Here is a 72,089-nt window from a genome sequence, read left to right on the forward strand (position 1 = left end):
AATGTTTCTGGCCATGACATTATGTGTGACACAAAAAGTTTGAGGAAAAACAATGAGGAAATATCCTTCCAGTATTTAGAAACGACTCCATACAGAAAAATGTTGCTCACACCATTTAACAAACAGTAAAACTCCAATATTTGTGTTGTTGTTTCAGTGTCATACTTGAAAATCAAGAGGGAAACAGCCATGACTCATATGAGAGAAAATAGGCAAATGAGATGAACAGAAATTGTACAAAAAATAAACTGGCAAATAGACATGAAAAAATGCTCAAAGTCATGAATTCTTTGGGGAATGCAATTAAAACGACACTGAGATACCACAACCCATTTATCAAAAGGCTAAAATTGAAGAATGACCATATCAAGTATTGGCAGGGATTTGGAGGAAATGGAACTTTCACACACTCCTGCTGGGAGTGCAAAACAGAGCAATCATGTTCGATCACGGGTTGGCAGTTTCTTCAGGAGTTGAACATTCATCTACCCTGTGACTCAGGCATTGCACTCTATGTTATTGACAAAAGATAAAAGAAATACAATCATATAAAGAACTGACACAAGTCTTTTTAACAGCTTTATTTTCCATAGTCGAGATACAGAAATAACCGAAAAGCCCATAAACAGATGAATGGATAAACTCACAGTAGTATATCCAATTATAAGAATATTACTCAGCAAAAGATGAGCTACTCATATAATATCAGTGGTGAATCTCAAATTAGTTATGAAACATAAAGGAAATCAGAAAAAAACAGAGAAAACAAGTTTGATTCCAATCATATAAATTCAAGGAAATGCAAAGATATCTGATTGTAGGGAAAGGAAATGAATGGTTAGCTGGAGAGGTGGGAAGGGCAAAGAGATGTGATAGCACGTGAGGTAAATATACTGAGACAGGTAAGGTCACTCTCAGAACAGTGATGATGGTTTCAGAGGTTCATACCTATGTCAAAACTTATCAAATTGTACACTTTGAACACATGCAGTTTAGTACATGTAAATTATACCATAATAAATCCTTAAAAGTTGGCTCCAGAGAAAAAAAAATCTATATGTCCCACTCTTTTTTGGAAAATAAGTTTACTACTACCCTGCATTGCAGTGGTCTAACAGTTAAGATTCAGAGCTCTCACTGCCAGGCTGTCAGGGAACCCCACAACCCATCTGTTGGTTGTCATACTATGGTGGCTGCGTGTTGCTGTGACACTGAAAGCTATGCCACCAGTGTTTCAAATGCCAGCAGGGCACCCATAGTGGACAGGTGTCAGCAGAGCTTCCAGACAAAGACAGACTGGGAAGAAGGACCTGGCTACCCACTTCTGAAAAAAGCGTCCACGAAAACCCTATGAATAGCAGGAGTCCTGTCTTGTTATATTGTCGAAACGTGAGAGGATGGGCAAAAACACAAAGCTCGGTTCTGCTCTGCTGTACACAGGGTTTCCAAGAGTCAGAGTCGACTCGATGGTGGGCACTAGCAACACTATACTGACTCCACCAACTCTCTCCTCATGTCCTCTGGGAGTCAGTCTTCCTTCAGTGGCAGCATATACAAGAAGCAACGAAGGACACTGGCACCTGAGTCAACACGAACACTGCCCGGGTCACAAGACCCACATCGCTCAACTACAAATCCCCTTTTTCTTTTTTCCCTACCTGTGCAAGAATGGTCTTAAGGTGAACATCACTGAGAGGCTACAGAAATCCACAAAACCTTTCAATTATTTTTATTATATTCTCTGACAGGGACTTCAGCTACACAAGATAAACATGCCTAGAGGTCCTGAGATTTGTGTACAAACTGATCCTACACAGTCACTGTCCCAGAAGCATTTTCTGGATGCACTTTTAGAAGAGGCACATTCCACCTAGTTGGCTGCAGTCTCCTCCATTCCCTGTTAAGCCAGTGTTTCTGTACCAATTATGGTTTCCCCTGGACCCAACGGTCTTACAACCAGTGACCCTCACCCAAAGAACTGTGGACATCAGGGCACATGGCTCTTTGTAGATCTGGGGAAGATATCCCCTCCACAGTGCTGGTGTCCGCTTTGAGATCTCCTGTGAGGAAGACAGAAAATTCATGCTGCTCTCAGGTGAGGTAAAGTGGCTTTGGCCACAGAAACCAGGAATGACATAAATCTAGAAAGAGCCTTGGACAGGTCAGAAAGGGTAATATATTTACACAAGATTCCTGCACACCTGAAACCTATAGGAAATCTCCCCACTGTGCATGTTCAGATGTATGAGAATCAATTCAGACAGATGGCTCCTCAGATTTTCCACTGGTGTCGTTCCACTGAACAGGAAATTGCACATTCCTTGCTCAATTAAGGCCTTTCCCCAGCGTGAACTCTCCAATGTTGAGAGAGCTTAGATTTTCGCATAAAAAACTTCCCACATTCACTGCACTCATAAGGCCTTTCTCCTGTGTGAACTCTCTGATGATAACGGAGGCCGGAACTAGAAGTAAAAGATTTCCCACACTCACTGCACTCATAAGGCCTTTCTCCTGAGTGAACTCTCTGATGATAACGGAGGCCGGAACTAGAAGTAAAAGATTTCCCACATTCACTGCACACATAAGGCCTTTCTCCTGTGTGAACTCTCTGATGATAACGGAGTTTGGAGCTAGAGATAAACGATTTCCCACATTCATTGCACTCATAAGGCCTTTCTCCTGAGTGAACTCTCTGATGATAACCAAGGCTAGAGACAGAAGTAAAAGATTTTCCACATTCACCACACTCATAAGACCTTTCTCTATTATGAATTTTCTGGTGTATCGAGAGGGAAGATTTTTGGCTAAAGGATTTCCCACATTCATGACACTCATAAGGCCTTTCTCCAGTGTGAGCTCTGTGATGTTTACTCAATTGTGATCTATCCATAAAGGATTTCCCACATTCACTGCACTTATAAGGTCCTTCTCCAGTGTGCACTCTGTGATGATAACGGAGGCCTGAGCTAAAGGTAAAAGATTTCCCACATTCAGTGCACACAAAAGGCCTTTCTCCTGTGTGAAGTCTCTGATGACAACGGAGACCAGAAGTAGAAGTAAAACATTTCCCACATTCGCTGCATTTGTAAGGTGTTTTTCCTGCATGAGCTCTCTGATGATAACAGAGGGTAGAGCTACGGGTAAAAGATTTCCCACATTCACTGCACACAAAGGGCCTTTCTCCTGCGTGAACTCCCTGATGATAACGGAGGCCGGAACTAGAAGTAAAAGATTTCCCACATTCACTGCATTTGTAAGGCGTTTTTCCTGCATGAGCTCTCTGATGATAATAGAGGGTAGAGCGACGGGTAAAAGATTTCCCACATTCACTGCACACATAAGGCTTTTCTCCTGTATGAATTCTTCGGTGTTGAATGAGTGTCCAGCTCTTGTTAAAAGATTTGGCACAATCACTACAGTTGTAAGGCCTTTTTCCTTTGTGAAGTCTCTGGTGTAAAATGAGGTTATTTCTTCGGATAAAAGACTTCCCACATTCACTACACTCATAACGTCTTTCTCCAGTATGCACTCTGCAATGATAACGGAGACTTGAGCTAAAGGTAAAAGATTTCCCACATTCACTGCACACATAGGGCCTTTCTCCTGTGTGAACTCTCTGATGAGAACGGAGGGCAGAGCTAGTGGTAAAAGATTTCCCACATTCACTGCACGGGTAAGGCCTTTCTCCTGTGTGAACTCTCTGATGATACTGGAGGGTGGAGCTAAAGGTAAAAGATCTCCCACATTTACTGCACACATAAGGCTTTTCTCCTGAGTGAACTCTTAGGTGTGTAATGAAGTGATTTCTTCGGATAAAGGACTTCCCACATTCATTACACTCAAAAGGCCTTTCTCTAGTGTGAACTCTGTGATGATAATGGAGAGCAGTACGAGTGATAAAAGATTTCCCACATTCACTGCACTCGTGAGGCCTTTCTCCAGAATGAACTCTCTGATGATAACGAAGGACAGACTTAGAAATAAAAGATTTCCCACAATCACCACACTCATAAGGCCTATCTCCTGTGTGAGATCTCTGATGATAACTGAGAGCAGAGCAAGAGGTAAAGGATTTCGCACACTCACCACATTTATAAGGCCTCTCTCCACCTTGAAGTCTCCTGTGTTGAATGAACATTGAGCTATGGCTAAAAGATTCTGTACAATCACTGCACACATAGCTGTTTTCTCCATTGTGCTCCCTCTGGGGATGAACGAGGACAGACTGGTGGCTTAAGGATTTCCCACATTTGCTGCACTTGCGTGGCCCTGTCTCAGTATGAATTCCTTGATGTTGAAGGAGGGCTGAGCTTCGCATAAAAGATTTGCCACATTCTCCACATACATGAAGCCTTCTTTCAGGGTGGACTCTCTGGTGCACAACAAATGACGATTTATACCTGAACGTTCTCCCACATTCATGGCACACAAAACACTGTCTTCCAGTGTGGAAACCCTGGTCCTGAACAAGTGTGTCTTTGGGGCTGAAGGCTTTCTTGCATTCTCCCCAGGTGTGATGACTTTTTCTGCCTGGTAAAGGCGTCCTGCCCTGGGTGATTTTGTTTGGCTTCTCCACAGTATGAGTGGTCTGTTGCTGCTGATGTCCCAAGCTGGCCAGGGAGTCCTTCCCAAGCTCCCCCCAGGGAAAGGGCTTCTCTGACACGTGGAATCTGCAGCTCTTCACAAACCAGGCCCTGTCCACACTGCTTCTGAAGGGTTTCTCTCCTGTGTGCTGCTCCTGGTGCTGTTGAAACTTTGCAGTGAAATCAAATTGTTTTGCACAAGCCCCACACCTCAACAGTTTCAGGCCGTGCTGTGTTCCCTGCTGCTCAGCCAAGTGGAAAATGTCTCTCAAGACTGGACCACATGTCTCACAGGGGTGGGTCTTCTGGGAAGATGGAGCTGCCCTGGGAGCCCTGGCAGATGAAACATCTACAGAAACGCTCTGTTCAAAGGGAGTCTCCACACCCTCTGCTCCACAGCAGCAACCTAAACACAAAGAAACCCTGGTGAAGTACAAGTTAACTACAGGGATGGGGCAACCCCATCACAAGTGTGCATCTGTTTCATCTCACAATGAATCTATGGGATGCTTTTCAAGACAAGAGAGTTGGAAGCCAGCTGAAGGAGCAGCTGGCGGCTGTGCATTACTGGGCCCCTAAGGTGACAGAGTCGTGGAGACCTCACCAGGGGAAGGATACAAGACAGGGTGTGACATACAAGAAGCAGGGTCTACACCTTGTTCTCTGCCCACAGCTTCCTGCAGGATCTTTTCTGCTGCTGATGTGAGTTTCAATAGAAGTTGAGTCCAAGCCCATGAAAATCCAATCACAACAAATTAGCTGCTGCTCAAGGTCAATTTAAGGATATGTTCACACCTCACAGCCCAACATGTGAGTGCCAATGCTGAAGAGCACTGCACAAGGAGTGCTGAGAGAAAGGGGTCAGATTGGGAGTCCAGAGAAGTGAAGATAATCCCTGGGCTGGAAGTCACAGAGGAAATGACGATAGTAGAATTGACAACTTGCCAAACTGTCAATATGGAGAAGGAAAGGTAGAAATAGCTTGTGGTGACTGGCAATGGCACCAAATCTGGTTGAAAAGGACAGGCTCCTGCAGTGATGTGAACATGGGCCTGAGGCACACCATCCCCAGCTGTCAGTCACCAGAGCCAGGCCCCTTGAGCCCACCCCGCCATGGCTGGAGTCATGTCCACCTTGTGACACACAGAGAAGTGTTCCTCCTAAGCCTTAGTTGGGTAACTACATGGGACATGGAGGATAGAAGTCCTAAGGGAATCACAGGAGGTGGATGGCCTGCACTGTCCCAGAACAACCCAGCCCACAAAAGACCAAAGAAATGAGATCTAGGTGAGTCATCTCAGCAGGACGGTGGAGGAAACCAACCTGTGCCACCAACAAGAAACAATTAGACAGCTATCTATGAACAAAATTAGCCCTTGGAGGGCTCAAGAGCCCAGTTAAGATACGACAGCAACACAGCAGAACATAAAAAGGAGAATAACCATGCAAAAAGGATCGCTGTGGGGTGGGGCCGGGGGGCGGGCACAGCCCAGTTGTATAGCTATTAAGTTTGCAAGTTTAGCTTCTGTAGCCTGGGGTTTGCCAGTTCAGCTCCTGGGCGCAGACCTACTCACGGTTCATCAAGCCAGGCTGAGGTGGCATCCTATATAGAAGAGCTACAACTCTACAACTATGATATACAACTATAGACTGAGGCCTTGGGGAGGAAAAAAAAAAAAAAAGAGGAAGATTGGCAATAGATATTAGTGCAGGGCCAATCTTCCTCAAAAAAACAAAAAAGATATCACTGGGAGCATTGACTTAGTGAAGACACCTGCAGACAAACAGGAACTAAGAACAGCAGGGGCTGTGTGTTATCAGCCAAAAGGCAGATGCCATCACAGTCACCAATGGCCTGCTCTGCAGAGGACCCCAGCAGCCTCTGCTGCAGAGAACCTCCACAGCCCCTGCTACAACTGCTGAACCCACAGTGTGCACAGCAGAGGACGCCAAGTGTGTACAGGTGTGGACCCCAGCTGCCTGACCTGCAGAGACACTGGCAGCTTTCACACTAAAGTAACCAATAGCTATCGCCATGGGACATCTGCCAGAGAATAATATGCTGAGTTGGCCGCCCCACAAAAGAAGGAGTTATTTCTCTGTTCTGGGACCAGGACTGCCACCCCTCTCAACACTGCACACATCCCAGACACCAGAGCCACAACTGCTCCATGGTTGCCCATAATCCATAACCTGACTGCATGACTGTCACCCAAGCACCTGTACCTCAGACACCAGAGCCACGGCTGCTGTGGGCTAGCCAGCTCCTCAGACCCCAAAGACTCTGTCTCTCTGTGTTCACCCGTACTCTGATCACAGGCTCCACCACTGCTCAGGATGTGACTGCATCTTACACAGTGAAGTCAATGCCGCTGTAGGCTATTCAGCATCAGGGACCCAAGAACTGCTATAGCTCCGCATCCGTACACACCCTAGAACCCAGATCCACACCTGTACCACAGGTGTCTGCACATCAGACACCCATGCCACCACCACCATGAAGGCACCAAGGAGCCAGACTTGGCATCAAAAGGGAGCCGCTCAGTCAACATATTTCCTGTGAGAGAAAGAGATCAGGAGGTCCCCAGCAACATTCTCCACTGCTGACTTCAGGTGACAGAGCTGCACAGATACTAGGCCACTGGGCCTTCCTGTAGTGGGAAATGTCACACCCCATCAAGATGACACACTCACACCCACACACGGATGGAGACCTTCCCCACCAAAACCTTTCTGTGAAGTCTGGAAGAAGTGACTGCTCCATGAAATTTACAGACATCAACACAAGGCTACAAGAAGTACAAAAATCAAGAAAACATGACACCCCCAAAGGAACACAATAAGCTATCAGTCATTCCAAAGAAATACAGATCTATGAACTGTCAGACAAAGAATTCAAAATAATCGCTTCAAGGAAGGTCAGCAATCTACAAGAAAACAGAAATAGACAATCCAACAAAAAAGGAAAACAATATGTGAACAAAATGAGATTTTCAACAGAGAAATAGAAAATATAAAAAAGAACGAAACAGAAATGATGGTGCAGAAGACTATAATGAATGCAAAAATGCAAGAGAGAGAACCAATCGCCAACTTGATCTGTCAAAAGAATGAATGTGAAAGTAGGAACAACCAAGACCAAAGAACTAGAGTGAAGAAAACCTACATGAATTATGGGACATCATGAAACAAAACAATGTTTGCATTATGGGAGCCTGAGAAGAAGACAGAGGGAAGGGGCAGAAAGCTTACTGAAATCATGGATGAAAACTTCTCAAGTCTGGGGTGAGAAGTGGACGTCCAGATATATGATGCTCATAAGTCCCCAAAAAAATTCAATCAAAAGAGGACTTCACCAAGACACATAATAAAACTCACTTCTGAAGTGTAAGACAAAAGAAACTCATCTTTTTTTGTGTGCGTGTGAGGAAGATCAGCCCTGAGCTAACATGCATGCTAATCCTCCTCTTTTTGCTGAGGAAGACCGGCTCTGAGCTAACATCTATTGCCAATCCTCCTCCTTTTTTTTCCCCCCAAAGCCCCAGTAGATAGTTGTATGTCATAGTTGCACATCCTTCTAGTTGCTGTATGTGGGACGCGGCCTCAGCATGGCCGGAGAAGCGGTACGTCAGTGTCCGCCCAGGATCCGAACCTGGACTGCCAGTAGCAGAGCGTGCACACTTAACCACTAAGCCACCGGGCCAGCCCTGAAACTCATCTTATATAAGGGAACTCTCATAAGGATATGAGTGGTTTTTAATTCAAATACTACATACTGGGAGACGGGAGAATGATGTTCTAAATACTGAAAGAAAAAAAGTGCAAACCAAGAATATTTTACCAGCCAAGCAGCCCTTCAGAAATGAAGGAGAGAAAAAGACTTTCCCAGACAAATAGAAGCTGACGGAGTTCATCACCACTTGACCTACCCAACAAGAAATACACCAGAGAGATTGAAGCTGAAATGAAAGTACACTAATCAGTAACATGAAACTATAAAATACACTGGCAAAGGTAAGTATACAGTCAAATTCCAATACTCTAATACTATAATAGTGTCTTAATCACTGAAGTCTAGTATAAAGGATCAAAAATAAAGAGTATGAAAAGTAACTATACCCACAATAATTTGTTAATGGTTACACAATATAAAAAGATGTAAATCGTGACATCAAAAACATAAAATGGGGTTTTAAAATGGGGGGGTATAAAAGAGTAGAGTTTTTGTGGGGGTATAAGAGTAGAGTTCTTGCATGTGATCAAAGTTAAGTTGTTATGAGCTTAAAATAGAACACTATAAATATAAGATGTCCAATATAAGCCTCATGGTAACCACAAAACAAAAACCTATAATAGATACACAAGAGAGATAGAGAAAGGAATGAAAGCATACCACAACGAGAAATCACAAAGTGAGACAAGAGAGGAAGAAAGGAACTAAGGAATCAGGAAACAGCCAGACAATATTTAACAAATGCCAAATGTAGGTCCTAAGAAATTTTTCCAATTAAAAAAAACACAAACCAGTGACTAATGGAAAAAAAAAAGGTCTGACTATACAATGCTTATAATACAGTAACTTCAACCTTCAGGACACACACAGGCAGAAAGTGAAGGGTTTGAAAAAGATATCCCACGCAAATCAAAACCAAGTAGCAGGTGTAGCTATACTTATAATAGATAAAATAGACTTTAAGTCAAAACCTGTCATGAGAGACAAACAAGGTCGTTATATCATGATAAAGGGGTCGATTCATCAAGAGAACGTACCAGTTGTATGTATAAATGCACCATACACCAGAGTATCTAAATTAAGTATTAGGCAAATACAAACAGATGAGAAAAAAACGCAGAAAAGACAGCAGTGGAATATTCAGAGGGAACTTCGATACCCCCCTTTCATCATCGATCGGTGGATATCCAGACAGAAAATTAATAAGGCTATATTTGAATTGAATGACACTTTAATCCAAATGCATCTAACAGACATATACAGAACATTCCATCCTACCAGAGTAGAATACACATTCTTCTCAAGTCCACACAGAATATTTTGAGGACAGATCATGTTATGTCAAACGAGTCTTAACCAATTTCAGAAGACTGAAATCATATCAAGTACCATTTACTAAGACAATGGATAAAACTAGAAATCAGTAACAGGATGAAAGCTGAAACATTCACAAATATATGGATATTAAACAACACACCCTTCACAAATCAATTGGTCAAAGGAAAATCAAAAAATATCTTGAGACAAACGAAAACGAACACAAAACATATAGAACTTGCAAAAGCAGTTGTTTTTGTTTGTTTTTTTTTATAATTTTATTTATTTATTTATTTTCCCCCCAAAGCCCCAGTAGATAGTTGTATGTCATAGCTGCACATCCTTCTAGTTGCTGTATGTGGGACGCAGCCTCAGCATGGCTGGAGAAGCAGTGGTCAGTGCGCGCCCGGGATCCGGGCCGCCAGCAGCGGAGCACGTTCACTTAACGGCTAAGCCATGGGGCTGGCCCACAAAAGCAGTTCTAAGTAAAAACTTTAGAGTGATAAATGGTGGTGTTCAGAGAAAAGAAAGATCTCAAACAACCTAACTTTACACTTCAAGGAACTAGAAAAACAAACTAAGACCAAAGTTAGCAGGACAAAGAACAAAACAAAGATCAGAGCAGAAATGAATAAAAAAAGAAATTCTAAAAGCAATAAAAAGATCAACAATACTAAGAGCTAGTTTTTTAAAAAGATAAGCAGAATAGACAAATATTTAGCTAGACTAACAGAGTACAAAAAACTCATAAATTAACTCAGAATTAAAAGAGGAGGAACTATAACCGACAGCACAGAAACAAAAATAGATCCTAAGATTACTATGAACTGTTATACGCCAACACATTAGATAACCTAGAAGGAACATAAATTTCTAGAAACGTACAACCTACCAACACTGAATCATGAAGAAACAGAAAATCAGAGTGGACCAATAGCAAGTAAGGAAACTAAATCAGTAATCAAAAATCTCCCAAGAAAGAAAAGGCCATGAACAGATAGATTCACTGATGAATTCTACCAACATTTTAAGAAGGATTAATATCAATTTTTCTTAAACTCGTCCAAAAATGTGAAGACAAAGGAACATTTCCAAACTCATTTTAGGAGGCCAGCAGTAACCTGATACCAAAGCCACAAAAGGAAATTACAAGAAAAGAAATTTACAGGCCAACATCCCTGATGACCACAGATGTAAAAAACCTCAATAAAATACTAGGAAACCAAATTCAACAGCCCATGAAAAGAATCATAACCTGTGACCAAGTGGGATTTATCCCTGGGACGCAAGGTAGTTCATCATATGCAAATCAATAAATGTGCTATACCACATTAACAGAATGAAGGCAAAACATCATATGATCATCTCACTAGATGCAGAAAGTGCATTTGACAAAATTCAGAATCCTTTCATGATAAAACTTTTCAAAAAATTAGGTGTAGAAGAAATGTACCTCAATATCAAAGGCCATACGTATGTGATAAGCTGACAGCTCCAGCATATTCAACAATGAAAAGGTAAAAGCTCTTCCTCTAAGATTAGGAACAAGACAAGGGTATCTGCCATCCTCACAACTATTTAAAATAGTACTGGAAGTCCTAGCCAGAGCAATAAGGGAAGAAAAACAAATGAAGGGTATCCAAATCAGGAAAAAAGAGGTAAAACTGTCTGTATTTGCAGATGACATGATCTTATATAAAGAAAATCATAACACCTCCACTAAAGAACAGTCAGAATGAATAAATGGGGGGTGGCCCAGTGGCACAGGCAGTTAAGTGCACGCACTCTGCTTTGGCAGCTCCAGGGTTTGCAGGTTCGGATGCTGGGCACGCACCAATGCACTGCTTGTCAAGCCATGCTGTGGCGGCGTCCCATATAAAGTAGAGGACGATGGGCACAGATGTTAGCCCAGGGCCAATCTTCCCAGGCAAAAAGAGGAGGATTGGCATCGGATGTTAGCTCAGAGCTAATCTTCTTCACCAAAAAAAATAAAATAAAATAACTAAATGAATTCACTAAACTTGCAAAACATAAAACACACACACAAAAATCAGTTGCATTTATATGCTAACAATGGAATATCTCAATAAGAAATTAAGAAATCAGTCCCCCGTAGAACAGCATGTAAAACAATAAAACACTTAGGAATAAATTTAACCATGGAGGCAAAAGACCTGTATACTGAAAAGTCTAAGAGGCTGATGAAAGAAACTGAAGACACAAATAAAGGGAAAGATAGTCCATGTTTTTGGATTGAAAGAATTATGATTGTTAAAATACCTCTACTACCCAAAGCAACCTACAGATTCAATGCAATCTCTACCAAAATTCCAATGGCATTTTTAGCAGAAATAGAAAAAGAATCCAAAAATTTGAACCACAAATGGCCTTGAATAGCCAAAGCAATCTTGATCAAGAAGATCAAATTTAGAGGCATCACACTTCATGATTTCAGACCACATTATAAAACAGTAATCAAAACAGTATGGTACTGAAAACACACACACAGACCTGTGAAATGGAATACAGAGCCCAGAAATAAACCCACACACATATAATGAACTACTTTTTAACAAGGGTGACAAGAATACACAAGGGGAGGGCCGGCCCCGTGGCTTAGCGGTTAAGTGCGCGCACTCCACTGCTGGAGGCCCGGGTTCGGATCCCGGGCGCGCACCGACGCATAGCTTCTCCGGCCATGCTGAGGCCGCATCCCACATACAGCAACTAGAAGGATGTGCAGCTATGACATACAACTACCTACTGGGGCTTTGGGGGGGAAAAGAAAATAAATAAATAAAATCTTTAAAAAAAAAAAAAAAGAATACACAAGGGGAAAGGATATTCTCTTCAATAAATGGTGGTGGCAAAACTGGATATGCACGTGCAAAATAAATGGAAGTAAGACCCTACCTTACATCACTCACAAAAATTAACTTGAAATGGATCAAAGAATTAAAAGTAAGACAAGAAAACGTAAAATTCTTTGAACAAAAACAGAGGAACAGCTCCCTGACATTGATTTGGCAATGACGTTTTTGATATGACACCAAAAGCACAAGCAACAAAGGCAAAAATAAACAGGGAGCACTACATCAAACTAAAACGCTTCTGCATAGCAAAGGAAGCAATCAACAAAATGAAAAGGGAGAAAATGTTTGCAAATGTTGTATCTCACGAGGGGTTAATATCTAAAATACATAAAGTACTCGTACAAGTCAATAGCTACAGAACAATCCCATTAAAAATGGGGAAAGGACCTGAGTAGACGTTTTATCAAAGAAGATCCACAAATGGCCAGCAGGTATATGAAAAAATGCTCTTCCTCACTAACCATCGGGAAAATGACAAATCAAAACCACAGTGAGATATCACCTCACACCTGATAAAATGGCTACCATCAAAGAGAGCAGAGATAACAAGTGTGGGTGAGGGTGTAGATGTAAGGGAACCCTTGTTCACTCTGGTTGGAATGTAAAACCTAAATGAATAAATAAAAATCATGGAAACAGAGAGTAGAATGCCAGGAGCTGAGGCATGTGGGAAATGGGGAGACGTTGGTCAAAGGTACAAACATGCAGTTATTAGATGAGTAAGCTCTGAGGATGTAATGTACAGCATGATGATTATACTTAATAATACTCTACTGTATACTTGAAATTTACTGAAAGTAGATCTTAAGCATTCTTAACAAAAATAACACAATAAAGTAACTGTATGAGGTGATGGATGTTTAATTAACTTCATTGTGGCAATTATTTCACAAATATATCAAATCATCACGTTGTACATTTTAATATACAGTTGGCCTCCGTATCGAGGATTCCGTATCCATGGATTGAACCAACCAGGGATCAAAAACATTTGAAAAAAGAAAATTCCAGAAAGTTTCAAAAAAACAAACCTTAAATTTGCCAGGCACCGAGCACTACGGTGAATCCACACGAATGAAGTGATGTGTAGGCAACTATTTACATAGCATTTACATTGTACTAGGTATTATAAAGTAACCTAGAGATGATTTCAAGTATATAGGAGACTGGGCGTAGATTATATGCAAGGACTATGCCATTTTGCAAGAGGAACTGGAGCATCTTTAGGTTTTGGTATCCATGAGAGGGGTCCTGGAACCAACACCCCCATGAATACCAAGGGATGAATGTATATAATTTTACAGCCAGACAACATTGAAAAAGCAAAAGGAAAACAGATCTAAACACGACAAACCATGCAGGAGGTGTTGAAAACTATCCCATGCTTCAGGTAAGTAGTGACCATGACAATGTCTGCATGCCTGGCAGAAGCAGGCATGAGGAAATGTCAGGGAAAAGAAGGGATCAAAACCTGGGACACAGAAGTGATATGGATCTGGATACAGTGCTCCAGAGAGGGGGCAAGTATGGTGGAATCCATTAAGCTCACTGCAACACTACAAACCTGGAATCCTTTCCTACGAGGGTTCCGTACAGCAGGTATTGGGGCTGAAAGGGAGAGAAGAGGGCAGGGCAAACACCCCAGCCCTAGCAAGATAGCAACGACCCAGAAAACTGAGAAAGCAATTAGTGTCCATTGTCCACATGAAACGATTGAGAAGGGCTGTGGAGGGGGGAATAGAGCCTAGTCTAGGTCTCTGGCGAGGCTGTGACAGTCTTACCCAGTGAGGATACAAGTGCAAAGTTCTCTAGCATCACATCCAGGTACAGGCGTCTTTGAGCCTCATCAAGGAGCCTCCATTCCTTCTGGGAGAAGTACACGGCAACATCGTGAAAGGTCACACTGTCCTGTTATGATCGGGACAGATGAAACCATCAACATTCTCTCTCTGGGATCCCACAATCCATCTCCCCACACATCTACTCCACACTCATCCTCCTCCAGAGCTCCCCACCTCAAAGGAATTCTGGCCTAGGTGCCACTGATTCCCACCCTATCCTCAGGGTCCCTTTATTCACTGTGTTCAGCCCTCAGAAACATCAGGCAGGGGGGCACAGAGACGTCATCCAAGCTCTGGTCCTGGCCTGTAGGGTCCCACCCATCCTGTCAATCAATTCCCCTGGAGTCTCCAGATTTGGACTCCAGGACACAGCAAAACATGGGCCCGTGCTTCACCCTTCAGTCTCCAACACCACGGCCCTAGGGCCATCAGCTCACACGTCCTCTCCATGTGCACATCATTCTGTAGATTGTACCTCTCTCACATCTTCAGTGCCCACAGTTGCACTCCCACAGCTAGGCATTTAAGAAAATCTGCAAATGCTGCTTTGAAGGCCTCCTCTATACCTCTGATCCTTGCTTCAATATTAGCCACTAAGAAGCACGTGTGAACTACAGACGCCCATGACCTACTTCCACTTCTGTGCTGCACTTCCTGTCTCCTCACAGACCACAACCCTCCTCTTTCCACACGACCTTCCTTAAAAACTCCAGCCCTGACGGTCTCTGTGTCAGGCACAGTGACTCTCACAGATGACCACATTTGCCCTATACCTTATCCACCATCAACACTGAACACCCCAGGCCCCATTCTAGTGAAAATTCTGGTGAAGCTGTACATTAGTGAAGGAACAGGTGCCCTGGCCTCAGTGTCATCTTGTCTCAGTTACTCCTCTGCCTCCACAGCCATCTCATGTCCACTCATCCCACGGAAGCCTTAGTCACCTGCCAGACCATGTTCTCTTCCATACGGTCACCATGACCACTTCTCCCCTTCACCCAGGTTTGTGTGCACCTTTGCACCTTATTAAGTGGAGAACAAGAAAACCACTCCTCATCATGCATCCTCCTTTCTGACCAGCTAACAGCATTGCCACGATGACCTGCATCCCCAACTAAATGTAACACGAAGCTCCTTCCTGGTCCACACAACATCCACCACTTTTCAATGTCTCCATCCTGAACCCCTCCTCAGATTTCCAGACCTGTGTCCAGCTGCCCATTTGATGCCTCCACTCACTGTTCTCTGAAACCTCAGACTCCTAACAGGGCCAAGAGAAGCTTGTGATATTCCCAAGAAAAATTAATCTGTGAGTAACTTCCACATCCCACCTGGAGCTTGCACCCCTTCAGCTACTAAGACTGGTGACACTGCAGTCATCCTCGACTCTCCCCTTCCTCTCCCTCACCTACAACGCTTCTTAAAAAAATGGACAAAGTGTCCAACTTCTTGCTCACCTCTATGGCCACCACTCTGCTCCATAAACACTAATCTGGGTTATGGAAATTGTCTCCTCCTGGGCTCCCTGCCTCCTCCCTTAACCCCAAAATCTAGTCTCCACCCTGCAGCCAGATGCAGCCTGTTAAACCAGGGTAAAACCAACTCCCTCCTCTTATCCAAACCTCCCATTGCTTCCCAAACACATGCCCAACTTCTCAGGCAGCCACATTACAGTCCTTTTCCTAGACTGCCGACTCTATGTTCTTAACAGAAACGATGGAGAACTGCTGTCCCCTATCTCCAACTCAGTCACATCTCCAAATATTTGCACATGCTGGTATCCATTCCTGGGATAACCTTTCTCACCTGTTTACACCAACTTTCAGAAATGGGAACACCTACATGTTACCCTTGGCCTCACTATGGACCCTGGGCTTAAGAGTATCACCAGAATCCCTACTCCCAAAAGCCAGAAATACAGCAAAGGAAGAGACTTAAGTCACCAAAATCCCTGACACAGGTGGTGTGAGGGCCACTGAGGAACTGGAATGCTCTCTTCTTCCCTGTGTAAGTTTCATAAATGCTTTTTCTATTGTCAGAAGCTGCAGGAACAGGCAAACACCCATGGCTACCCTAAATGTGCACAGGCCTCCCCTGTATCCCAGCCCAGCCCTGGAACTTGGTCACCTCGGGTTCACTTATTAATCTCCGTGCCTCAGTCCTCACAGCTGCCTCTTACCAGCTCTATGACCTTGGACGAGGACTCAAATCCCTGTGCCTCACTGTCCTCATCACCCCCATTCCACTCTGTTCTCTCACTGAACAGCTTTCGGAAAGCTTTTAAAACTCTAACACACACTGTGTCCCTCTTCTGTTCACAACCCTCCACGGCTCCCAGGGCCCTCGGATTGAAAGAACCGCCTCTCAGCCTCCAGTCCAGGCAACACTCCTCCTCACAGTGTTCTCTCCACACAGAACACGGACCCCAGGTCCCCGACTCCTCCCGGCTGAGTCGCCCTCCACGCCTCTCCCCCGCGGGCCCTCCCCTGGGACCCTCTCCCACACCCGTCACCCCGGCTCTCAGAAACAGGCCCCACGAGCGCCTCCCCGTCGCGGACACCGGGGCCTGGGCTGCAGGCCCGTGAGCGGCGCCCGCACTCGGGGCTCTAGGGCTGGGCTGGGCTGAGGGCGGGGAGGGCGCGGAGCACGAGCACTGACCTGAGCCGGCTCCCTCGGCACGGCCGCCGCCATCGGACTCCAGGGGCGGAGCGGGGCCAGGAGCCGCGGGAGAGGAGGGGACGCGGGCACGGTGGTCCCTGTCCCGGCCCTGGCGCAGGTCTTGCGGGCGGCGTCCCTGAGCCTCAAACCCGCCCTATGCAGCGGGGACGGCGCCTCCTCTCACGCCTTCTCAGTCCTGTCACCTCAGCCGCGACCCAATGCTCCGGGACAACGGACCTGTGAGGGACCAGTGAGAGACCTGTGGGAACACCAGCGCAAAGCCAACACGATGCCCAGAACTCAGACGCCGCAAGTCCCGCCCCGACAGTACCGCCTCCCGTGGAAACGCGCCGTCTCTCTGACTTAATTGGCTGACAGACACTGCCAGAGGTCGCACAGCCCTCTGGGTAATGCATCTCCCATAATCCACAGCAACCCACCCAGGACGCTCCGTATCGGAAGTCCCGCAGAAAAGGGGAGGCCACACCGTGAGGGGCGCTGGGAAATGGCAGCTCTATTCCAAAGGCCCAGGAGCGGCTTTGCTTCTTAAAGGGGCCGTACTCAGAAGTTTGAGGACTGTCTGCAACTGATCGCCCGAGGGTTTGGAGACATTTTTTCAGACTCTGTGAAGCTCACCATGTTCCCAGAGTCTACAAATATCCCTCGAGATGTCGTCAAACCCGTCAATCCAAATGTACATACCAAGGCATAGAGTCACTTAGACACATAAGGGAGCCACTGGAAACTTCAGCTGATAAAGTATCGTCAGTCTGAGTAGGTTTGATCAAGACAAAAGAAATACTCTGGATAGTGGGATAGTGTCATGACAAGGAAGGCACGGGATGGACGTTGGGCCCCCTTGACGCAGGAGTACACAGATGGATCTCTGACAGTGGTTCCCACAGAAAACTTGCCTCCTGCCTGTGAAACTTAAGAGTGAAGGGGTTAAAATTTCCCTGGATTAGGGTGAAACCATCCCTTGTACCCACAAGGTTGATGTGGGAAACAAAATAAAGTTTTGGAGCCTGCCTTCCAGAACAGGCAGAGGACCACTTCTAAGAGAGCAGCTTGCTGACAGCCCCCGTGTGACTAAGCATGTCCCAGAAGCACTGGGCGCTACAATGATAGATTGCAAACTTTAGCCACACGCTCCCCTCTCCTACCTAAAACCCCAAATAAGAAACCTTGCTTGGAGCTCTTCCAGGAGTTTGAGATTACAGCATTAGCTACCCGTTCTCCTTGCTCAGCGCTTTGTAATAAAACTCCCACTTTCTTCCACTACACCTGGTGTCAGAGATTGCCTTGCTGCGCAACGGCCGAGCGAACTCACTTCAGGTTTGACAACACCTGTATAGCTAAATATTGTGTCTAGTTCATGGAGCAACACTTTACTTAATGTGTCTTACTCCATATCGTACCATATTCAATTCCTTTTGGCATCTGACATCCATCTCAAAAAGAGAACAACAAAATAAATGCTATTTTGGTATGGGACAGTGGCTGCAGTGTTTTTGCAATCTTCCATCATTATTTATCCCTTCATAGTTGGTCTTGTTTCATCTACCCCATGCACATTAGTATATTATTTCACTTACAATCCTAGACATCACGTATTTTAATGCATAATCTCTTCAGAATGTGTTTCTAAAATGTAAGAGCTCTTTCATAAACTCAATAACTTTAATCACACATCTTAATATTTAAAATTATGATAAATGTGTTATCAGAGCTGAATTTTCTCAATTTTCTCACTTGTAGTACCTGTTCTTTAGGGCAGATTGATTGCAATCTGGATACAAACTATATCTTTAGGCAATTTTAAGTGTGTCTTGTTTCTCTATATGTACCCACCTGCATGGGTAGACTAGAGCCAAGTAGGTGGGAGGCACTGCAGCCTGCAGACAGTGAGGGGCCCACTGCTTCTGCCAGTCAGTGGGAGTTTGTTGTTGTGACCTCCCTGGAGACCTGGGTGGCTATGGAGCCCTGTGGCCTATGGTCCCTCTGTGCTTCTGACTCAACCCACTCTTCACTGCTACTGGGGGAGGAGTGCTTGGTATCAGATAAGAGTCAGGCTCTGAGATCCAACTGCTAAGGCTTATCACCTCGGTTTGTCCCCAGCAGCCTTCTGACCCTAGAAGAGTTGTATGATCTCTTTGTATCTCAAGATGTAAGTTAGCCTAGGTTAAACGTAGCTGATTTCGCAAATGTACACTATCTCAGTGGCTTAGCAAAGGATGAGTTTTTTTCTCACTCATAGGTATGTCTGTGTGTGGCATCAGGAAGCTCTGCACCACACAGTGATTCAGGGACCAAGACACCTTCTATTGTCAACATGTGGCTTTAAGGCTTCCCTGGCATCATCGAGCTGACCAACAGGAAACCAGAGGGAAGTGGAGTCACACCACTTCCACACAGGTGACTTCGAATCCCATTCTGTTGACAAGAACCAGTCATTTGGTCACCCCTGTGTGCAGGGGGCTGGGAAATGAGGTTGAGCTCTGTGCCCAGGAGAAGAGCAAATTGTTGTATTCATAAACATCTTCCCCACTGGGGCTTTCTGCAAAGGTGACGGTCACTGTCAGAAATGTTCTACCTGCTTTCCCTACGCCCACCACCTGCAGTATATATTCCCAGTCCTTGTGAAACTTGGAGCATTTAAGATACTACTCTATAATTTTTATTCTATACTAACCTTTGGGATGAATCGCCTTTATAAATATCCTCCCGTGTTGATATTCATGGATTTTCCATCTTGAACTCCAACCTGAAATATAGCAATAAAGCAAATCACTGTCTTTTCCCCTGTATTTCTTGAAAATAAACTTCCATGTTGGGAGTTAGAAAATGGCACAAACGTACAGCCCCCCTCGACTCAGATATCTCAATGATTTCTAAACACAGCAGAGAAGCACAGAGAATACAGCCTGTACACAGAGGCAGGAACAGACAGTGAGATAGGGGAATGTGTCAAAAATAAGCAATTAGTATGTGAAAAATGGTAGAATCAGAAAGAAACTGAGAAGGGCATTCTGGATTCAAGGCCATCATTTTGAGCCTACATTCATGTGAAAGATTATACTTTGTCTCACTGCCTTGGTTCTCCAACGCAAAATTAACATGAGATTTACTGCGATTTTAATCTGCTTAAAATGGATAATTTATGGCAGTGTACTAATGAAAAACAATAGGAATGCTCACAAAATAATTTTAATGTAAATGCTCCTAGGGCTCACAAAGAGTTAGATCTCCAGCGTTTATGTAGGGTCTGTGAAATCACATGGTCATTTATCAGACATTGGAAAATGTTCCTGGAAACCATCTTCTGTGCTCTTCACTTCCTCTAACACCTAAGTTCATATCTGGTCTGTGAAGCTCACCTTTAGAGAAAAAGTGATTTTCCATCTAATCGACAGCTTTTCTTAGCCAAAAACCAGGAGTAGATTTTCCTTAAGTGAACGTAAGAAGAATAATTTGCCATTCAAAAGTAAAATACCTCTTTGACTTGTTATGAGGTACACCTTAGAGCAGATGCTATGACAAATACAGATAATTAAGTGGAGATGCGATCCCTCAACTTCCTTTTCATCTGGATCTTAGAATACAGTATCCCTATGACATCCTAAAATGTCTCTTCATGCTTCCTACAAGAATCGTTTCTACAAAGATTCCTTTTGCCTAATTCACCGTGACTCAACTGGAAACATACCTTTTGACAGGTTTTTGCCACCAGCCTCTAGCACTCTTTCCCTTCCTCCACTAAGATGACCCCTCGCACCTTAGTCCTACAAAGCTATAGCCCTTGGAGGAGAGGCCACCACAAGAAGGATTAGAGGAAAAATTGAGGGATGTTGCTGAAATGGGAAGACAAGCTTCAGGAACAGCACAGTGGAGCTGCTCACTTCCTTGGGAACACGGAACAGAAGTTCAGACATTTACTTAGGAGGCTCCCTGGAAACTCAGAGTGGCAGAAGATTAGAAAAAACAGGTTCTCATAATCCACACCACCACATCCGAGTATAAATCTCTGTGAGCAGAATCTAAGCATTGACACTCTTTATGAGAGAATTCTATGGCTGTGTCACAAAACGTCACCTGAGATGACTGAGGCCTCTTCTGTCTTTGGACAAGTGGTAAAATTGCCCTGGTTGTAGAAGAGGCAACAGGTTTCAACAGTTGTTACAACTGCCAGGCATGATCAGGGTGCTTCTGTGCAATAATGATGAGAGACAAACATAAGACCTTTCCTTCATGAGTTGATTAGACCAAAAAGAATCCCCATTCAACATTCCTGGCATTGTGTCACATATAATCAAGTGCTGAGTTGTGTCTTTAACAGCAGCAGTGATAGGAACCTAGTAACACCTGAGGCTAAAACACCTGTCTCTGACATGAATGGTCATGATGATACACTAAGGTTCAGGGCATGAAAAAATGATGCTCTGGGTTCTGGAAAAAATAGACATCTTTATATTTAAGACAAACATGTTAAGTCATTTACAAATAAAAAAAATATACTCATGGTGTATGTTTAAACATTTGTTGACAGTCATTTGATGATTAAAATAATGAGACTCCTGGGCAAGAGCACTGATAGCATCATGTCAGAGGTAATCCTTGACTAGGACTTTAAGTAAGGGTGAGGAATAAAAGACAGGAAAAACTGGGCCGGCCCCGTGGCTTAGCAGTTAAGTGTGCGTGCTCCGCTCCTGGCAGCCCAGGTTCGGATCCTGGGCGTGCACCGACGCACCGCTTCTCCGGCAATGCTGAGGCTGCGTCACACACACAGCAACTAGAAGGATGTGCAACTATGACATACAACTATCTACTGGGGCTTTGGGGAAAAAAAAAGGAGGAGGATTGGCAATAGATGTTAGCTCAGAGCCGGTCTTTCTTAGCAAAAAGAGGAGGATTAGCATGGATGTTAGCTCAGGGCTGATCTTCCTCACAAAAAACCAAAAAACAAAAAAAAAAAAAAGAAAGGAAAAACTGCTAGGAAAATATTCTAAGGAAATATTTTTAGATATGCTCAGATATCCTTTCCTCAGTATTCATCCAGTGTTATTTGAAGTAATAAACTTTTAGAAAAATTGTAAATGATCAAGAATAGCTTACTGGTTAGTCAAATTCCTAGATGTGCATAAAATTGAGACATTTAAACTGGCATTTAGAGGTCTTCGGCAGCTAAACAGAACATACTGTGGTCGTCTTTCCTGTCAGAGTGGTTGCTTGGCTCAGTATGTGATGACCTCGTCTGCGAGTGCTGTTGTGGTTCACGAGCCACACTGGTATTTGATTGTCACGAGGGGATTTCATATTTCTCGGGTATTTAAAGTTGTTAGGTCGACTCATTACAGAAACTGAAAAGTATGCCGCTTTTCTCTATTTTCCACAATGGTTTCAAAATGAAGGACTTTTACAAATCTCACCTAATAAATCACGGAATATAAAGCACTGTGTTTTATTCCAGCAATACAAGGACTTTTTTTTTTTTTTTAAACTTGGTAGAGCCTTTATTTTTTTTATTTTTATTTTTTTTAAAGATTTTATTTATTTATTTTTCCCCCCAAAGCCCCGGTAGACAGTTGTATGTCGTAGTTGCACATCCTTCTAGTTGCTGTATGTGGGACGTGGCCCCAGCATGGCCGGAGAAGCGGTGCGTCGGTGCTCGCCCGGGATCCGAACCCGGGCCGCCAGCAGCGGAGCGCGCGCACTTAACCGCTAAGCCACAGGGCTGGCCCAATACAAGGACTTTTCTTTCCTATTTTAAATATTGAAAAGTGCATTAATGAGTGTCATCATATTAATAGTTTAAAGAATAAAAATCACACAACCTTTTATTTATTTTTTTGTTCGCTGAGGAAGATTCATCTGCTACCAATCTTCCTCTTTTCATATGTGAGGAGCTGCAGCGTGGCCACTGACAGACAAGTGGTGTAGGTCGGTGCCTGGGAACTGAACCTGGGCCGCCGAAACAAAGCGTACTGAACTTAAACACCAGGCCACTGGGGCTGACTCTGACATAATCTTATCAATAGATATTCTTTGTTTTTTCTTTAGATCAGGACATCTCAACCTCAGTCCTAGTGACATTTTGGACAAAATAATTTCATGTTTGGGTGTCCTGTGAAGCATAGAGAATGTTCGGCCCCACCCTTGTCCTCTACCCTCAAGATGACAGCAGCCAACTCCTGCCATGCCTCAGATTACAACAACCAAATCCGTCTCCAGACACTGTTAAATATCCCATGGGGCGGGTGTGCAAAATGGCCACTGGTGGAGAACCACTTCTTAGAAAATTACTGCAGCTCCTGGAAGGACTCTTTAGGCCTCTCTGACGATGCTCAAGGTGTTCTCTCAGTTCAGGAAACCCTCAATTCCACTCTGGCTCCCTGGTCCTGTGGGGCAACCAGAACTCAGCTCCAGCATTCCTTCCCAGGGAAGCTGCAACATTCTGGGCCCTTTCACTAGTCTGGGTGCCTGAAGATTCACTCACCTCTGTCCCCAAAGGACAGGGAACATATATCTGTGTGAGCACTGTTCTTACCATTAAATGCTTTTATTCTTTTTCATTAGTCCCACACTATTCACTATGGCAGCTACTAGCCACATGTAACTATATAAGTTTAAATTCATTACAAGTAAACAAAAGTAAAGATTCGGTTCCTCAGTCATTCTAGTGCCTATTCAAGTGCTCAGTAGCCACCTGTGGCTGGTGGCACATCTGCTGGACAGCACACATATAGAATATGTCCACCACTATAGACAGTTGCATTGAACAGCACTGCACTGGATCATGAAGTCCTGCCTCTTCGAGTGAACCCAGCAGCAAGTACGAGGCTTCCCGATAGGTACTTCCCAGATGTTTAGAAGATGAATCAATGAATGATTGTGCCAACTAGCTCTCTCTTCCATTTATATTTTGTGTAAAAATCTGTTTCTTCATTTTCATTGTCTAATTTTCCAGAGAAATCAGACTTTGCTCAACAAGCATACAACCCATTTAGGACTCTTCTTGTGGGTAACCTTCTGTATCATAATTCAGGGGAAGAGGAACTGTATGTCTGCTTCACCATTTGCTCATCATTTATTCACTCAACAGTTATTTACTAAGCATCTATATGCTACGTACCACTCCTGGTGTTCCAAATATAAGGGTCAATAAAAAGAAAAAAAACCCTGTCCAGTATGAGGAGACAGAGGACCCCACACGCATATGCTAAACACACCGTGGACCAGCTACCGAGCAGTAAGTGCTGTGGAAAGCCAGGAAGCAGCGATGGAGAACTGCAAGTGATGGGTGAAGGAAGATTAATGCAAATCTAAGTGGGTGTTCAAGAAGGGTCTACTCTGAATGTGACAGTTGTTGAAGCTAATAATCCATAATCAATCTATAAATCAAAACTGGGGTGAGTTTATTAGGAGCCAAGCCTAAGGACCACGTACCCCAGGAGAGTACCTTCACAAAGGGAGGAAGCACTCCAAAGAAGCGTCGTGTACAGAGTGGTTACATACCATCTTGGAGCAAAGCCCATACATCACATGACAGGAATGTCCCTTGTACAACAGTCACGAGACTGTTTATTGGGTCACTGGTCACAAGGTGAACACAGCAGGTAATTAATCCTTAGTTCCTGGGAAGAAATGCTTATCCTTGGGGCCGGCCCCGTGGCTTAGCGGTTAAGTGCGTGCTCTCCGCTGCCGGTGGCCCGGGTTCGGATCCCGGGTGCGCACCGAGGCACCACTCCTCCAGCCATGCTGAGGCCGCGTCCCACATACAGCAACTAGAAGGATGCGCAGCTATGACAGACAACTATGTACTGGGGCTTTGGGGGAAAAATAAATAAATATTTAAAAAAAAAAAAAAAAAAAGAAATGCTTATCCTTAAAGAAAAGCCGACATCGGGGGAAGCCACATCCCTATCTTTAAAGGCATCATTCTTGGCTTTGGTACATTGTAAATGTGAAAGCAGATGTACAATGCATGCTCAACAGGCCCGTCAGGCCTTTCTGGAAACACAAGGGCAGGCTGAATTAGTTTTAAACCAAATGGCTTCCTCACATACTCCAATAAATCCTAGCGCTTGTCATTTATTCACCACAGTTGAAGGAAGATAAGAAGAAAATCAGTGCATGCTCGTGCTTATTAGGGGAACACAATTCTGGGACAAAATTCTACTACCTGTGGGGGGTTCCCCATAACACCAATTCTCGGACAAGAGCTGGGTGTCCTAGGATTCAACTCAATTCTGACTCTATCTACCTGGAGGTAGCGTCAGATCCCACAGGTTAAGGGTTCAGTCCCATGCCACTGCCCCCCACTTCAGATGCCCATCACAAGGAGCGGGTCCCCAGGTCACCCACAACTTCTGTCTGACTTGGCTACAAATTGGAGGTTCCCATGACCTCCTCCCCCTTAAATCTGATTATTTGCTAGAGGGGCTCACAGAACTCAGGCAAACACTTATGTTTACCACTTTATTAAAGGACGTGATAAAGGATATAGATGGAGAGAGGCATCGGGCAAGGTCTGGGAAAGGGGCAAGGAGGTTCCATGCCCTCTCTGAGTGTGAGTGGGCCACTCGTTCGGAATCTGCACGTTCACCAACACGGAAGGTCTCCAACCCCTGTCCTTTTGGGTTTTTATGGTGGCTTCATTGCACAGGCACAACTGGTCAAATCACTGGCCACTGCTGATTGGACTCAATCCTCTCCCCTCCGGGAATTCAGGGGGTGGTGGAATGAAAGTTCCAACCCTCTTATCACATGGTTGGCTCCACTGCCAAGGAGCCCCCATCCTAGGTGCTTTCCAAAAGTCACCTCATTCACACAACAAAAGACACATTCATGGCTCTCATCACCAGAAGTGCCAAGGGTTTTAGGAGCTCTGTGCCAGAAATGGGACGAACACCAAATATACTTATTGTAAATCACAATACTACAGAAGCACTCACAGGCTTTTTGTCATAAGCCCTAGTCTACACTCCACATAGGTGCATCTCACAGAGAATTTGTCCCTCCCAGCTCTCTGGCTTGTATTCCACATTGTATGGGCTCAGGCAGTCTTACTGGTTCCCATCTAGGAGGTCCAATTAACATTGCCTGAAGGGCAGACTGACCTACATTCTGTTTACAATGTAGAAGGGGAAACGTCCCCCAGTCACATACAATTTCCCATCCTCTTAATAGAATCAGATGCAACCACTTCACACAATCCTGTACACACACAGCAATTCTCCCACAAACTTTTACCTTAATTTCATCAACCCTCACATTCCTAACTGTAGGCTCCATCAGGAGGTCATCACAGGGTTTGGTTTCACAGCACTAGGTAGGGGAAGTCTTTCCCAGGCAGACATAATATCCATTCCCATCAGACATTCAGGTAACGTAGAGGCAACTTCTCTACATCCTGGAAAACTCTCTTTTCCACCTTTCCCACCGCCGACCATTTTACCCACTTTGGGTCCCCAGCGAGGGGTCGAGCCAAGGGACCCTGGCCTTTTGTCAATCTTTAACTTCACTAATCTGCGTAACCACTGCCCCACGTGATTGCTGGTCAGGTTTCTCACAGTAATCTCTGCTATCTGGCTTCTGAAATTTCTCCAAACCGGGATAAATAGAGCAGACTTGTTTGGGGCCACTTAATGTTGGGGGCCAGTAGGGGGACCCTTTGGCCCACCCAACCTTTGGTAGTGTTGTATTAAAACCTTTGTTTCAGGGCTGGCCCGGTGGCGTAGCGCTTAAGTGCTCTCCGGCGCAGCGGCCTGGGGTTCGCAGCTTCGGATCCCGGCTGCGCACCGACGCACCACTTCTCAAGCCATGCTGTGGCAGCGTCCCATATAAAGTAGAAGATGGACACGGATGTTAGCCCAGGGCCAATCTTCACTGGGAAAAAGAGGATTGGCAACGATGTTAGCTCGGGCTGACCTTCCTCACAAAAGAAAAAAAAAATAAACATTCAAAAGAAAAAAAAAACCAAAAACCTTTGTTTCATACCGCATGATCTCACTCAAGTGGAATATAAACCAACACAGAGAAAACTGTATAGTGGTTACCAAGGGCAAGGGTTGGGGGGTGGGCACAAGGGGTGAAGGGACACATATCTGGTGATTGGCAAATAATGTACAACCAAAATTTCACAATGTTATAAACTATTAAGAAATCAATAATAATAATAATAAAAACCTTTGTTTCAACCCCACCAATGTCTGCTGTATTCAACTCACTTCTTAATAACCATGTAAAGATTTCTGCCTGCTAGCACAAGTCCCCTGATTTTCCATTTCTATTTTCTCTTTGTTTTGCTCCTATCAGTATTTCCTCTCTTCACCTCACATCTTAATACCCATTTAAAAATTTCCACCTACACTGGCAATGTCCCTTTGGCCTCTTCGCATTCTCTTGTTAATTAACCTAATATTTTTATTAGCATCTGTAAGACCCTTGAGGGGAAGCTGAGACAGCATTTCCACAAGGTTTCCCTGAACTGTTTTTCAGTTTGGTAAAAACAAGGTTATATGGAGTGCTCATGTGAAAGGGGCCCCCTTAACCAGCATATTCGGCGGGTGAATGTCCCGGTCATCGTGAAGCCAGTTCCCCATGGCTTGCATACGAAGCCTATCAGCTGCTTCATGTGGGTGTTCCACTCGGCATTCACAAGGGAGATGGACAGTCCCCCTTTTCAGGGTAAGCAGACCTTACAGTGGCCTTTATCCAGTCCACCAGGCAGGCTGTTCCCTGGGAGTAACCTCCTGTGTGTCGGGATCATGCACAGCCATCTGTGATTGTTCCACAGCGCGCTGTGGGTCCCACATCAAACCAAACATGCTCTTCCACGCGGCAGCTTCACAACCAAAGACACAGCGGCCAAGTGAGTCACTCCCAATCCATTTCAGTAAAGGTTCCTCAGGAAGCTGACGGTTCTGATCCACCAAATGAAACAACTCCACACTACATCCCTGGTTTCAACAGCTTCTTGGTTTTGCCTCCATGTTTACTACCTACTTGGAGACCAGAGGTCTTAGAGACACTTTTCTTGTCCCTGCGCAATTTCTCCTTTGGGGAGCGGCTTTGAGGCCAGTGGCCAAAGCTGAGACTCACTGAAATCTGAGTTTGATCTAGCATTGAGGTCCGACCCAGCACTCTCTTCTACTTTTAGTTTAGGTGTTACAGATAAAAGTAACCAAGGGATCGAATATTTTGCCTTTTCCTTATTAGTCTGCGCTTCCTTATCCAGCCAGGGAACCAGCTCCCAGGAGATGGATCTGTCTCTGAATTTCATTGGCAACATTTACATTTAGTACCTGACTGCAGCCCAGCCACTGCTCCAAACCATGGGTGACCCCGTGGCCCCCCCAGGAATCAAGCGCTTCTCATCTCCTGCCCTTTCACCCTTTCTCTCCCCAAACCACATGCTTCCAAGAGCTAGGGCCGTTCTAGCCAATCCCATTTCACTGACACCAACTACATTCTCCCCTCAACAATTTCAACATGGGGAGGGTTCCCACACCAACAAGCAAGTCTCTGACACCACCTGGGTGTCCTATAACTCAACTCCATTCTGACACTATGTACCTGGAGATGGCATCAGATCCTACAGGTTAAGGGCTCGGTCCCTCGAAGCCGCTCCCCCCCCACTTCAGACACCAGTCACAAGCCCAAGTTTATTACCTGAGCTTCTGACCAAATGGCTATAAATCAGAGGTTCCAAAGAGCCCCTCTTTGAGTTCGATTAACTTGCTAGCGCAGCTGAGAATTCAAAAAAACATTTCACTTACCACATCACCAGATTATAAACGACAGAACTCGGGAGCAGCCAGATGGAAGAGATGCACAGGGTGAGGTATGGGGAAAGGGCGCAGAGCTTACATGTTCTCCAGGAGCTCACTGCTCTCACCAACCTCCAAGTGTTCACCAACCTGGAAGCTCCCCACACCCAGTCCTTTGGGTTTTATGGAGGCTCCACCACGTAGGAATGATTGATAAATCACTGGCCATTGATGATGGACTCAACCTCCAGCCCTGCTCCTACCCCCAGGTTAGGGTGGGGGTGGGTGGGACCCAACGGTCGAACCCTCTGATCGCAAGGTTGGTTCTCCTAGCAACCAGCCCCACCCTTAGGTGGCGTCCAAAGTCACCTCATTAACATAACAAGAGACTCCTTTATCGCTCTCTTCACAGGAAATTCCAAGGGTTCTGGAAGCTCTGTGCCACAAAGCAGAATGAAGACCAAATACCAATTTCTTATCATAAAACACAGTATCACAAGGGGGAAGAGCAGTCCAAGCAGATAGTCCAGCAATTTTCACAGCCCAGAGTCAGTGGAGTTTGTCTGGAGCTCACAAGGAACAAGAGTGTCCACGTCAGTGTGGTCAGAGAGGCTGAAGCCGTGAGCAGAGCAGTAACGGAGGGCTGGCTGTACACAGCTTTACAGGTCATTGCAGAACTGTGGCTTCCCCTCTGAGTCAGACCTGCTAGAGTTTTCAGCAAAGGCCTGGCACCATCTTATAAGTGAACAGGATCCTTCTGACGGCTTTACTGGTCAAAGACTGAAGAAGGGTAAGGGCAGAAAGGGAAACCGGCTGGGAGCCCACTGACTAGGGGGCTTGGGTGGGCAGAGGATAATCAGTGGTCTGCTTCTGCACAGACTTTGAAGGCAGAGTCAACTGGAGTGACGGGATGCATTTACAGAACCATGAGAGAAATCAAGGACGACTCCAGATACTTTTTGACCTGAGTGACTGCAAGGACACACATACCGTCTGTGGGGACCACATGATGCAGCTTTGACAAGTGTCCAGCAAACAGCCTAAATTCTAAACCTGCAGGCATACAATCTGAGTTGTAATCAATGTTTCCATTTTCTTCGGGTAGGAGAGCGGGGATTCAACACTCTACAGAAGCTCCTAGCGGAAAGCTAAGAAAACTTGTGTCTGTGGCAGCACTGAGAGAGGAGGATACCACTCTGAAGTCTTCCAGTGGCCTCCACCCTTTGCTATACTGAAAGGAGCTGCAGATCCAGACCCGAAAGGACCGTGAGTTAGGTGGGAACTAACACAAACAAGGCCAACACTCAGGTCCTGATAAGAAAGTGTCTCAGGAAGATTTGGAAAACACTCACTCAGCTGGGAAATGACTTTGTATCTCCAACAGCCAAGATGGTCCTGCTTCCAGGCTCCTTCTTGGGGAAGGGCAGTGTCCTGAGGAAGCAGATCTCCAGCAGATAAAAGCAGGAATGAGAAACCAGGCTTCCCTTGCAACTGTGACACACCAGAATGAAAGAGCGCCCGGGAATTGCTCTGGGGCTCTCATCTTTCCTTGAGCTAACAGGGGCTTCCTGCGCACAAGTAACCACTTCCCTGGTGCTCCCCGCGTGTCAACCAGCCATTTTATACAGATGAGACAGATTTCTAAAACAACAGTATCAAGAACGTTAAATATTAGCTTGTTCAATCTTCACCACTCTGCAGGTTGAGCCCTGCTATGTTTCCAAATTTGTTTTTGTTTTTTTAATGATGAGAAACCTGGAGGTCAGAGATACTGAAACCATTCATCTCAGGTTCCACATCTCGTAAAGAGTCAGTACCAGAACTGCTGAACAAAAACAACCGGAGATGCCGTTCATTTTGAGTGCTGTTAATGAACAAAAATTCCACCCAGTAAATTTAAAGATCTAATTGCCTTTACTGAAGGATTCCTGAATCGGGCACCATCCCAACTAGTAAACAGAAAGGCTCTCCAGAAGTTGTATGAATGGATGCTATTTATAGGCAGAAACTGGGCGGGACCAGACAGTTATTACCAAAAGAAAAGAAAGGACTGTTCCAGGCAAGGTCATCTTTCTTTGGGGGAAGGGCGCTGGGGTCTAACCAGACAGATTACCTCAATTTCTGGAGTGACCAGTTTAAAGTCACATTCCTGGGAAGGGCTGAAACTGCACGTATGTCTTGGTTTGCTATCCTGGCGGCAAGTGACTCTACCATGGGCCTGTTGTTTCTTTTTTTCTGCTTCTTTTTTGCATGTGTGTGAGAAAGATTGGCCCTGAGCTAACAACTATGGCAAATTTTCCTCTTTTTGCTTGAGGAAGATTAGCCCTGAGCTAACATCTGTGCCAGTCTTCCCCTAGTTTGTATGTGGGTCGCCATCACAGCACGGCTTGATGAGTAGTGTGTAGGTCTATGCCCAGGATCCAAAACCTGTGAACTCTGGGCCACCGAAGCAGAGCATGTGAACTTAACCACTATGCCAGCAGGCGGGCCTCTGTTGTTTGTTTCTTTAACAGTGCAAACTAGGTACAAAACACTTGACACACTGGTCCATTTTGTTTCCCAACAGCTCTGGGAGGTCAGCATCATCCTTATTCCCCGTTCACAGAGCTGGACAAGGAGACACGAGAACCCAGGCCCTGCCTGACATCACACTGTCACACCAATGAACTTGAGCTAGTCTGAAGGCTCTGGGAAAATTCCCTGAGAACATATATACATATATTTTTAGGTCTGGAATGAATATTCTTCAATGACTTATGAAGTGTCAAGTGCTGGGAAGAGCATTCCAAAGAGAGAAAAGTATGTGTGAAGGGATGGTACTGGGGAGGGGTGTGAGTGTTCAGGAAACTAAGTTAAAGGATGAAGACAGAATGGGGGATACTTCATGTCAAAGCTGAACTGAGCAGATACAATAATCTGGAGAAATATTAACTTAGCTGACCCATAAACCCAATGTAGTAAATTTATAAATTTGATTTCTTTAGAAATTAAATGTTAGTCTTATATAAATTACAATACTGTGGCAACATTTTTTTCCATGGTGGTAAAATCAGCGAGAAGATATACTTTCACCTTAAAATTATCAAATCAGTGTAATTTGTTCAACAAGTCATCCTCGTAGGAATATTATAGGAACCGTCAAAAATATAATTTATAAACATCATATATATAAGTCTAATGTTTAAGACACTTGAAAGTATGCAAAAGCTCTTGGGGTCTCCTATTTCTTATCTGGTAACCTTCAAATTAAGGCCACTATTAAAAATTACACTTTTTCAATTTTTCCTTGAAAAACAGCTCTGAGCAAGATTGTATTTAGCAATGGAAAGAGCCTACACCTTCTATATCATTAGAAGTCTAATATTCATCTTTCCTTTAAGCTAGGTTAAGAGAATTCATTTCTTACATTTTCAAGTGTCTTTTTCAGAAGATTTTTGTTGTTGTTTTGTTTTTAACCCTTAAAGTCTGTAAAGTTTCATTAATCTTCAAATCCTTTTCAGGACAGGTCTACCAGATTTTTCCACCCATGTTTTTGCATCTCTCGGCTCAATCAAAAGACGGAGTGACTGATCCCTGGACTATGAGTGCACAGAAGAGGAATGAATGCTTTGATAAACTTTTCTTTTCCCACCTAGGACTTGGGAAGTCTTTGACAACACCAGGGACTTGAACACAACCAAGCTGAAGTCCATTTTCCGGCAAAGGGTCTCCTCCATGTGTAAGTTGGAAACTCAAGGGACACTGAGGTATTTTAGCCTGCTCAGGAGAATACTGAAGAAGGAAGGAAAAGAAAGGACAGATGAGATTTAAGCAGGACAAAAAGGAGCAAGATTTAGGCGGATTCACCAACAAGGAAGGTTTAAGTTTCTCAGAACTTTACCCAAGCCAAATGTCCCTAAGTGGAACCTGCAGTACCATTTACTTGCAGGGAAAAGACGGAAACAAAGCTCTGATCAATCAATGGTCCGCTTTCTATCCACGCTATGACAAGGCTTCCAAATGCAATTGAGACTCTTAACATTGCATCCTTGAAAGATATGTTAGTGGAGGGTACCTTCATAGGTAAACCCATCAGTTGCTAGAATGTCAATAGCCTAAGATGGAAAATGAAGGGAAACAGCCGAACGCCACATCAAATAAATACTCGTACAATCACAGAGTCAAAATGACTTCATATCAATCTACAACACAGTATTTGGCCTACACTTATTTTGTGGAAGGTGTCCTAAGACCTGAGGAAATGAAGAAGGCCAACCTAATGAGGACACTCAAAGCCTATTTACTCAGAGCTTCTCATGGCAAGGGAGTCAGCCACCATCGCCCGCATGTTGGCAGAGCCTCAAAGGCATGCAGAGGAGCGGCAAAGCTTTACAGTGAAAACAGTGAAGGCTTCACCTACGCTCTGATTGGGACGCTGTAAGTGGGCTAACTAGAAGCAGAGTGTCCTACGTGAGTGCTTAGAGGCACATATTTGCATCTCTCTGGTTGGTACTAAGTTGCAAGGAAGGAGGAAAATTATGAGAGCTGAGCATTACCGAGCAAGTCCAGGCCACGTGGGGCCAACTGTGACAGGGGTTATTGTTTGGCATCCTGGATTGCTGCCAGAGCAGGAGGTCTGACTGCCTATATGTCTGTCCTATGGATAGCTGCCTTCTTGAGCTGGTAAGTGTAGATAATAAATTGGTTTCCTGGGCAGGTTGCGGCAGACTTAGGTCAGACACATCTATTTTTACATATAGTCTGGCCACTGTCTATTTCTGTATTCTCTCTGTCATCCCTGTTGGTCATTCCCTCGCTTGTCAGAGGTTGATCTATCGGGGAAAACTAGAGATTCAGCTCTTCACTGGTCAGAGATTGTCCAGTCATTGGCATCTGTAATGCAAGGGCATCTTGACCTTTTTATTGTTCTATCATCACGGCTCTCATGTGATGAGAGAGTAAGTGCATTAAGCATTTAAGGCTGGGGCTAGAAGGCAACAAACTAGCATCAGGACCACTCTGCCAAACTCAAAAACTATTAACAGTCCCTGTAAAGTGCTTCAAAACCAAGAACCTCAACTGCCCAACCCAGGCCAGGAGAACAGATCCCATAGACCATAAGCATCAACCTTAGAGATCCTTAAGCGGACAGAGAGCCTGATCCCCCTTGCCTGTTTCATTGATCGTAATACAAGAAGTATTAGGAATGGCACACAGATGCCCCCAGGACTAGCCAACAAGAAATCTACAAAAATGCAATTGTCCATCACAACTTCTGCCAATAAGTTGAAACTGAGCTGTACCCCAACTAGGACGGAGGTGGTATCACTAATAACCTCTGCTTAAAAAAAAAAGTCAACGATAAACTAAAAAGTTGGTGATTAGTTTCTTACAGTGTTTTCTATTAAATGATTTCCTCTGATGGGAAGACTTCTCAACCTGTTTGCATAAAAAGTCAGTCAGTTCTCCCTGGTAGTGTCTCTCATTTTGGAGCACATGGCTAAGTGAGAACTTTCCAACCTTGGTGATTTATAGAATTAGGGTTCCTGCGTACAGACAACCTTGGAATACTATTCCCAGTGTGCATAAGGTGTTAACAGGAGGCCTGTCCTCCTGACCACAGAGGAAGTAGTATCCAGTAAGGGTACACGGATTTCCAGGAACAAAGGAGGTGTTCATCACATGCAGTCGGACACAAGGTCTTATATTAGCCTGGTTACATCAAAATTTACACTTCGAGTATATGCTGTCTCTTTAGAGTCAATTATACCTTCATTAAACTGTTTTAAAAGACACATAAGATGGGCCGGCCCGGTGGCATAGTGGTTAAGTGCGCGTGCTCCACTGCGGCAGCCTGGGGTTCGGATCCTGGGTGTGCAGCAGCACACTGCTTATCAAGCCATGCTGTGGCAGTGTCCCATATAAAAGTAGAGGAAGATGGGCACAGATGTTAGCTCAGGGCTAATCTTCCTCACACACGCACACACAAAGACACGTAAGAACGTCTCACTTTCTAACCATTTCACTACATCTTATCACTTTCTATGCTCTAGAGGTTACTGGCAGCTACTGTACCAGTATGTCAGCAATAGAAAATCATGGTGTACCAATGGCAACTCTTCCCAACTCCATGTGCAATCACATGATGTACACAGGTTTAAATTGGCCATGGTGGGAGTGTTTACACCACGGAAATTAGAAAACGCTAAAATCACGGCTTGATTTATTGTTTTGTTGAGTACTACTTAAGGTGATGGAGAATCCGTTCATCATGCAGATTAGCCTTTACAATGGACACACAGGGGCCGGCCCCGTGGCTTGGCGGTTAAATGCGCGCGCTCTGCTGCTAGTGGCCGGGGTTCGGATCCCGGGCGCGCACCGACACACCGCTTCTCCGGCCACGCTGAGGCCGCGTCCCACATACAGCAACTGGAAGGATGTGCAGCTATGACGTACAACTATCTACTGGGGCTTTGGGGGAAAAATAAATAAATAAAATTATAAAAACAAACAATGGACACTTGGCATGGTCACTGCATTGTGTACAGCACAAAAACATTCAGGAAATGTTCCCGAATTCAGAAACAGGGACTTCTTACAGCAAAGAAGTCACTACTCAAGAAAGAATGAAAGACACAAGTCTTTGTTGTTTCACATTCTTCTTGTTAGAGAAATGGGAAACGGCCAAAATAAATCTTAAAACACAAACGACATATACATGAACAGACATTTTACCAAAAAAGACACACAAGTGGCAAATAAACAAATGAAAAAATGTTCAGCATCATGAAACATCAGGGAAATGCAACTAAAACCACAGTGTGATATGGTTACATCTTTATTAAAAGGGTCAAAATTTCTTAAACCAACCATACCCACTATTGGCAAGGAAATGGAAGAACTGGAAGTCTCATTCACTGCTGGCAGGAAGACAAAAGGGGACAACCATGTTAGGTCACAGTTTGGCATTTCTTAAAAAGGTATCTACTCACCTACCCTGCGACTCAGGCACTGCACCTCAAAAAATTAACACAAGATCAATGCAACATATGGATACGAAGAACTGTTTTCAAATATCCTAGTGGTTTTATTTGCAACAGCGAAAAACTGGAAACAACTCAAATATGCATAAACAGACGAAAGGATAAACAAATAGTGGTACATCCACAGAACATCGTAATTCCCAGCAATATAAAAAGAAAGAACTACTCACATGAGCACCATTAATGATTCTCAAAATGAAGAAGCCACATGAGCCTACTGAGGGGAACAAAAAGAGGAAACACTTTATGAGAAGAATCTTATAAAATTCTAGAAAATGCAAACTAATCTATTGTAAAGGAAAGTACATCAGTGGTTACCTGGAGGGCAGAGGGCGGAGAGAGAGACATGACAAGGTCCAAGGTAATTAAGAGGATGATGGAGAGCTTCCCTTATCACCACTGTGATAGTGGTTTTAGGGGTTTACATGAGTGTCAAAACTTATCACATTGTACAGCTAAAATATAAGCAGCAATTTACTGCATGTCATTTATACTTTATTAGAGCTCTAAAAATATGTTTAAAATAAAAATCTGGATTTCCTAGAATTTTGGAATGTCAGGCTGATAAACCGATACTGACTCCACCAACTCTTTCCTCATGCCCTGGAGGGATGCCCTGCCTCAGTGGTAGCAAATACTGGAGAGCTATGAGCCACTTCCCACAGGATTCAAGAGGAATGCAGGCTGGGGCACAAAGGCCACAGAGCTGGCCTCTGTAGCCTCATGTTCCTGCACAGCAATAGCCTTCAGGTGAACAGCCCAGACAGGCTACATGAATCCACAAAACATTTACATGTTTTCCTCTCACACTGACCTCAGCTACACAAGATACACAGTTCTGGAGGCCATGAGAATTTTTGAGCCTGCTCATCCTTCACAGCCATAGTGACTGGAACCTTCTGCATGCCTCTTTCAAAGTGGCACATCCCAACCAGTTTGGGGCAGTCTCTTCCCCTCCCTATAAATCCAGTGTTTCTGTAACAATCATGACTCCCCTGCCCATACAATCCCATAACCTGTGATGCCACTCTGCAGAATCCTGGACATCAGGGCACATGGCTCTGCTGCAGGACCTGGGAACAGACCTCCCTCAGCAGCACTGAGCACAATGCAACATCCCCTGTGAACAGGAGAGCAATTTCATGTTGCTCTCAGAAGCACCAAAGGTTATCACCACTGCCTCTCCACAGACTAACTTCTGGACCACAAATACCACGGCATCCGGGCTACAAATAGGTCCCCAAATCCCAACATTCTTTTCTTGGAGGTCTTGGGCAGCAATGCAAACTCGGGCAGAACTGGAAAGAGTGGTATATTCTGCCGTCATACTGTTCCCTCTGAGACACACAAAGATTGGGATCCCAACCAAAGCTGTTCACTCCTTCCTGTTAGCAGAACCCAGTCGTTTTCAGACCACTACAGACAGTGAATAGAACCCCCAGATGAAAGGTGGCTTAAACAATAAAGCCTTCATTTTCACACAAAGCAGAGCAATGGGAGGCAGGCTGCTTCTGGACTGGAGACTTAAAGGGCAGAAAAATTCCATCAGGTGAGACCAACAAAATCCTTGAAAAAGGCAGTCCCTGTGTTCAAGCCACCAGCAGAGTCCTCTGGGCCAAAAATTGGTCAGGTCCGTGACGTAGCTCATCAGAGAAAGCAATTAGAGAAAGGAATACAGATTCAGCCTTCTTACAAATCGCCCCTGCAAACAGGAGACCATCAAGGTTTGCTTCCCTGGACACACGAAGGTGGGTCAATGATGCACGCTGTGAGCTAATGATAGAGGTAAAATGGCCTTTGCTGTGGAACTGGCAGTGACATAAATCTGGTTAGGGCCCTGGGCAAATTAGAAAGTGCAATGCGGCTCCCACACACCTGGAATTTACGTGGTTCATCCGGGGCACGAAGTTCAATACAGACAGCTGGCACCCTCATGAGGGATCTCCCCAGTGCTGTTATACCGAACAAGAAATGACGCACTCCCTGCACATCTGTTGTTTTTCTGAAGTGAACTTTGTGGTATCCAATGAGAAAAGGCTGAAAGCTTTCTCACATTCATTGCACTAATAAGACTCTCCCCAGTGTGAACTCTCCGGTGTGTAATGAGGCTAGAGTTTTGGCTAAAGGGTTTCCCAATTTCAGCCCACTCATAAGGCCATTATTCTGGTGTGTTAGGAGACTGGAGTTGGAGGTAAAAGACTGCCCACATTTGCTACATCATAAAGACTTCCTTCTGTGTGAATGCTTCTTTGTTTAATAAGATTGGAGATTTTAGCAAAGCATTTCCCACATTCACTCCACTCATAGAATCACTGGGAATTCTCCAGTGTTGGAGGAGCACAGACGTTTGGCTAAATGATCTTCCACATCTGCTGCAATCTAATGCCTTTTTCTAGCGTGAACTCTCCAATGTTTAATGAGGTGGGGCTTTTGCCTAAAAAAGATTTACTACACTCCCCACACTCATAAGGATTTTCTCCAGTGTGACCTCTCATGTTTAAGGAGTGCAGAAATCTGGGTAAATGCTTTTCCACATTCGCTGCATTCATAAGGCTGTTCTCCAGTGTGAACTCTCCTGTGACTAACGAAGACAGAGTTAGCAGCAAAGGATTTCCCACATTCACTGCACTCATAAGACGTTTCTTCAGCGGGAATTCTTGGATGTTTAAGGAGCTTAGAGATATGGCTAAATTTCCCATATTTGTTGCATTCATATGGCCTTTCTCTAGCGTGAACTCTTCCATGTGTAATAAGGTTGGAGCTTCAGGTAAATGATTTCCCACACTCCATACATTCATAAGGCCTATCTCTGCTATTACCTCTCTGGTTTTCAATGAGGTCGGACTTGTTAAATATCCCATAATCTCCAGATGCAAAAGCTCTTTCTCCAGTGTGAATTTTCTGATGCTGAGTGAGGCTAGGCAGGAACTGCTCCTGGTTCCCTTGGTCAAAAGGGCTGTGAGGCAAGGAGACATCATGCACGGGAGCAGTGTGGGGAGGTAACTTGCACTCAGGCCACTTCAGGATGTCCTGCTTTCAGCAAATGTCAAGGAAACACATCGTACCAGGTTTAGGCCTTATAGCACAACTTGGCAGACAGCACCCACAGCATGCTTGGCAAATTCAAACAGGATCCAGTATGGCCACAGACTTCCCACGGTTCCCAACAGCAGTGTCACCTCAAATCATCCCATGAAGGTCTCACTGAGTGGCTCTGTTCCTGCCTCAGACTTAGACACACAGAGTGTGGGTATCTGTGGATCTCAGATACCCACAGTCCCCTGCTACTTCTGTGATGCACCTGCTGTTGCCTCAGCACAACCAAATTTTCTCTGTCCCCTTAACCGTCACTCAAACCCCAGCCCCATTAATTGCCCATCCCAGGGCTAGTGATTCTCACAGATGGCCAAATTTACCCCAGACCATATCAACCAGGCTGAATAAAACACCCCAGGCCCCATTAAAGTCCTCCCAAAATCTTGGTGAGTCCATCGAGTGGTGAATCAGCACGAGCTCTGGCCTGAATGTCATCTTGCCTCATTACCCCTTGTCTCTGTAACCATCTCATGCCACTCTTCCCTTGGAAGCCTTGGCCAGCTGCCAGACTATCCCGTCTGATACACCAAACCAACAGCCACTTACCTACGTTTATGAAGCCCAATACCATCACCCAGGTCCCATGAAAGAGACCCAGTCCTCAGCCCCCACCCTCTACACCTCACCCCCTAATAGCTTTGCCACGACAACCTGAAATTTGCCTCCTTCTAAATGCGACCCCCAGCTCACTCATCTTCTCATCTTGGTCCACACTGTAGCTACCACAATTTGGACGTCTCTAACCGGAATCTCTCCTCAGACCCCCCAACCTGTATGTTAGCTGCTCATTTGATGCCTCCACTCAGCGATGTTTGAAACATCTCAGACTCATAACATGGTCAAAACAAAGCTCCTGATATCCCCAGTGAATATTACGCCAACTGCCGACTTGCTCGTCTCAATTGATGCAGCTTCCATCACTACAGCTTCTAAGACCAAAAGCCCTGGGATCATCAGATTCCTCTGTTTCACTCCCTCACCAACCACTTTAGAAAATCTAGGTGCCCCATTAAAAACATGCAGCCAGAAGACAACCACACTTCCTGAGCCACAATCCTGTCCATTAACCTGCACCTGGACTATGGTAGTCACCTCCATATTGATCATCCTTCTTCCTCTCAGAAGCCGAGTCTGAGTTCCACTCTGGAGCCAGATGAAGCCCATTAAAACCTGGGTAGCACCACCTCCCTCCTGTGCTCCAAACCTCTAGCTACCCCCCGAATACACACCCAACAACTCCGGCAGTCATTCCTCTCCTGAGTCCTATCCACCTGCTATTTATTCGTATCTGGAAGAAAGGAGACCTGTGGTTCCTAAACGTCCCTGAGCTCAGCTGTACCTCTACGCATTTGTGCATCCTGTTACCAGCTCTTAGGTTAACCTTCCACACCTGTTTACAATGGTTGCTGGAAGTGGGAACACCTCCATATAACCCCTGCCATGGATTTAGGACCCTAGGCCTGTGGTCTCTTCAGAGTCCCCAGACTCAAGGATGGGGGAAATGGCATGAAGAGTCTTAGGACACCGCAATCCAGAGAACATGTGAGTGGGGAGCAGGGCCAGTGAGGTACTGGAACACGCTCCACTTCCCTGTGTGGGTTCTGTAAGCACTTCTCCACCCAGGAGAACTAGTGCGAAGAGGCACGCCTTGGAGGAATTGGCCCATGGTGGGGTTCAATGGTTCATGCCTCCCGGTACCCTTCCCTGGCCCTGCAGCCCCGTGACCTCAGGCCAGCTGTCCTCTGGGCCTCAGTGCTCAGTGTCACCTCTTACCAGGTGTGTGACCTTGAACAAACATTCCACCTCCCAGCGCCTGAACATCACCATCGTCCCTCTGCACTCTGCCCTTCCGTTGAAGAGGCTTTGGAAAGTGTTAAAACCCTAACGGAGGGCCAGCACGGTGCCTTAGCAGTTAAGTGCGCGCGCTCTGCTACTGGCGGCCTGGGGTTCAGATCGGGGCGCCTGCCGACGCACCGCTTGTCCGGCCATGTTGAGGCTGCGTCACACATACAGCAACTAAAACGATGTGCAACTATGACGTACAACTATCTACTGGGGCTTTGGGGGGGAAAAAAAAAAGGAGGAGAATTAGCAATAGATGTTAGCTCAGAGCTGGTCTTCCTCAGCAGAAAGAGGAGGATTAGCACCCATGTTAGCTCAGGGCTGATCTTCCTCACAGACAAAAAACAACCCTAACGGAGATCGTGTCTTTCAGCTCAAATCTGTTCATGGCTTTTAGAGTCCTCACAATATGGCACAACCCTCAGCCTGCTATTCCAGTTTTAATTCCGCCTCACACTCTGTTCACTGCAGACAGAACACTGGACCCCAGCTCCCCTACTCCTCCCAGCTCAGTCGCCCTCCACGCCTTTCCCCCGCTGGGCTCTCCGCCCGGGACCCTCTCCCACACACGTCACCTCGGCTCTCAAAAACAGGCCCCACAGCGGGTGCCTGACCGGTGGCGCAGCGGTTAAGCCCGCGCGCTCCGCTTCGAAGGCCGAGGGTTCGCAGGTTCGGCTCCCGGCGCGCACTGACGCACCGCTTATCAAGCCATGCTGTGGCGCCGTCATGGGGACTGATGTTAACCCAGGGCTAATCTTCCTCAGCAAAAAAAAGAGGAGGATTAGCATCAGAGGTTAGCTCAGGGCCGATCTTCCTCAACAAAACAAAACAAAAAAAACAGGCCCCACCAGCCCTCCCCGTCCCGGACACCGGAGCCTGGGCTGCAGGCCCGTGAGCGGCGCCCGCACTCGGGGCTCTAGGGCTGGGCTGGGCTGAGGGCGGGGAGGGCGCGGAGCACGAGCACTGACCTGAGCCGGCTCCCTCCGCGCGGCCGCCGCCATCGGACTCCGGGGCGGAGCGGGGCCGGGAGCGGCGGGAGAGGAGGGGACCCGGGCACGGCGGTCCCTGTCCCGGGCCTGGCGCGGGTCCCCCCGGCGTCACCAAGCCTCAGACCCGCCCTGTGCAACGAAAACAACGTCTCTAGCGCCTTCTCAGTAGCGACCCAGCGCTCTGAAGCCTACCTCTGGATGAACAGACACCAGCAAAGCTAAAATGACCGCCCGGAAGAGGACGCTGGAAGTCCCGAGCCGGCGCGCACGCACGGAAATTCCCCTGTCCTGGACTCTCATTGACTCAACTGCGCCACTGTTGGGCGCGTGGCGCTTTGGGTAATGTAGTTTTCTTAGCTTCACAGGCGGTTGCTAGTTTTAGTCCTTGACCTTTGCCTATCAAGGTTTCCGGCACCGCGGGTTGAGCTAGGAAATGACGACTTGGCCCTTCAGGGGAACGGAAGGCGCTTACTCCTTCTTAAAGGAGCGGCTTGCAGGTTTCAGGTAGTGTTGCCTGCGACTGATAACTTAAGTGTGTAGAGACATCATTTCAGACTCCCGGAAGCTCAGAATGCTCCCAGAGGCTAAAAGTATTATTTCAATTATTCCCAGAGACTACAAATCCAAATGGACACGTTCTCTTTCAACACAAAATGCATCTACTCTTAGCTGGAATGTAATAAACATTTTCTTGCTATTCAAATGCATGTCCTCAGAAGCATTAGTGGATTTTGTAACTCTATGTGCAGTCAGGGCCATGACTTGGAAGATAAGGAGTGACATTTAGGCCGCCCTGAAGTAGGAGGACAAGCAGTTATCTCTGCCTCTGGTTCCCACAGAGAACCTCTTTCCTGCCTGTATACTCAGTGATCGTGTCCAAATCATACAGTGACACTGTTTATCTATTTAATATTCCTTACTCAATATCCGAAGATATATTCAATTCTCTATGAATTTGACATCTATCTCAAACTGAGAGCAACTTATTAAATTCTGTTTTGATGTGGGATAGTGGCTATACTGTTCTCAGGCAGAGCATGTGGGCAAAGAGGGCATCTGAACACTATCCTCTCATCTTCTTGTGGGGAAGGGATTATCATTATTCCAGTGATTGCCAGGACTTTTGTGCATGAGGAACTGATGATACCTCAGAAAAAAAGTTGTGAAATGTAAATTACAGAGAGCTATTAATAATGATCATGTAGTTAGTCAAAGAGAGTGGTAGAAATAGCTCTGAGGAAACATCAGTGGAGGGTGAAAAAAGTGAAGACCTCAGATGATTTGTATCAGCAGATACTGGTCTGAGAAGTCAGACTGAACCCCATCTTGTATTGTGATTCTTTTTCATCAGTTTCATCCTAATGGATCTGTATGATTTCTCATGGCAGTTTTAATTTACAATTAAATAATAATCAATCGTAATCAATTGTAATCAATTGAAATAATCAATTGTAAATTACTTAATTTACAATTAAATAATCACTCATGTTAACTATTCTAGGCCTGATGACCACTCATATACGTTCTTTAATAAAGATTCTGCTCATATATGTTGCGTGTTTGATTTTTTGTCTTTTTCATATTGATTCCTAGGATTTCCTTTATATGCAAGTCCTTTAAATATTCAAATATGTTTGTACCATTCTGTGTGCAATTTTTAGTCAACATTTTTGAGGTAATATATATATTATATATACATATATTATTCCAGTGTTTTTAGAGTTCTTCTTACTTATAACTAAGCAATTCATCTATATGCCAATGTTTTAGTTAATACTTCTTTTATTACACTTTTTCTATTCAAATTACTATAGAGTTTCTTTCTCCTGATTATACTCTAACTGATCAGGAACTGTTTCTGGCAGTAGTCCTAGTAGATCAACTCATAAGGATGGGATTTAGGGATTGTTTTAGCCATGTCCTGGGGTTTGAATGAAGTACTGAACAACTAGCCAATGGGAAATGGGATACAGTGCATCATAATTCATCTATGACCTGGGGTTGATTATGATGAAGGGGCAACTGCAGCACATGCCTTGAGACCAAGTGGGTGCTGCGATGAGTATTCAAGGCAGAGATGGTGACTACAAGGAGTGAAGTCTGGGAAGGATTCTTCTGACTTCATGTTTTTGCTTACAAAGAGAAAATGGTAAGCTCAAGATCATTATCTCTCAGCTCAAGTCCCAGGATGAGAAACAAAATTTCCATGATAGCCCTCAAAGAAGCTCTGATTTCTGTAGCTGCTGGGCTCATGAGGCTGAAAACCAATACATTCAACCCATGGCTTGCTGAATTACAATGACAGTTGAATACACACTCTCACAAGGTTTCTCATGTGAAAGATAGGGCAGTGATTGATAAAGAGGGATTCTGAATCTTGGAATAGGGAACATCTGGTAGGTGCAGAGGAAATCAACCATCTAGAACCCTTAAGCTACTCTGAGTCTCTCTTACAAGGTGTCTGAGGAGACTAGCCTACCTCTGCTAATATTACCTGGGGCAGATGGCTGTAAAGGAATGCCAATTCTCCACAGGACTCATCACAACAACCTGTAAGTAGTACCAACTCTCAGCATTATCCATGGAAAGAGGAAGAAACAATGGACACACCAGAAGGATTGTGATACTTTGGTAGGTTATATTATCAGAAACTGGAGAGCAAATGTGGGTATGGGTTCTCAGGCTGTTTAACCAAAGAGGGTGGAATATATGACAGACTGGAATAAATTCATCAATGTGGTGCAGTTACTAGAGGATTCTGGATTTACTGTGCTAGCTTGTGCAGCTGCAGGTGACTCTAACAGCCTACTTGTTCAGTTGACTGGCCTTGGATTCAATGGTGGCCTCTCAGTGAATGAGGCTGAGATGTCACAGTTAGTACAAGATGATGTACAAGATAGAATTGAAAGGCTTAGGGATAGGAATGTTGGCTGGATTTATCATGTGTGAGATGTACCTCTACATCTGTATTAATCATGTTATTTTTATTTTCTTTATTTTATAATGCTGCCGTCTTGGGAGCCCTACAGACCTGCAAGAGACTGCCCCTCCTAGGGCTAGCTAATTCCTCAGTATAGTAAACAACTTCTGCAAGAGCAACCCTTTCATATGCAAACCAACCAATCCAAAGCCATACTCCCAACCACTTCCTTTATCTAACTCACACACCAAGCCAGTATTTTCCCTGCCCTAAATCAACCCAGGGCCAGGTACCAGACTGTTAGGGAGAATCCCTATGCCCCAAGCCTGCCAGAAGTTTTTAGACTAGCCAATCCTAAATGGTTTACTCTGCCCTGCCTTGCTTTTCTCAAGGAAACCCCAAGAAAGGCTTGTGCCCATATTGTCTCCTCACTCCTTTGTGCCTTCTGACTGACACTGTTGCTTCCCCATATAGCCATGTGTGGCATGGCATGCCTCTGTACTTGGGAACTAAGTAATATAAACTTCTTACAGAGGCATTAACCTCTCCACGTTGCCATTCAGTCACCTCTATAAATTAAAACCCCTTGGAGCAAGTGACGTCAGCATCACGGTGGAGTGAGCTTTCCCATAAACTCTCCCTCCCCATAAGATACAACAAAAAGAACATTCATATACCAACAAAGGACACTCACACAGCACAAAAGGACATCGGAGAGACCCACAGAGCTGCACATCTGTGAGTGGACGTGCTGCAGCCCCCAGAGTTAGTAGGGAGAGGTATAAGGAGAAATCCTCCTCCTCCCCATCGGATCTGCAACTCGGGTCTGCAGGGTTCCCAGAGAGGGCAGAGGGGCAGCCCTCTGTGGGAATACTGTTGCTCTCCAAGTTCTCTCAGCCTATGGGAAACTCCCACACGGAGGAGTTGGTACTGTTGCAGGGGTGCCACCAACATCTGAGCACCCCAGGACAGCAGATAGTGTGGAAGAACCAGAAGCCCACCAGGAAGAGGCAGGCAAAAGAGAGAGGCACCCCGCCCCCAGCCACACGCCCGGCACTGCAGCTCAGCCAATCAGAGCAGTTGCTGATCACAGTGGGCTCAGATTACACAGCCCTTGACCCCCACCCAGTGGTGGCAAGTGGAAACTGCAACCAGATATTTCCCGGATGAGAAAAAACAAAACAAATATAGCAAGCAAGATGCAAAAATACATTAAATCGCCAGACCAGAAGGAAAATGATAGGCACCTAGAAATCAACCGTGAAGGCACAGAAATTCATAACCTAAATGACAGAGAATTCAAAATAGCTATCATAAAAAAGCTGAACGAATTACAAGAAAACACAGATAAACAATTCAACAAGAGAAGGAGTTTCTTCACAAAAGAGATTGAAATCACAAAGAAAATCCAATCAGTATTCATGGAGATGAAGAACACAGTGGAGGAGATAAAGGAAAATCTGGAATCTTTAAAGAACAGAGCTGATAATATGGAGGAAAGAATTAGCATTATTGAGGATAGGAATACAGATATGCTGCAGATGGAGGAGGAGAGAGAACTAAGCCTAAAAAGAAATGAAGAAAGTCTCCGAGAAATATCTGACTCAATTGGGAAATGTAACATAAGAATTATAGGTATTCTTGAGGGAGAAGAGAGGGAAAAAGGAATGGAGAGCCTATTCAAGAAAATAATAGCTGAGAAATTCCCAAATCTGGGGAAGGAACAGGAAATACCAGTAAGTGAAGCCAAGAGGTCGCCTAAATATATCAACAGGAAAAGGTCATGGCATATAGTAGTAAAGCTGGCAAAAGTCAATGACAAAGAAACAATATTAAGGGCAGCTAGAAAAAAACAAAAAATAACATACACAGGAATTCCCATCAGGCTCTCAGCAGATTTCTCAACAGAAACTTTACAGGCTAGGAGAGACTGGAATGAAATATTCGAAATCCTGAAAGACAGGGGCCAGCCCAGTGGCGCAAGTGGTTAACTGTGTGTGCTCCACTTCGGCAGCCTGGGGTTTGCAGGTTCAGATCCCGGGCATGCACCAACGCACCGCTTGTCAAGCCATGCTGTGGCAGCATCCCATACAAAGTAGAGGAAGATAGGCACAGATGTTAGCTCAGGGCCAACCTTCCTCAGAAAAAAAAAAAGAGGAGGACTGGCATAGGATGTTAGCTCAGGGCTAATCTTCCTCACAAAATCCTGAAAGACAAAAACTTTCAGCCAAGAATACTCTATCCAGTGAAAATATCCTTCAAATATGATGGAGAAATAATAACTTTTCCAGACAAATAAAAGCTAAGTGAGTTCATGGCCACAAGACCCCCACTACAAGCAATGTTCAAGAAGCCCCTCATGCTTGAAAAAAGAAAGGAAAGGGAATACAAAACTTGGAGCAAGGAGACAAATAAGTAGACAAATCAGAAAAATAGTAGCGCTTTATCAGAATAGGTTAGCAACCACTTAAATACCAAAATCAAAGATCAAAGGAAGGAAAACACCAAAAGTAAATACAACCTCATCACTTTAAACACAAACTCACAACACAAGATGGAATAAGTTGTGACAATAATAACTTAGAAGGGGAAGAGGAAAGAAATTGAATCGACTTAGTCTAAGGAAATAAGAGGCCATCAGATAATGGACTATCTCATCCATGAGATTTTTTATATAAACCACAAGGTAACCACTAAACAAATAATCAGAACAGAATCACATATGATAAATAAAGAGAAAACTAAAAGAGTCATAAGACAGAACTACCAAACTGAATGGGTAGTCCGAAACACATGGGACGAGAAACAAAGGAAATGCAAAAGAACCAGAAAATAAGCGATAAAACAGCAACATAAAGCCCTCATATATCAATAATCACTCTAAATGTAAATGGATTGAACTCTCATCAAAAGACACAGAGTGACAGGATGGATTAAAAAGCAAGACCCAACAACAGGCTGCCTCCAGGAAACACATCTCAGCTCTAAAGACAAACACAGGCTCAGAGTGAAGGGATGGAAGACAATACTCCACGCTAATGGGAAACAAAAGAAAGCAGGTGTTGCCATACTCATATCAGACAAGTAGACTTCAAGATAAAACAGGTAATGAGAGACAAAGAGGGGCAATATATAATGATAAAAGGGACACTCCACAAAGAAGACATATCAATTATAAATATATAGGCACCCAACATAGGATCACCAAAGTACATAAAGCAACTATTAACAAACCTAAAAGGAGATATTAACAACAACTCACTAATAGTAGGGGCTCTTAATACCCCCACTTACATCAATGGATAGATCATCCAGGCAGAAAGTCAATAAGGAAATAATGGACTTAAATGAAAAACTAGACGACATGGATTTAATAGACATATATAGAGCACTCCATGCAAAAACAACTGACTACACATTCTTCTCAAGCACACAAGGAACATTCTCAAGGATAGACCATATGTTGGGAAATAAGGCAAGCCTCAATAAATTTAAGAAGATTGAAATAATAACACGCATCTTTTCAGACCATAATACTATGAAACTAGAAATCAACTACAAGAAAATAACTGGGAAAGTGACAAAGATGTGGAGATTAAACAACATGCTACTGAACAACCAATGGATCATTGATGAAACTAAAAGAGAAATCAAAAAATATCTGGAGACAAATGAAAATGAAAATACACCATACCAACTCATATGGGATGCAGCAAAAGCGGTCCTGAGAGGTTTACTCAGAGCAATACAGGCCCACCTTAACAAACAAGAAAAAGCCAAATAAGCAACCTTAAATTTCACCTAACAGAACTAGAAAAAGAAGAACAAACAAAGCCCAAGGTCAGCAGAAGGAGAGAAATAATAAAAATTAGAGCAGAAATAAATGAAATTAAGACCAAAAAAACAGTAGAAAGGATGAATGAAACAAAGAGTTGGTTCTTTGAGAAGATAAACAAAATTGACAAATCCTTAACCAGACTCACTAAGAAAAAAAGAGAAAAGGCTCAAACAAATAAAATTAGAAATCAAAGAGGAGAAATTACAACAGACACCACAGAAATACAAAGGATTATAAGAGAATACTATGAAAAACTATATGCCAACAAATTGGACAATCTAGAAGAAAGGGATAAATTCGTAAAATCATACAACCTCCCAAAACTGAACCAAGAAGAAATAGAGAATCTGAATAGATCAATCGCAAGTAAAGAGATTGAGACAGTAATCAAAATCCTCCCAAAAATTAAAAGACCAAGACCAGATGGCTTCTCTGGTGAATTTTACCCAACATTCAAAGAAGATATAATACCCATCCTTCTCAAACTACTCCAAAAAATAGAGTAAGATGGAACACTTCCTAACACATTCTGTGAGGCCAACATCACCCTGATACCAAAGCCAGACAAGGACAATACAAAGAAGGAAAATTACAGGCCAATATTGCTGATGAACATAGATGCAAAACTCCTCAATAAAATATTGGCAAACTGAATACAGCAATATGTTAAAAAGATCACACACCATGACCAAGTAGGATTTATACCAGGGATGCAGGGATGGTTCAACTTCTGCAAATCAATCAACATGATACACCACATTAATAAAACGAGGAATAAAAACCACAAGATCAGCTCAATAGATGCAGAGAAGGCATTTGACAAGATCCAACATCCATTTATGATAAAAACTCTCAACAAAATGGGTATAGAAGAAAAGTACCTCAACATAATAAAGGTCATTTATTTATGACAAACCCACAGCCAACATCATACTTAATGGGGACAGTCTGAAAGCCATTCCTTTGAGAACAGGGACAAGACAAGGGTGCCCACTCTCGCCACTCTTATTCAACATAGTACTGGAGGGCCGGCCCCATGGCTTAGCGGTTAGTTGCGTGCGCTCCGCTACTGGTGGCCTGGGTTTGGATCCCGGGCGTGCACCGACACACCGCCTCTCCGGCCATGCTGAGGCCGCGACCCACATACAGCAACTAGAAGGATGTGCAACTATGACATACAACTATCTACTGGGGCATTGGGGAAAAAAAGGAGGAGGATTGGCAATAGATGTTAGCTCAGAGCCGGTCTTCCTCAGCAAAAAGAGGAGGATTAACATGGATGTTAGCTCAGGGCTGATCTTCCTCACACACAAAAAAACAAAAAAACCCCCCAAAAACATAGTACGGGAGGTTTTGGCCAGAGCAATTAGGCAAGAAAAAGGAATAAAAGGAATCCAAATAGGCAATGAAGAAGTGAAACTCTCACTATTTGCAGACGACATAATTTTATATATAGAAAACCCTAAAGAATCCATTGGAAAACTATTAGAAATAATCAACAGCTATAGCAAAGTTGCAGAGTCCAAAATCAACCTACAAAAATCAGTTGCATTTCTGTATGCTGATAACGAACTAACAGAAAGAGAGTTCAAAAAGATAATACCATTTACAATTGCAACAAAAAGAACAAAATATCTAGGAATAAATCTTACCAGGAAGTTCAAGACCGATACAATGAAAAGTATAAGACATTATTGAAAGAAACCGATGATGACATAAAGAAATGTAAAGACATCCCATGCACAAAGATTGGAAGAATAAACATAGTTAAAATGTCTACATTACCTAAAGCAATCTACAGATCTAATGTAATCCCAAGCAGAATCCCAAGGACATTCTTCATGGAAATAAAACAAAGAATACTAAAATTCATATGGGGCAACAAAAGACCCCGAATAGCTAAAGGCAATCCTGGGAAAAAAGAACAAAGCTGGAGGCATCACAGTCTCTGACTTCAAAACATACTACAACACAATAGTAATCAAAACAGCATGGTACTGATACAAAAACAGACACACAGATCAATGGAACAGAATTGAAAGCCCAGAAATAAAACCACACATCTATGGACAGCTAATCTTTGACAAAGGAGCTAAGAATATACAAAGGAGAAAGGAAAGTCTCTTCAATAAATGGTGCTGGGAAAACTGGACAGCCACATGCAAAAGAATGAAAGTAGACCATCTGCTATCGCCATTCACAAAAATTAACTCAAAATGGATCAAAGACCTGAAACTATAAAACTCCTAGAATAAAATATAGGCAATACACTATTTTACATTGGTCATAAAGGAATCTTTTCAAATGCCATGCCTACTGGGACTAGGAAAACTAAAGAATAAATAAGCAAATGGGACTTCATCAGATTAAAGAGCTTCTATAAGACAAATGAAACCAGGATCAAAATGAATAGACAACCTACCAGCTGGGAGAAAATATTTGCAAAACATATATCAGACCAGGGGTTAATCTCCATAATACATAAAGAACTCACACAACTGAACAACAAAAAAAACAAACAACCCGATTAAAAAATGGACAGAGGAAATGAGCAGACACTTCTCCAAAGAAGATATACAGATGGCCAATAGGCATATGAAAAGATGTTCGACATCACTAATCATCAGGGAAATGCAAATCAAAACAACACTAAGATATCATCTCACACCCATTAGAATGGCTATAAACACCAAGACAAAAAATAACAAATGTTGGAGAGGATGTGGAGAAATGAGAACCCTCATTCACTGCTGGTGGGAATGCAAACTGGTGCAGCCTCTATGGAAAACAGTATGGAGATTCCTCAAAAAGTTAAAAATAGAAATACCTTATGATCCAGCCATCCCACTACTGGGAATCTATCCAATAGACCTGAAATCAAACAATAGGTGTTTATGCACTCCTGTGTTCACTGCAGCATTACTCACTATAGCCAAGAAGTGGAAGCAAGCCAAGTGTCCCTCGACTGATGTTTGGATAAAGAAGATGTGGTATATATATACAACGGAATACTACCCAGCCATAAAAAAAGACAAAATCGTCCCATTTGCAACAACATGGATGAAGCTGGAGGGTACTATGCTAAGTGAAATAAGCCAGAGAGAGCAAGACAAACACCGCATGATTTCACTCATATGTGGAATATAAACCAACACACCGACAGAGAAAACCGTGTGGTGGTTACCAGTGGCAAGGGGGTTGGGGAGTGTGCACAAGGGGTGAAGGGAGACATGTATATGGTGATTGGCAAACAATAATGTATAACAAAAATTTCACAATGTTATAAACTATTAAGACATCAATTAAAAAAAAAAAAACCTTGGGTATAACTGAGACAATGGACCTAGAAAGCAGGGTGACCGACAGTGTTCAACAGAGGAGCATGCCTCTTGATTGCTCTTGGCTTCCTAACTGGATTCATTAAACAACCTATGATGCCTGGGAAGGCACAGCTGGCTGCTGGCTCACTTGTGCTCTCGCTGCCATTTCTTTCTGCTGTGTCTGTGTGTGCTGCCATGGTGTTCTAATAAATTGTGAGAGGATCCTGAAGGCATGTGCCTTTCTGGCTATCTCCATTTAGCCTTAAGTGCTGTATCTTCTGGGATATACAATTGGATCCACTGGGTACCATTTGATTCCTTATGTTGACACACCCAGAGGGAGTGACTAAGATAATTGGTTATCGTACAAGGTAGGGGCTGAGCAGTGAGGAGACCTCTCCCTGAGTGAGACTGTGTTGGGAGTCAGTTGACCCAACAACACTGAGGTCACTGTGGGCCATCCAGTTTTCTCCCAACTCTGGTAAGCAAAATCACAAATTGCTCTGTCCTTATAGAGGATGTCCCTGGCATAACTGGACTAGGGGTTTACCAGAGAGCTAGAGGGACCCAGTGGGGTGCCCTCCTCACAGAAGCCATGGTACCCAAAAAGTCTAAATGTCACTTCAAAGGCAAATCTCTTTGTTGTTGCTTACCCTGCTGTGTCACAGTTCGTTCCCAGTAGGGTATAAGGGATCACACATCCTGGAAGGTCCATACCTCAATGCTTAATGAAAAAGGAAGAGGAGAAGGAGCATTTTGTTAGCACTCCTCCTAAGACACCTGAGGACGTTCCCAACTTCTGTGAGATAACAAATCTCTAGGCCAATGTGCTTGGGCACTCCAAAGTGCTACTGCTTATCAACATGCTAGGAGTCTCCACCTCAAGACCACATGGTCACAAAATCAAGATACCACCCACACGGCTCTCCTGGATACAGACACCAGCCCCTCCGAGGGTGAGGGAGACACCACAGAAAGGGAGGCCACTGCTCATATCAGAGGCCCCTCAGGACACCAGGGGTTTGGCAGGTAAACATTCAAAGGCTGAAAAAAAAGAGGAAAAAAACAATTGGGAATGGACAAGAGATGAGAGACCAAAAAAAAAAAAGGAGAAATTTTCCCTGCCTAGAGTCACAAGCTTTCTAAAAGATTTGTTTAAGAAAAATAAGGGGGGAAAGGACTGATGACAAGTCCCCGGGAGAGGCTACTGCCTAGAGGCCCTGGGCCCCTCCCTCCCCCTTGTCCTCTTATCACCCAGAGACAGAAGCTACAGACCACAGCTTCAGGGCTAAAAGTCTAAACCAGGAAAAAAGAAAAAAAAAAGGAGGAAAAAAACCCACCTAGATACAGGGGAAGAAAATAAAAGGCACCTAAATAGGTTTATATATATATATATATATATATATATATATATATATACACACACACACACACACACACACACACACACACATATATATATACTGGGCTCTCCTGGAAGGGAAGAGAGGCTCCCCCAGACCCTGAGCCTGTGACCCTCCACACCCAGCTGCCCGTTATGCTTTGGGTCACGGAAAGAGCACATCACAGGCTCGGCACAGCTACCAAAGCCTCCTTAAGACAGGATGGAGGTAAACCTGGGCCCTGGCATGTATCCCACCCGCAGGAGGGGTGGCTTCTTGTGTAATCAGTCCCCTGCCAGATGCTGTGGTGCTGAAGGAGGTCACCTCTCCCCCAGATCCCTGGGGGGCCTGGGGAGCCCCTTTGGATAGAATGAGTGAACAGTAATGGGAGTGTGTAGATGTGTGAAAGGCACTGCCAGCCATCATAGGTGATGGAGCTCAGTGGAACATTGCTGCTCTCCGTCCCCTAGCAAGGATGTCCCTGAGAAAGGACAGGACCAGAAAAAAACACACTTGGCCAAATTTCAGGCAGTCATCTTAGCACTGGATGCCCTAGCCAACACGTGGCCCATCTTCACATCCATCATCAACTACTCGGCCATTACCTAAAACTTTTCTCCTTCAGAGTAAAGAACTCTGAGAATCTCCTGCCTCACAGACACTCCAAATATAAATCAAAGTCCTTGCCATTCCAAGGCCTTGCCGGGACACTCCTTATACCCTTAGGAGTTACACACGGGACTGATACTAACCAAAGCATACATTCATCACAGGCATCATGTGAGACCGACACTGTCCCTGAAAAAGGTAGTCCTTCAGGGCAAGTCACCAGCACAATGCAGATAGAGTCCCCGGGGTCAAAACTGGGTCAGGTCCATGCCTTAACTACTCAGAGGAGGGAATGGGGATGCCCTGAAAGCTCAGACTACTCATGATTCCCTCAAGCGAATGGAAGAGCACACAGGGCTAATTCCCTGGGCACGTTGGACACTGCACGGACACGCCAGATGGCAGAGGTGAAATGGGTTTTGTCACAGAAATTGGCAGTGATATAAATCTGGGAAGGGTCCTGAGGAGGTCAGAAAGTACAGCACAGCTCCTTAACTTCCCACATACCTGGAAGTTTGGGGGACTCTCTCTACTGTGGATGTTCGGATGTATGAGGTTCAACTGAGGTAGAAGCCTCCCTCACAAAGGTTCTCCCCCAGTGTCCTTACTCTGAACAAGGAAACAGCACATTAACTGCACAACTGGGGCCTTCCTCCAGGATGAACTCTTTGATACTGAATGTGGTCACAATTGCAGCTAAAGGATTTCCCACGTTCCCCACACTCACACAGCCTTTCTCCAGTGTGAACTCGCTGGCGTTTTATGAGACTGGAGTTGCAGGTAAAGAACTTCCACATTCAGTGCACTCAGATGGCCTTTCTCCAGTGTGAATTCGCTGATTCTAAACACAACTGTATTTGCAAGAGAAGGCTTCTCCACGGCAGACACTCTGATGTGGAGACTGTGTTTGTGGCTGGCAGCTTTCCCACATTCACCCCACGTCCCACTGTGAAAGGCCTCCTCAGCTCAAGCCTGCTATGTGGTTCCCACCTATGGGAGTGGCCTGGTGCTGGAGAAGGCCCGAGGTGGCCAGGACGTCCTCCCCAACTTCCCCAGAGGTCAAACACTTCCCTGACATGTGGATTCTGTAGCTCTTCACAAGCTTGGCCCTGTCCACATCCCTCTTCAAGGGGTGCTGTGCCCTGCAATGCTTCTGGTGCTGGGGAGAGCTAGTACATGTCCCCCCAAACGCAGATTGCACCCATGGTATGTTGCTTGGTGCTCAGGAACTTGCAGAATATCTTTCAAGACCAGCACAGGAATCTCACCCAGCTGAATATTATGGGTCAATGGAAGCGCCTTGGAAGTCCTGCCTTTCAACTCTCCTTCTACAGAAGCACTGCTCAGAAGCTGTCTCCTCATGCTCCGTTCCAGGCCAAAAACCCAAAAACAGAAAAGCTGAGGAAACGCACGCTGATATTGGTGGGAGGGGGAGGCCCATCACAAAGGTGTGTCAGATACAATAGCCAATGAATCCATGGGATTGTTCTGAGGACAAGGGAGCTGGGGGCAGGTTAAGAAGTGGCTGCTTGGCAGTACTGGGCCTCTGAAGATCACAGAACAGGGGACACCTCACCAGACAAAGGACACAAGGATGGGGTACAGCACAAGGAGGAGAGGCAGAGTCTCCAGCTCATTCTTCTGCCAACAGCCTTCAGCAGGACCTTGTCTGCTGCTGACATGTGGGTGCTGTGCAGAAAGGTGGCTGTGTCCAGGCCCAGGAAATTCAACTGGATCCAAGTAGTTGCCATTCAAGGATTATTTAAGGGTATGTGCACACCTCACGACATGTTCTGTGTGGGTCAGTGCTGGAGAACATTGCAGAGGGAGCAGTGGAAAGGAACAGGTGACCCAAGGAGGCCACAGACTTAACTGGGAGTCAGAAGTCACAGATGAAATGACAGGTCAGCGAATGGTCAAGTCTGAGAAGAAAAGCAGAAATGATTTGTGGCCAGTGACATTCACACCAAAACACTGGTGGACACATGGTAGGTTCCTGGTATGATCTGAACACAGCCCTGATGTCACGTCCTCCCCTAGCTGCCGATCACCAGGGCCAGGCCTCCTGAGACCATCTTGCCACCTCCACCCTGTGAGACAACCAGGGCTCTCCCAGCAGCCCCAGCAGTACAACTTTACGGGAGCTGCATGAGGCAACTAACAAAAGACAGGACACGAGTGCAGCCAGCACCAGCCCAGAGCAACTCATCACACAACAGAACTCAGGAAAATTAATATTACCAAAACCTCAAAGGAAGGTCTTGGAAGAACAGCCCATGGTCCACGTAACTACAGCAGTGACCATGACGATGCTTGCAATTCCCGGCACGGGCAGGCGTGAGGAAATGTCAGCTAGAGGCAGGAAGTAGAATCTGGGGCACACAGATGCCACGGACCTAGACATAGTCATCCAGGCAGGGAGAGGGCAAGCAAGGTGAGACCCATTATTCTGACTGTCAGACCCTTCCATACGCATGGTGAAGCAGCAGGTGCCAGGGCTGCTCGGGGAACGCATTGCTCGGGGCAGTGCACAGCTCAGCGCTGGCATCCACAGCACACATGCTAAGAAAGTGGGGAAGTTAGCAGAGCCCACGGCCCAGCTCTGGAAAGGACAGAGCCGCCTCTAGGGGAAAAGAGGACAGACAGAGAGCAGCATAGGACACTGGCAGGGATATGAGGCCCTTACACAGGGATGCTGTAAGTGCCAAGTTTCCCCACAACACAGCACAGCACAGCAGCCTCCGAGCCTCGTCAGGAGCCCCATTTACCCTGGAGAAGTTGCTGGCCACGTTCTGAAAGGCCACAGCCCGGCCATGATGGGGACAGATCATTGCATGATCAGCTCTTTATTAGGACTCTACGTTCCTCCCTCCACACATCCATCCCCTGCTCACTCTCCTCCTACACGTCTACACAGCAGACACCAGGCCCTGGTGCCAGTGGGCCCTGCTCTCTCCTCATGGTCGCACTGATCACTGTGTCAGCCCACAGCAATGACAGGCAGGTGGGCAGATATGTGATATATAAGCTCGAGGCCTGGCGAGCAGGTCCACCCCCCTCGTCAGACAATTCCCTTGGGTTGCTCCAGATTGTGTTTACAACACACAACCAAATGCGGGCTTAACCACCACCCTGATGTCCTCAATGCCAGGGCCCTGGGGCCATCAGTTCTCATTCCCTCTCCACACGCACATCACTCTCTCGACCACACCTCCCTCACACAGCTGCCCCGACAAAGCCACTTCCACCTCCTCACCTCACACCAAGGCTCCTCTCTGGGCTCCCCACAAGTTACTCAGCACAAGACATTTGAGAATCTTGAGCAAACCCAGTTATCCCAGACATCAGATGCTCCCGACCACAAAAGGCAGCTCTGATTCCTGCTATGAAGGTTCCCTGCCTGCCTCGCTTTGTTGCTTCAAGCTCAGCCACCCAGAACTGCCATGGCTGCCTTCCACTTGTCTGCACTCGATGTCCCCTCACCAGTCACAGCCTTCCTCTCTCCTCCTAACGCTCATTCAAAGCCCAGTCTCAACAGCCCTCCACCTCAGGCCCAGTGACTCTCCCCCATGACCAAATGCACCCCTGAGCTAATCCGCCAGCCTGAATGAAACACCCCAGACACACTAAGGTCCCGACAAAGTCCTGGAGATCGCACAGAGCAGTGAATAAGCAGTAGTCCTGCCTCACTCTCATCTGGCCTCAACTACTCCCGTGCCTCCACATCCAATCACATGCACTCATCCCTCAGAAGCCCTGGCCACCTGCCACATCACCCACTTCCCCACACTGTTCCCATGGCCACTTCTCCTAACCTGTGTTGTGACACCGCCCACCCAGAAGCCCAAGCAAGAGATCCACTTCTCAGCCCCTACACTCCCCTCCCTGGGCTGCTATTAGCAGCACCATCATGACCAGGTTTCCTCTCTACAAATGTGACCCAAGGCTCCACCCTAGTTCACACACTGTCCCCCACCTTTTGGAGAGGTCTCCATCCTGAACCCCTCCCTGGAGTACCAGACCTGTCTGTCCAGCTGCCCACTTCAGCTTCCACTAATTGTTCCCTGAAACACCTCATACTCTTAACATGGCCAAAACCAAAACTCGTGATATCCCCAGTGAAAATTACTCCCATTACCAACTTCCCCATCTCAGCTGATGGCCCTTCTATCCTTCAGCTTCTAAACCCAAAAACCTTGCAGTCATCCCTGACTACCTTTTTCTCTCTCATCCTCAAAATCAGAAAACCCGAGCTGACTTGCTAAAAAAAAAAAAAACAGACGCAGACCTCAACCATTTCTAGCACCTCAGTGGCCACCACATGGTCCACCCCATCAACACTCACCCGGACTCCTGCAGCAGCCTCCTCCCTGGTCTCCTAACTCCTCCCTCACATGCACACTCCTCTTGCTCTCCAGCTGCTGCCACAGGGAGCCGGAGGAGAGCTGGGTCTGATCACCTCCCTCCTCTGCTCTGAATCTCCCATTGCTTCATCACCTCTAAAATAGACACCCCACCTCTCAGGGAGCCATTCCAGACCTGACTCCTGCCCCCTTGCTCTCAGTTCCCTTGGGAATGAAGAGACCTGCGCTTCCCTCAGTACTCCCAGCTTAGCGTCGCCTCCAACCTTTACACATACTGGTACCGAGGCTTGTGCAGCCTTCCACACCTCATTCTATTTATGGCCCACAACAGGAACCCTTCCATGTAAACTGTGGTCTGGACTGACCACCCTGGGCTTGGGGTCTGTTCTGGGTCCCCATGCCTAAAGGCTGGCAAATGGCTGGGGAAACGTTCCAGGACACCACAATCCCAGAAATCACATGGGTGAGGTCACAACTTAAGAAGGTTCGGGAACACCCTCTACTCACCTGCGTAGGGTGCATAAGAGCTTCTGTACTCATGTGAATCTGTGGGATGATGCAGTCCTTGAGAGGCTGCCAACCATGGCCGGCTCCATCCTGTAGCCACTGCCCAGTCCTGGTGCCAGGAGATGGTGGAATGACTATTATCACCCGGCCTCAGTCCTCAGTGCTCAAGCTATGTGGCCTCGTCAAGGACTCAACTTCCCTGTGCCTAGCTGTTATCATGCCACCTCCCATCTGTTCTCCTCTGAGCAGCATTTGGAAAACTTTTAAAACTCTAACTCAGATCTATCATTTCCCTCTTCTGTTCACAACTCTTTGTGACTCACAGTATCCTGGACAAAAGTACAACCCTTAGCCTGACAGTCCAGGCATGATGCCCAACTCTCTGTTCTTTGCAGATACAGCACTCTGTTCCCGACTCCTCCCAGCTCAGTCGCCCTCCACACCTTTCCCCCGCCCGGCCCTCTGTCTGGGACCCTCTCCCACACCCGTCACACCGGCTCTCAGAAACAGGCCCCTACGTGCGCCTCCCAGTCCTGGACACCAGTGCCTGGGCTGCAGGGACGTGAGCAGCAGCTGCACGGGGCTTTAGGGTTGGGCTATCTTTGAATACGCCATGCCCCTTTCCACCTCAGGACCTTTGTACACATCATTCCTAAAGATCAGGAGCCTCTTCCTTCCCTCTTTGCCTAGCTGTCCAACTCCTACTTATGCTTCATAACTCAACAGACAAGCAGATCTTTAGGGAATCTGTCCCTGACTGCCCTTTCTCCACCAAATCTAGTTCAATGTCCCTTGTTTTACAGCCTCCTGTAAAGGCGCCTCCTCTCATGCCTTCTCAGTCCTATCACCTCAGCCACAACCCAGTGCCCCAAAGCCTCTGTCCCTGTGACCGAAAAACGACAGTGACCACCATCAAAGGGACGTCGGAATCCCGCCCTGACAAGCCTCCAAGGCACGGAAATGCCCCTAATCTGTTCTTTCATTGGAGGAACGCAGATGTCCTTCAGTGCAGTGTGTTCTGGGTAATGTAGTTCCCACGACTCCACAAGCCTGCAGCGCGAGGTGCTCCATAGCCAGACCTCTTTGAGAAGAGTCCCTGGGCGCCATGAGGGGTGCTGGGAAATGGCATCTGGGTATCTAGGCTGAGGGAGGGGTTCGTCCTTCTTAAAGAGGCCGCAGGCAGACTGCAGGGGAGTGTCTGCAACTCATCACTAATTTTGAAATATTGTGGAAGAAAATTTTCTCCTCTACTCGGTTCTCACCTTCTTGGCTCAGGCTCTGTAACAAAAGAGTTTAACAAGAGAAGAGCAAACAGAAGTTCATTAACTTGTACATCTCATGTATACATGAGAGAGTCAGAGTTGAGTAGCTCAAATAGGTGGATTAGAATTGAGTCTTATGTAACTTCTACGAAGAACCATACATTTAAGCGAAGTAACAAGGGCAAAGGAAAAGTACCTTGAGTCTCTAGGGGTGGCAATTAATATGGGAAAGTAATGCTGGATAAAGGCTAGTTGGTAAAGTTTATGTAAATTCCTCTCGCGCTGTCTCCAGGCTGATGAGGTTCTGAGGTTGTCTCTGGTGATTAACTTTTGTCCTTTGTAAATTTATGTACTGCTTTTAGGCAAATAGGGAGAGAACAGAGTGCTTTTTCTTGTGTTTGCTACTTTTTAATTGCCTGTAGTTTAAAATAAATGTATGCCAAAGAGGCATATTTGGGGCAAAATGAAGAGGAGCTCGTGTTCCAGGGATAGAGTCAGATCCTCACAAAGGAACTAGGCAAATGATCAAGAGAATGTAAAATGGCCCTAAAGACCCTGAAAAAAGCAAAAACAATAGCGTGAGAATGCCAGAGAGTTTGGGGCAACACTAGATGTGACAACCCAAGAAGGGCTCTCAGAGGAGGGGATATTGGACTGAGTCTGGAATGAAGTGAGGAAGGGAGCCATGTGGATGACAAGTGAATAAAGTGTTCAAGACCTGCTGATAATTAGGGCTACAATGAGAGAAACACAGGGCCTCTTGGGCATTTACCTCTAAAGGGACACCTCATTTCTGCACACTGTCGTCAGTGGACAGTTAAATGGACTCGCTTTCCAAATACAAGTCATTGTCTTCACTAGGAAAATGGATTCTCTGTTAGAATCCAGTTCTTGTTGCTGATAAACAGACAACTGCAAAGATAAACCTAGTAACATTCTTGGTTCCCGGTGTGTCCTGGAGAAGATGCTGGCATCTCCATAAGCCTGTCGTCTGGGCGGGCTGCAGTGAACTTTGTTGTAGGGCCTGCCTGTGGAATATGTGCATGAGGTAAAAGCTGTTGCTAAGCGCATCTTGGAAGCCAAAGAGGCTGCAGATTTGGTGGGCACGGGTCAAGCAGGCAAGAGCCATTAGGGTTCTCACCACCCTCAAGAAGACTCCTGTGATAGGATAAGTTGGTGATGGAATGGGGTAGATGACACAGGTCCCCTGCAAATAACAAGCAAATGTTCATGCAACGAGGTACTCTGTAAAAGCACACATGATCCCCAACCCTGCAGCACCTTACACCTAGGAATTAATCTGTCTCCAACAGACCAAGGCTTAGCTGAAGCTGTTAATGTACATATAAGATGGGGGTTTTGTTTGTTTTTTTGGTGTTTTTTGCTGAGGAAGGTTTGTCCTGAGCTAACATCCACTGCCAATCTTGCTCTTTTTGTATGTGAGCCACTGCCACAGCATGGCCACTGACAGATGAGTTGTGTAGGTCTGTGCCTGGGAACTGAGCCCATGCCACTGAAGTAGAACATGCCAAACTTACCCACCAGGCCGGCCACTGGGGCTGGCCCAAGATAAGGTCTTTTTCTTTTGCCTTATTCCGTATCTTGAGAGTTTAGCTTTGCAACATTTCTGGTCTCCGCCATCTAGAGGATACATGTACTGGCACGCATCTTGGTGGCCAGTTGAATAGACTGGGGTTCCAAGAAGTGCTCTCTTTGTCATGCTGTGTCAGTTCTCAGGGGAGTTTGTCATAAGGGGTCCCAGTTGCTTTTGTAAGGGGCCTTTGTCGTCTCAGCCTTGGTTGCTTGTTAGTGCACTCTGCCTTGCAACGAAGGCCTTTGCTTTCTGAGACTATTTTTAGGAGTGAGCTTTCTGGATCTGGTGAAGGCTGCTTCTTTTGCACTCTCTTTTGGGGATGCCTCTTGCATCCCCAAAATGGTTAAGCTGTAAAAAAGGGTTATTGGCTTGCGTCACTATTAATACCCTACTCATCATTGTGGCCAGATGATAGATCATTTAAATGGGAAAAACTAAATTGAAAAAATTCTTAGCGAACATTCATCATAATTGTTTTATTGGTACCTATAAGAAGACCAAATTTATTTTTTTATTTTTTATTTTTTTATTTTTCCCCCAAAGCCCCAGTACACAGTTGTCTGTCATAGCTGCACATCCTTCTAGTTGCTGTATGTGGGACGCGGCCTCAGCATGGCTGGAGGAGTGGTGCCTCGGTGCGCCCCCGGGATCCGAACCCGGGCCGCCGGCAGCGGAGCGCACGCACTTAACCGCTAAGCCACGGGGCCGGCCCAAGAAGACCAAATTTAAAAAGAAATACAAAAAAATAATGACTAGCTTTAAGACCCTGAGTCAGGCTACAATTAAATTGAGAACAATTTTACCTTAAAAAATTTTATTTAATTTTACAACACTGTAAAAGTATAAGTGTTGGTAAGATTATAAAGGTTGGAATGTTTGAGCTAATATTTTAGAAAGAGGTTATATCAACTTTTCCTGAGTGTGTTTTGAAAATGGACGGTATGTCTGGCTGGAAAAGCTTCCTCTCCCTCACCAAGGTAAATTGGTCTAGGGTTAAATTGTACACTTAGAAAGAGGGCCTTTGTTATATACTTTGTGCAGATTTTTAAAGATGTGACACATTGTCCTGAAGTTTTAGAATATAAAAATATTTTGAGTCACCATTTAAGTTAAAAATTTCCCTGGGACAAAGAAGCCATTGGAAAAATGTAACTGGAAGGATGGGTCAACTTCTTTTGTCATTCAGACTGTAATCCAGTTCTTTGGGGAACTGGACACAACCATCTTTGTCTTGCAGATCTCTGCAAGGCCAGAAGTATGGCTCTAGAAAGCAGTTCAAAGTTCACTGTCCTTTTGCCAATCCCAAAGCCTCCCCTGTTCCTAGATATTGGGATGTTAGAGGCTGACAAGGCAAATATGCCCCAGAAACTCCATCTTGGAGGAAACTTGAGTAGTTTCTGTGTGCCTTTGTGATGTAGTTGGACAGGTAGACCAACCTATAATGTCATTTGAGTTACAACCAAATTTCTGAGAAATCAAGAGCAACTGTCCAAAAAAAATCCTTGCAAGACAGGAGATGCAGCTCTAGAGGCAGTTTAGAGTCCTCTCATTTCCCTTCTCTCAAAGAGCTTGCAAACCCTCTGGGGACTATCTAGCCCATCACTAATTCCTAAGACTGAAGAGAAAAAGGAAAAATGAAAGAAAAATGGCCATAAGAATGCCTTCACCAAAAAAATCTAGCATCTTGAGTGTCTTCTCCATAAATATTAGTAAAAAGGCTTAAAACAAAATTTGGATTCATAATTAATGAGTTTTGTATTGTACCTGACTCATAACAAGAATTTAATGGAAGCTGTAAGGTCTCTGTCTTTGTCTACCTGTGTGCTTATGGGTGTCTATATGTATGTTATATGTGTGTCATATTTTACCTCTGGATCATATTGCCAAAATTAAGAGCTCTGTTTAATTGGTTTAAAGTAAGCACTTACATAAATGATTTCTAAATGTAATACAAACTAACCTAAATGTCTTTCAAGTTAATGAGATATAAATTAAGCTTTGGTAAATGAAAGCTTGTTTAAATTTGTTGGCTTGATTGAAACAGGCATGTCCTCAGGGTTGTCAGTATTTCGATATGATGCAGACATGCAGCCTGGGTTTACTAGTCAAATAAGCTCATGTTATCACTGTTAAAAATTCATCAGCAAAATAATAGCTTTAATTGGTAGCTAATTTTTTCTAATGTCTCATGAAGTTTTCGTGGGTAATCTAAACATAATTGTTGGAAACCAATTATTTAGATAGATAAAAATGGATAGGAGTTTTTGAGTACAATAGTTATGTTTTATGATCTGTATACATGAAAAAAACAGCCTTCAACTTCTTTTTGGTAACTTTAGAGTTTTGCTAAATTAAGTAAAATGATGAAAATTTGTTGAATATTCAAGTCATTTCCACATAAGATAAAATATGAGAAATTGATTGTTAAGCATAGATTTATCCTCCTTTAGTTTCTTATCTCAGAGAAACTAAAAAATGCTTAGGTTTGTTGATAGACATGTTTTGTACATGCTGAGGAATTTTCTATGAGAAAGCATATATTTCTAGAAAGTTTGTATACAAGGAAAGTAAAATGTATGTTTTCAGTGAAGAAGGTATAAATAATGGAGATATTTTTGTTTTGGTAAGAAAGTTAAATTTGACCTAAAGTACCAGGAAAAAAAACAGGAAAAAACTTGGTACAAAATCTGAATGTAAAAAGTAAGTGACAGAAAGTTTGTGAAAGAAAACCCTGAGGAGTTTTTTTTTGTGTGTGTGTGTGAAATTTTTGTTGTACATTATTGTTTATCAGTCACCATATAAGTGCATCCCTCCACCCCTTGTGCACACTCACCACCCCCCTAGCCCTTGGTAACCACCAAACAGTTCTATCTGTCCATGTGTTGGTTTATCTTCCACATATGAGTGAAATCATGCACTGTTTGTCTTTCTCTTTCTGGCTTATTTCACTTAAAATAATACCCTCCAGGTCCATCCATGTTGTTGCAAATGGGACAATTTTGTCTTTTTTTATGGCTGAGTAGTATTCCCTGGTATATATACCGCATCTTCTTTATCCAATCATCAGTCGAGGGACACTTGGGTTGCTTCCATGTCTTGGCTATAGTGAATAATGCTGCGATGAACATAGGGATGCATAAGCCTCTTTGGATTGTTGATTTCAGGTTCATTGGGTAGATACCCAGTAGTGGGATAGCTGGATCATCAGGTATTTTGGTTTTTAATTTTTTGAGGAATCTCCATACTGTTTTCCATAGAGGCTGCACCAGTTTGCATTCCCACCAGCAGTGGATTAGGGTTCCCATTTCTCCACAGCCTCTCCAGCATTTGTTGCTTTTTGTCTTGGTGATTAAAGCCATTCTAACAGGTGTAAGATGATATCTTAGTGTGGTTTTGAGTTGCATTTCCCTGATGATTAGTGATGTTGAGCATCTTTTCATGTGCCTATTGGCCATCTGTATATCTTGTTTGGAGAAGTGTCTGCTCATTTCCTCTGCCATTTTTTGATCGGGTTGTTTGTTTTTTTGTTATTCAGTTGTGTGAGTTCTTTATATATTATGGAGATTAATCCCTTGTCAGATATATGGTTTGCAAATATTTTTTCCCAGCTGATGGGTTCCCTATTCATTTTGATCCTGGTTTCATCTACCTTGTAGAAGCTCTTTAATCTGATGTCCCACTTGTTTATTTTTTCTTTTGTTTCCCTTGTCTGAGTAGACATGGAATTCAAAAAGATCCCTTATGGCCGATGACAAGTAGTGTACTACCTATATTTTCCTCCAAGAGTTTTATAGTTTCAGGTCTCACCTTCAGGTCTTTGATTCATTTTGAGTTAATTTTTGGGTGTGGTGAAAGAAGATGGTCTACTTTCATTCTTTTGCAAGTGGCTGTCCAGTTTTCCCAGCACCCTTTATTGAAGAGTCTTTCCTTTCTCCACTGTATGTCCTTAGCTCCTTTGTCAAAGATTAGCTGCCCATAGATATGAGGTTTTATTTCTGGGCTTTCAATTCTGTTCCATTGATCTGTGTGTCTGTTTTTGTACCAATACCATGGTGTTTTAATTACTATCGCTTTGTAGTATGTTTTGAAATCAGGGATTGTGATTCCTCCAGCCTTGTTCTTCTTTTTCAGGATTGCTTTAGCTATACGGGGTCTTTTGTTGCCCCATATGAATGCTAGTATTCTTTGTTCTATTTCTGTGAAGAATGTCCTTGGGATTCTGATTGGGATAGCATTGAATCTGTAGATTGCTTTAGGTAGTATAGAAATTTTAACAATGTTTATTCTTCCAATCCAATTGCATGGGATCTTTTTCCATTTCTTTATGTCATCATTGATTTCACTCAGTAATATCTTATAGTTTTCATTGTATAGGTCTTTCACTTCCTTGATTAAATTTACTCCTAGATATTTTATTCTTTTTGTTGCAGTTGTAAGTGGGATTGTCTTCTTGAGTTCTCTTCCTGTTAGTTTGTTGTTGGTATATAGAAATGCAACTGATTTCTGTAAGTTAATTTTGTACCCTGCCACTTGGCTGTAGTTGTTGATTATTTCTAGTAGTTTTCCAATGGATTCTTTAGGGTTTTCTATATATAAGATCATGTCATCTGCAAACAGTGAGAGTTTCACTTCTTCATTGCCTATTTGGATTCCTTTTATTCCTTTTTCTTGCCTAACTGCTCTGGCCAGAACCTCCAGTACTGTGCTGAATAAGACCAGTGAGAGTGGGCACCCTTGTCTTGTCCTTGTTTTCAGAGGGATGGCTTTCAGTTTTTCCCCATTGAGTATGATGTTGGCTGTGGGTTCGTCATATGTAGCCTTTATTATGTTAAGGTACTTTCCTTCTATACCCATTTTGTTGAGAGTTTTTATCATAAATGGATGTTGCGTCTTGTCAAAAGCCTTCTCTGCATCTATTGAGATGATCATATGGTTTTTATTCCTCGTTTTTTTTTTTTCTTCTTTGAGGAAGATCAGCCTGGAGCTAACATCCATGCTAATCCTCTTCTTTTTGCTGAGGAAGACTGGCTCTGAGTTAACATCTATTGCCAATCCTCCTCGTTTTTTCCCCAAAGCCCCAGTAGATAGTTGTATGTCATAGTTGCATGCGGCCTCAGCATGGCCAGAGAAGCGGTGCGTTGCTGCCCGCCTGGGAGTGGCCGCCAGTAGTGGAGCACACACACTTAACTGCTAAGCCACAGGGCCGGCCCTTCCTCGTTTTGTTAATGTGGTGTATCACATTGATTGATTTGTGGATGTTGAACCATCCCTGTGTCCCTGGTATAAATCCGACTTGATCATGGTGTATGATCTTTTTAATGTATTGCTGTATTCGGTTTGCCAACGTTTTGTTGAGGATTTTTGCACCTATGTTCATCAGGGATATTGGTCTGTAGTTTTCCTTCTTAGTATTGTCTTTGCCTGGCTTTGGTATCAGGGTGATGTTGGCCTCGTAGAATGTGTTGGGAAGTCTTCCTTCTTCCTCTATTTTTTGGAATAGTTTGAGAAGGATAGGCATTAAGTCTTCTTTGAATGTTTGGTAAAATTCTCCAGAGAAGCCATCTAGGTCTGCACTTTTATTTTTGGGGAAGTTTTTGATTACTGTTTCAATTTCTTTACTTGTGACTGGTCCATTCAGGTTCTCTATTTCTTCTTGATTCAGTTTCGGGAGGTTGTATGAGTCTAGGAATTTATCCATTTCTTCTAGATTGTCCAATTTTTTGGAATATAGTTTTTCATAGTATTCTCCTATAATCTTTTGTATTTCTGTGGTATCTGTTTTAATTTCTCCTTTTTCATTTCTAATTTTATTTATTTGAGCCTTCTATCTTTTTTTCTTGGTGAGTCTGGCTAAGGGTTTGTCAATTTTGTCTATCATCTGAAAGAACCAGCTCTTTGTTTCATGGATCCTTTCTACTGTTCTTTTTTATTTTAATTTCATTTATTTCTGCTCTGATTTTTATTATTTCTCTCCTTCAGCTGACTTTAGGCTTTGTTTTTTCTTCTTTTTCTAACTCTCTTAGGTGTAGTTTGAGTTGCTTATTTTGGCTTTTTCTTGTTTGTTAAGGTGGACCTGTATTGCTATGAGTTTCCCTCTCAGGACTGCTTTTGCTGCATCCCATATGGGTTGGTACAGTGTCTTTTCATTTTCATTTATCTCCAGATATGCTTTGATTTCTCCTTTAGTTTCATCAATGATCCACTGGTTGTTTAGTAGCATGTTGTTGATTCTCCACAGCTTTGTCACTTTCTCGGGTTTTCCTTGTAGTTGATTTCTAACTTCATGGCATTATGGTCTGAAAAGATGCTTGTTATGATTTCAGTCTTCTTAAATTTATATAAGCATGCCTTTTTCCCCAATATATGGTCTATTCTTGAGAATGTTTCATGCATGCTTGAGAAGAATGTGTAATCTGCTGTGTTCAGATGGAGCGCTCTGTATATGTCTATTAATTCCATCTCATCTAGTTTTTCATTTATGTCCATTATTTCCTTATTTATTTCTGTCTGGAGGATCTGTCCATTGATGAAAGTGGGGTGTTAAGATCCCCTACTATTATTGTGTTGTTGTTAATATCTCCTTTTAGGTTTGTTAGTAGTTGCTTTATGTACCTTGGTGATCCTGTATTGGGTGCATATATATTTAAAAGTGATATGTCTTTTTGGTGGAGTGTCCTTTTTATCATTATATATTGGCCCTCTTTGTCTCTCATTATCTGTTTCATCTTGAAGTCAACTTTGTCTGATATAAGTATGGCAACACCTGCTTTCTTTTGTTTGCCATTAGCTTGGAATATTGTCTTCCATCCTTTCACTCTGAGCCTGTGTTTGTCTTTAGAGCTGAGATATGTTTCCTGGAGGCAGCATATTATTGGTTCTTGTTTTTTAATCCATCCCATCACTCTGTGTCTTTTGATTGGAGAGTTCAGTGCATTTAAATTTAGTATAATTATTGATATATGGGGGCTTGTTGTTATTTTATCACTCTCTTTCCGGTTCTTTTGCATTTCTTTTGTTTCTCGTCCCATGTGTTTTGGACTACCAATTTAGTTTGGTAGTTCTCTATGGGGTTCCCTTAGTTTTCTCTTTCTTTATTTTGTGTGATTCTGTTCTGATTATTTGGTTAGTGGTTACCATGAGGTTTGTATGAAAAATCTCGTGGATGTGATAATCCATTTTTTTATGCCCTCTTATTCCCTTAGACTAAGTTGATTCGATGCCTTTCATCTTCCCCTTCTAAGTTATTGTTGTCATGTCTTATTCCTTCTTGCGTTGTGAGTTTGTGTTTAACATGATGAGGTTATAGTTACGCTTGGTGCTTACCTTCCCTTGAACTTTGGTTTTATAATTAAGTGTTGGGGCCGGCCCCGTGGCTTGGCGGTTAAGTGCGCGCGCTCCGCTGCTGGCGGCCCGGGTTCGGATCCTGGGCGCGCGCCGACGCACCGCTTCTCCGGCCATGCTGAGGCTGCGTCCCACATACGGCAACTAGAAGGATGTGCAGCTGTGACATGCAACTGCCTCCTGGGGCTTTGGGGATAAAAATATAAATAAATAAAATTATATAATTAAGTGTTTGCTAATCTATTTTGATAGAGGACTGCCATTTTTCTGATTTTGTCGACCTATTTTCCTCCTTGTTCAAAACTTTGAATCCCCTTTCTCTTTTTTTCCTCAGGGATGAGGGCCTTCTTGAGCACTTCTTACAGTGGGGGGTCTTGTGGCGATGAACTTCCTTAGCTTTTGTTTATCTGGGATAGTTATTATTTCTGCATCATATCTGAAGGATATTTTTGCTGGATAGAGTATTCTTGGCTGAAAGTTCTTGTCCTTCAGAATTTTCAATATATCATTCCACTCTCTCCCAGCCTGTAAAGTTTCTGTCTAGAAATCAGCTGAGAGCCTGATGGGAAATCCTTTGTATGTTATTTTTTTTTGTCTAGCTGCCCTTAATATTTTTTCTTTGTTGTTGACTTTTGCCAGCTTTACTAGTATATGACTTGGAGAGGGTCTTTTCATGTTGATATATTTAGGAGATCTATTTATTTCATTCACTGGTATTTCCAGCTCCTTCCCCAGGTTTGGGAAGTTCTCAGCTATTATTTCTTTGAACAAGTTCTCTGCTCCTTTTTCTCTCTCTTCTCCCTCTGGAATACCTATAATCTTTATGTTGGATTTCCTAATTGAGTTGGATATTTCTCGGAGAGTTTCTTCATTTCTTTTTAGTCTTAGTTCTCTTTCCTCCTCCATCTGGAGCATTTCTGCATTGCTGTCCTCAATATTGCTAATTCTTTCCTCCATATTGTCAGCCCTGATGCTTAAGGCTTCCAGATTTGTTTTTATCTCCTGTATTGTGTTTTTCATCTCTAAGATTTCTGATTGGTGTTTTTTACAGTTTCAATATCTTTTGTGAAGAAACTCCTGATTTCATTGAATTGTCTGTCTGTGTTTTCTTGTATTTCATTAAGCTTTTTTATGATGGCTATTTTGAATTCTCTGTCATTAAGGTTATATATTTCTGTGATTCCATGGTTGACTAATGGGTGCTTGTCATTTTCCTTTTGGTCTGGTGATTTAATATATTTTTGCATGGTGCCTGTCTGTGTTGGCTTACTTTTCCTCATAGTGAAAATATATGGTCACAGTTTCCTCTTGCTGCTGCTGGGTGGGGTCAAGGGCTGTGTATTCTGGCCCGCCTCAATCCAAGGGCACTCTCATCGGCCCCTGGCTTATCTGAGGCATGGCTGAGTGGAGGCTGCTGGAGGGGAATCATGGGAACAGCTGAGACTGGAGTGCAGCTAGGCCAAAGCAGCTAGGGCTCATGTGTGGGTGGGTTGAAGCAGCTGAAGCTGAGGTGCCACTGGGCCAAAGAAGCAGGAGCTGGAGCACCACTGGGCCAAAGAAGCTGGAAATGGACTACCCTGGGCTGAAGAAGGAAGAGCTACAGTGCCGTGGGGCCAAAGAGGCTGGAACTGGAGTGCGCTGGGCCAAAGAAGCTGGAACTGGAGTGTGCTGGGCCAAAGAAGCTGGAACTGGAGTGCACAGGGTCAAAGAAGCTGGAACTGGAGTGTGCTGCCAAGTTGCTGGTGCCAAGTCAGCTGGAGCCTGATCACAGGCCAAGCCGAAGCAGCTGGAGCCAGGGGGATGGGGGGTGGTCAAGCCAAAGGAGCAGGGGGCAGGACACAGTCCAGCTGAAGGAGCTGGGGCTGTGGCATGGTGGAGCTGGGGAAGCTGGGGCCATGGCTTTGTCCAGCTGGAGCAGCTGGGGCTGTGGTATGGTGGGGCCTGAGCTGCTTCTGCCTCTGGTGCAGGGGCACAGGCTCACCCCGCTGCTGGTTAGGTCCAGGCACCTGGGGGCCACTGCCTGTGGTGGTGGGGAGTGGTCACGCTGCCCCTGCTGGTGGGGCCCAGGTGGCTGGGGGCCACTGCCTCTGGGGATGGAGCTGTGCTGAAGCACCAGTTGGGCAGCCAGGTTGGGGAGGGGCACTTACTTTTGCCTCCCCGATCTCAGAGGTTTCTCTGCTCACTGTTGCTCTCTGCTTTCCCAGGGGCTAGCTTGTTGAAACTACTTATGCAACAATTCAGCTCTGTCTTGACATGAGTACAGCCATGTTTGCCCATTCCATTGACCTACAGCCACCAGCACACAAAGAAATATAAAGCTACTTCCTCTGTGGTGGGAACTGGCCCTTCTCCCACGGAGAGAGTTGCAAGTTGTAACATTTCAAGGCTCTTTGGGCATCATAGCATGGGACGGACTGGCCATCTGTGCCAGGCTGGGATGATAACCAGAGAAAATGCACATACACAACTGCTGGGCTGGGATGATAGCCAGGGGGCTCAGTGCATGTATGCCACTGATAACCATTTGTGCATGGAAACACTAAATGCTTGCTCTGCAAACTCTATAACTGCTTAGTCTGGAAATTACTGAGGCTATAAAAACTGCTGGAAACTGAGGCCTGATGCGAGTTCCACCTGTGGAAGGGACACCTTGCCCAGGACGTGTGATCCCCACCCAACCGTGTTGATTGACAGGACTCTCCCAGCAGCGGGGCGTGGATGTTGTGAATAACTGATCTGATGTGTTCTCTTTTCAGTCAACCTGGTGTTTCTCTTTCTGGTTGATTTGTGTCATTTCCCTTCAGTCGATATGGATTTTTTCCCTTTCCAGTCAATCTGATGTTTTTCCCTCTCGTTATATGACCTATTCGAATCTGCTGCTATCTCAGCCAATGTGGATGTTTTCCCTTTTCAGTCGAGCTGATGTTTTTCCCTCTTAATATTTGACCTATTCGGATGTGTTTGCAGGCTATCACCTTTACTCTCATCTATATAACAAAATATACCTTCAGTCCATTTGTTTGGAGTGGAAAGTTTCTTTTACATCTCCAATCGAATCCCCCGAACCTCTCATAACAAGCTCCCTCCATAGGGGGATCCCCACAGGCTGTGAGGGGTCTTGGAGAGTGTCAGTTTTCACTCAGCGAGCTGCCCCTCCCCCTCCTCTGAGAACTGTGTCTCAGAGGACTGAGAACTCAGTCCCTGGGTTGCAGTCCTTAGGGAAGGAAGGG

General features: G+C 44.6%; 1 protein-coding gene across 9 annotated transcripts; it reads right to left on the reverse strand.

Annotated features, from left to right (window-relative positions):
- Positions 1-566: 566 nt before the first annotated feature.
- On the reverse strand, positions 567-59,044 carry LOC101394007 (uncharacterized). 9 transcript variants are annotated; one of them, XM_087421957.1, is made up of 6 exons: positions 58,663-59,044; positions 35,966-36,012; positions 19,698-19,769; positions 17,006-17,242; positions 14,288-14,414; positions 567-4,989 (listed from the first exon to the last, which is right to left on the reverse strand). In XM_087421957.1, the coding sequence occupies exons 4-6, from the start codon at positions 17,036-17,038 to the stop codon at positions 2,330-2,332; spliced, it is 2,820 nt and encodes a 939-aa protein (XP_087278083.1). In that variant the 5' UTR covers positions 17,039-17,242; positions 19,698-19,769; positions 35,966-36,012; positions 58,663-59,044; the 3' UTR covers positions 567-2,329. The 9 variants fall into 9 exon arrangements, with proteins under 9 accessions (XP_087278083.1, XP_087278082.1, XP_087278084.1 ...); XM_087421956.1 differs by lacking the exon at positions 58,663-59,044 and adding an exon at positions 41,702-41,908; XM_087421961.1 differs by lacking the exons at positions 35,966-36,012; positions 58,663-59,044 and adding an exon at positions 28,783-29,757 and having other exon boundaries at positions 2,739-3,530; positions 4,087-4,989.
- Positions 59,045-72,089: the final 13,045 nt, after the last annotated feature.

This window comes from Ceratotherium simum, chromosome 33 (assembly GCF_057802395.1).
Source record: "Ceratotherium simum simum isolate JZ-2026a chromosome 33, ASM5780239v1, whole genome shotgun sequence".
Taxonomy (NCBI): Eukaryota; Metazoa; Chordata; class Mammalia; order Perissodactyla; family Rhinocerotidae; genus Ceratotherium; species Ceratotherium simum.

Coding starts and splice junctions, on each gene's coding strand:
- LOC101394007 (XM_087421957.1), bottom strand. CDS start 17,038: ATGGCGGCGGCCGTGCCGAGGGAGCCGGCTCAG. Junction 14,415..17,005: donor TGCCGAGGGAGCCGGCTCAG/GTCAGTGCTCGT, acceptor CGATCATAACAG/GACAGTGTGACCTTTCACGA. Junction 4,990..14,287: donor TGCACTTGTATCCTCACTGG/GTAAGACTGTCA, acceptor CTTTGTGTTTAG/GTTGCTGCTGTGGAGCAGAG.